Raw genomic sequence first — 72,089 nt, 5'->3', positions numbered from 1 at the left:
CTATACTTGCGAGCTGTGGGTGAATGTCTGCTTCATCGATCCTTCACTCGAGCACATTCTGCAAGCTGAAAGTTACGGCTTGTGCTGTACGAAAACTCGCGAGTCGGAGCATGTGTTATGTGGCACTATCCATTTATGATATATTCATAACTACACAAGACCTTTTTTAGGCCTTATCAATTCTTTAAAAAAAGTTTAAAACAAATTAAAAATGCGGTGTGTACAAATGGGTCATATGGCCAGGGAAAGATTATAGAAATGGCAAATCATCCCAATAAACTCTGTTATTAGTAATATATGTTAATGAACTTTCTAATTAGTTGACGAAGACATATAGTTTCGATTACAAACTTGCTGAGCGTTACCGAAGACTTCCAAGTACGTCAATTGGAGAAAGGCTAAGATCGCGTAGGGAGGGCGGTGGTGCGCTTAATTTAAGACTCGTGCAACAAAGCGAAGGCCGTGGTCGCAAAAAAGCGCCCGCGCGATTTTTTAAATCTTCTATCATTCGCATTTTGCCGGCGCCAGCTTTGCGCCTGTTGTATGAGAGGTAACCTTATAGCGCAATACCCTGCTCTCATGAGATTCACATTATTTTTATATTTTAATTTGATGGTTTTTGTTGACGCTCAGGAAATTCCTGTGGAAGGATACGTTTGTTTTCACTAATCAAAAAGTTAACTCACAAATATATTTCATTTTTACACTAATTGTGATGATTAACTTCCTGTATTACGCCCCTCTGGCCAAATAACTCATCTGCTCAGACTGCATTAATGTGCCTTTCAAGAGATTTTTAAAACAAATATCTAAACCCTTGAAAAACACATTGAGTGTTGGAAGGCGGGTCTTGGTGCGCAGATGTAATCCCAAAATTAGTTTAGATTTTTTTCAAACCAATACTACAGGGATCCGATTATTCAGTCACCTCAGAGAATGAAAAATAAGCTGATATATAAGTTAATCTCGCTGCAATCAAAATGCAAAACTTCGAGTTGAAGTCTAAAGTAGCGTGAACCGTTGTAGGCGAAAGAGAAGATATTACTTTGAACCGATATATTGCACAAAGAAATTGTTCTGGTAATATGCCCGCACAGTGCACCATATATTTGTTTGCCTATCTGAACCCCTCATGATTTATATTTAGTCTTTGAGGGCATAACTGAATAAAAGAGCGACTAATTATTCCTATAGAAAGGCACCGCTCTTCAGGATTTATCTCTGCAACTTCCAGCTGAACTACGCAAGACATCATTAATTGTGTGTGGTAGAGCTCTTAATTTAACGCACGTTGAATATACAATAACATTTTTTATTTATTTTACACGACAATGAAACATTTCTCTCGGATATTAATTAGAGGAGGCCGGTGCCAGTGTGACAGTGAAATTAAAATATTCAATGGAACGTCATTGTATTGTGTGCCTAAGTATCTCTCTGTAGTCCGAATAAGAACCAGCATTTAATTAGCATCACCTTTGTGATGCACAAAGCGCTAATTTGGGTTCACCCAGTAGATTTCCGACGACGGGCAGTGGAAAAAGACCTTCCGGGTATTTGGACACCTTGTAATAGAATCGAACCGCGACATAGGAGAACAGGAAAACTAGGGCTGTCGTCAACCATCGCCAATCCCAGAGGAAGAGAGCCTTTTCCGATAGGAAACTCATGATGTAGCTTATTTATCTGAAAGGGGAAAAAGTGAAAGTTTGAGAAATATACTCTCAAGAGAACCTTAAACATTTTGTATGCTGCAGAATCAACCCGAAAAATGGAGCGTTTTAAGTGATATTGCCGCGCCCAGGGCTGAGAAAGCAACGCTCAGTCACGGACCTCCAGAAAGTTCTCGTTTATTCATGTACCGCATGTAACTTCTATCATTTATTCCTGCTTTTGTTTTCTAGAAAGTGCGTGTTCATTCTCGCCCGATCACGCGACGCTCGAGCCGCTTTCGCCGAATCTTCGAGATAGCGACGCACTCTAGATAAGAGGCCGCCCGCGACCTTGTCGAGTCAGTTTCGCCTCAGCGTTCGACCTTGCTGCTTCGCCGCCTTCGACGCCCGCGACGCTCTGTTGTTATTTTTCTATTTCCTTTTATTTTTGGCACAAGTTCGCCACATTAAACGTCTATTTCTTTCTGTGTATTTATTGTTTCTTTTGGTCACCACCCGTGACATTTTGGTGGAGGTGCTGGGTACCGCATGCCCCTGCCGCGTACCCCTCCGAGGGCCCGCAGTCCAAGTCCGACGCCTAGCCCACGAAGAACCAACGAAAGCACTTCCGAGATCCGGTTCAGTCGTCGCACCCAAGGCCTACACCCGGAATTCGGACCTCTGCCGCCCAAGACTAAGCAGCCAACGAGACCAACGATGGACAGCCAGTCGTCGCAGAACCCGTCCACCGCCAGCGTCGTCGTCCTGCCCGTCGCACCCCGGACTCCGACGCCTTTCCATGGGGAGATCCACGAAGACATCGAAGACTGGCTGCGACACTACGAACGTGTAGCCCGCCACAACGGATGGACGACTGAGCAGTGCCTCCACAACCTTTACTTCTCGCTTGAAGGCACTGCGAGGCACTGGTTTGAAAACCACGAAGCCTCCTTCCCCACATGGGAGTCCTGCGTCGCCGAACTCAAACGAACATTCATCAACCACCATCGTCGCCAGCGAGCAGAGGACCTGCTTCAAACAAGGGTGCAGGGCTCCAATGAAAGCCTGACCAGCTTTGTAGAGGATGTTCTGCGTCTAAGTGCCCGAGCAGACCCGGAGGCCGCTGAGGAAAAGAAACTTCGAATCCTCATGCGAGGCGTCAAGGCAGAAATTTTTGGAGGCCTGGTTCGCAATCCCCCGACGACCGTCGATGCATTTGTGAGTGAAGCCACGAACATCGAGCGCGCACTGACGGCCCGAGCAAGCCACTACCACCGACTCGCCGGCGCGCCTACTTCTCCAACCGTCGCAGCTACACTTCCGGACCTGAGCACCACCGGTGTCGACAGCCTTCGGGATATCGTCCGGGATATCGTCCGGGAAGAGCTCCGGAAGATTCTACCTGCTGCAGATCGCCCAGCCTCACTCTCACTCGCCGACGTCGTCCGAGAGGAAGTTCACCGAGCTTTCCATCCCGAGGTTGCCGTCACCGCAGCAGCACAGCAGGAGCCAGCCGTAAGCTACGCCGAAATGCTCCGCCGAGCACCATCAGCACCGCGTCCGTACATGGCGCCTCCCCGACGTGTGCTTCCAGAGCCGCAGCATTCCCGACGCCAGGAAGATCGGGCACACGTTCGTCCAGAACAAGTTGCGCCAAGGAAGACCGACGTGTGGAGGACGGCTGATCGACGCCCGTTGTGCTACCACTGCGGGGAAGCCGACCATATCTACCGACGATGCCCCTACCGCCAGCTCGGCCTACGAGGGTTCGCGCCCAACGACCCTCGACCACGTCTTGGAGAGCGACCTCGGGAAATCGAGGACTACCTCCGCCGCTCTTCAACTCCTGAGTCGTCTCCCCGCCGAGTATTCCGTTCGCCATCTCCCCGACGCTCGCCATCGCCCTTCCGCCGGTCTCGCCGAGACAGCCTGTCACCCATTGCGTCCCGTCGGGAAAACTAGGCGCGGCAATGCCGGGAGGTGGTGTTGCCGAAGACGAACGATGCCAAGATCCTCCAAGATCGTCGGAGCTCTCCCACTCTAACGCCGCAACGCCCCGAAACGACGTTTCTGTAACAGTGTCGAATAACCTCAACGTTATCATCGACGGCCACGACGCGACAGCACTCGTCGACACCGGAGCGGATTACTCCGTTTTGAGTGGGAGACTCTCTCGTCGCCTTCGGAAAGTTACGACGTCGTGGGATGGACCACAGATACGAACCGCCGGCGGACACCTCATCACGCCTGTCGGCAGGTGCACTGCTCGCGTTGAGATCCACGGTGAAACCTGCCCTGTCAAGTTCGTCGTTCTGCAAGACTGTTCGAGAGACGTTATTCTCGGAATGGACTTTTTGTGTGAATACGGCGCCATCATCGACCTTGGGGAGAACAAGCTGACGCTTCGGAAACCTGTTCCCTCGGCGGAAGATCCCAAAGCGACGTTAGCTGCAGTGCGAGTCCTTACCAGCCACGTAAACCTGCCGCCGCTGTCCAGTGTCTTTGTCCCCGTCGGGACCGACGAAGCCACCTGCGGGATAGCACTGTTGGAAGGAAGCGTCCAACTTCTCCTTGGACGAGGAATTGGTATTGCAAGAGGCGTAACCGAGCTCCAGGACGGGCGTACCGTAGCCCTTGTCACCAACTTCCGGCAAGAGTCGCAGCACCTTACAAAGGGTACAGCTGTGGGCTACGTCGAGGAAATTCAGGACTCGGCCGCCATCGCCGTGATCTCAGAAGACGCCTCTCCGACGCACCACAAGGGAACCACGCCGTCAAAGCTCGACATCGACCCATCCCTCCCAGGCCCACAACGACGACAGCTTACTGACGTTCTCGCTGAGTTCAGTGAGTGCTTCGCCACATCGTCAAGGCTACGCCAAACAGCGGTTGCGAAGCATCGAATTGTTACTGACGATGACGTGCCCCCTATTCATCAGTCGCCGTACCGAGTTTCGGTGAAGGAGAGGGAAACCATCCAGAAACAAGTTCAAGAAATGCTTGACGACGATATTATTCAGCCTTCAAGCAGTCCGTGGGCCTCTCCAGTCGTGCTGGTGAAGAAGAAAGACGGAACCCTTAGGTTCTGCGTGGACTACAGGCGGCTGAACGCTGTTACAAAGAAAGATGTCTATCCGCTTCCCCGCATAGATGACACCCTCGACCGTTTACGCCACACCCGGTACTTTTCGTCGATGGACTTGAAGAGTGGCTACTGGCAGATTGAGGTCGATGTACGGGACCGCGAGAAGACAGCCTTTGTAACGCCCGATGGACTTTACGAGTTCAAGGTGATGCCCTTCGGACTCTGTACGGCGCCGGCGACTTTCCAGCGGGTCATGGATACTGTACTAACGGGACTGAAGTGGCAGAGCTGCCTCGTTTACCTGGATGACGTCGTCGTTTTTTCGCACGACTTCGACGAGCACTTGAAACGGCTTTGGGCCGTGCTCCAAGCCATCAAGACCGCAGGGCTCACACTCAAGCCAACGAAGTGCCGCTTCGCCTACGCCGAACTTAAGTTCCTTGGTCATGTCGTTAGTAGCGAAGGAGTACGCCCTGACCCCGCGAAGACATCCGCCCTAGCCGAATTCCCTCGACCATCGGACAAGAAGGCCATCCGCAGATTCCTGGGGCTGTGCGCGTACTACAGGCGCTTCGTTCAAGATTTCGCAAAAATTTCGGCGCCCCTCACACATCTTACGAAAGACGCCGTGAAGTTTCACTGGGCAGAAGAACAAGAACGGGCGTTCGACGAACTGAAACAAAGACTTCAGACACCTCCGATCCTCGGACATTTCGACCAGCACGCCGAAACCGAAATTCACACGGACGCAAGTAACTCCGGCCTTGGTGCGGTATTGGTACAGCTACAGGAAGGCACGGAGCGAGTTATTGCCTACGCAAGTCGGACACCGTCAAAAGCGGAGAAAAATTACTCCACGACGGAAAAAGAATGTCTCGCGGTTGTATGGGCGATCACAAAGTTTCGTCCGTACATATACGGGAACCCGTTCCGGGTGGTCACAGACCACCACTCGCTCTGTTGGCTTGCAAACCTCAAAGACCCTTCAGGACGCCTGGCTCGATGGAGTCTTCGACTGCAAGAATTTGACATGACCGTAGTCTACAAGTCAGGACGGAAACATAGCGACGCCGACTGCTTGCCAGAGCCCCCGTCGAAACGCCAGACTGTACCGACGTGGATGATGACGAGTGTTTCCTAGGTGCCGTGGACACCAACGACATGGCAGGACTTCAACGAGACGATCCGGAGCTCCGCGCCCTGATTGAGCATCTAGAAGGACGAGGAAGTACCGTTTCTCGTGTCTTTTCACGAGTCCTGCCGACCTTCGCTATTCGAAGAGGTGTACTTTATAAGAAAAATTTTGGAACCAGTAATTCGTCGTGGCTTCTGGTAGTCCCCACCAGCCTTCGAGAAGAGATTCTTCAAGCCTGCCACGACGACCCAACTTCAGGACACCTCGGTTACAGCCGAACACTAGCCCGAATACGTGAAAAATACTACTGGCCCAAGCTGCCGAAAACCGTCCATCTCTACACGCGATCGTGCCATGAGTGCCAGCGACGCAAGAAACCGCCGTCAAAGCCAGCAGGTCGCCTTCAGCCGATTCCCCCTCCAACCAAACCGTTCCAGCAAATTGGAATGGATTTGCTGGGCCCTTTTCCACCGTCGACCCTCGGAAACGCTGGATAATCGTCGCCACAGATTATCTTACGCGTTACGCCGAGGCGGAAGCCCTTCCTTCGGGGACTGCTGTCGAAGTCGCGAAGTTCTTCATCGAGTCCATCGTCCTCCGGCATGGCGCCCCCGAAGTCCTGATCACAGACCGAGGGTCATCGTTCATGGCGCAGTTAACCCAGGAGATCCTTCGTCTAAGCCAGACGGACCACCGTCGGACAACTGCATACCATCCGCAGACAAACGGTTTGACGGAGCGGCTCAACAAGACCATCGCCGACATGATCTCCATGTACGTCGACGTGGAGCACAAGACATGGGACGAGGTATTGCCGTACGTCACATTTGCCTACAATACGGCCGTACAAGAGACCACAAGAGTGACGCCCTTCCAGCTGGTGTATGGCCGGAAGGTGACGACTATGCTAGACTCTATGTTGCCGCACGATCCAGTCGACGACGGAAGCGATGACGCCCAGGTGGTTGCTCAACGGGCAGAAGAGGTCCGCCAACTGGCAAGACTACGAATTCAAGACCAGCAACATGTCGACACCGGCCGATACAATCTTCGCCGGCGTGACGCCCACTATCAACCCGGAGACCGGGTATGGGTGTGGACACCAATACGGCGCCGCGGTCTCAGCGAGAAGCTTCTCAAGCGCTACTTTGGACCCTACAAGGTGCTTCGCCGTCTCGGGGACTTAAACTACGAAGTCCTTCCCGACGGAACCCGCCCATCTGCAAGACGTCAGCCGCGACCCGAGGTAGTGCACGTCGTCCGGCTGAAGCCGTATTACGAACGATAGGACTCTCCACTCTCGTCGACGAGTGAAGTGTGGACTGTGAACTCCGGCTAGCAATTCTGCTGTCCTTTTGTTTTTTTGTTTTCCGTTTTTGTGCTGCATCGGGACGATGCACTTTTAAAGGGGGGGATAATGCCGCGCCCAGGGCTGAGAAAGCAACGCTCAGTCACGGACCTCCAGAAAGTTCTCGTTTATTCATGTACCGCATGTAACTTCTATCATTTATTCCTGCTTTTGTTTTCTAGAAAGTGCGTGTTCATTCTCGCCCGATCACGCGACGCTCGAGCCGCTTTCGCCGAATCTTCGAGATAGCGACGCACTCTAGATAAGAGGCCGCCCGCGACCTTGTCGAGTCAGTTTCGCCTCAGCGTTCGACCTTGCTGCTTCGCCGCCTTCGACGCCCGCGACGCTCTGTTGTTATTTTTCTATTTCCTTTTATTTTTGGCACAAGTTCGCCACATTAAACGTCTATTTCTTTCTGTGTATTTATTGTTTCTTTTGGTCACCACCCGTGACAATATTTCCCAGAAATCTCACTGACGATAAACAAGTACGTGTATTTCAGGTAGCCTTTGGCATTGAATGGTCAATACTAAATGATTTATTTTCTCTCGGGAGTATAATGTCTATTACTCCTGGGAATTATGCAGACCTGAATAAAATTAATAGAAATCTGAAGCAAGTTAAAAATCACTATGAATACAATAATATTTACCACGAACTATAGAGTACCCGATGTTCAACAAACCATCTTATTGTCTTCTGGACTGTGATGTTTGCAAACAGGTTCGTAAGGTCAGACGTCTTCATAGAGTTATAGAAGATAATTTTGTGCATTATTAAAAAATAAAATAAAAACGCTGGGGAAGTGATGGCGCGTATTAGGTCAGACACGAATTTAAAAAAATCCAACATGAAGATACTTTAGGGAAAACGTGCAAGATGTATTGTGTAATCAAGGATAGCTTTACTGTGTGGGAAGCCGAGGAGGACGACGGCGCGGGGGGGGGGGGGGGGGGTCAGGACCGGTGGCCGGCGGCCCGGTGCGCGTGACAGAGTGCACGAGGGATTCGTACAAGGCACGGTCAGGACAACGACAGCGACTGCCAGGCCCACCCCCAAGACGCCGAATTTGAATCAATCCTTGCTCGTGTGACTGCTTGGGAGGGTGGACCAGGCAGGGACCGATTGGGCAGCAGTTTAGTAGAGCGACCCACAATTGTAATGGAATATCATATTCAAAGGGAGATAAAAATAGTATTCTGGAGATACTAATGTTCCTGACAACTCAAATATTCCTTGAGTGAACTTGTCTAACGATTTCATAGGTAATTTAACATCGCCTTTTTATATAAATTGAGTGGAACGCTTTTTTTTAGACAAGGCGAATGCGATTTGTATAAATATGTGAAGCGATTCCCAACGTCACGTGTCAGCCCCTTTGCCAAATTGAGCGTCTAGGGATGTTTTTTTTGTTTTCTCTTCAAACGTCTTAGGATCTTTTTTTTTTTTTTTATTCTCTCGAAGCGTCTCGGCGTGTAAATGGAGCTGGTGAGCTTGAATAAACCCTTCTTAAAAACAAATGAAGCGAAGTTGCTGGCTCGCCATTTCTCGGGCACCAAGTTGGTGGTTGGATCCGAGCCTTGGCCGGATGATGAGGCAGCGCTCTTTCTTCATCCAAGCTGAGCAGAGTTCACGCCGAATGCTCACACAACCCTCGTGTTCAATGCTCGCTGAACCTTATTTCAGCTTAAGTCCAGACGCAGCCGACGCTACGAGCTGACTTGGCCAATCAGGAAACGTCAAAAACGGACCATCATTGTGTTCAATCATTGCTGAACCAATCACAAACAGAAGGGGCCCAGTGGGTCGCGCTTTCGACGCTGCTTGATTGGTCCATTTAGCTTTGACTGCGTCTGAACTTTAGCTGAAACAAAGTATAGAACAATGGCGAGCTCGGATGATTGGCGCAGCAGCTACTAAATGGCGCGCCACTTGGAACAGGGTATAGACAAACTCAACTCTATGACGTCACGGAGATACGGTGGTGCTGCTGTAAGTACAGCGCATGCGCAGATCCTTCGCCTCGTGCGAATCTGGTTTCTGCTGGCGTGCAGTGCCCTCACCCAGTAGGAAAACGCTGTCTTGTTTGTAAAAAGTGTGTTGGTCGATATATCGAGCGTCATCATTGGAGCGTCTGCATGATTGATTTGCGAGGGCATCTGGAGAGCGTGAAATAGGGAGGGGGTTTATAGATGTCTACCTTGCTGGTGCTAAATGTATTTATTCGGTGTCTAGGTGCTTTTATGAGTTATCAATATCAGATTGCCCATGTCTAATTTTTGAATAATACCAGAGACGCTCAGGGCGCCTTTATGGGTGAAAAAAATATTTTTTTTCAGTATTGAAACATTTATGAGAAAAGGCACATCAACAGAATGGGTAAGACACAAAAACTATAGGAACGCCAGCGTAGGCATAACACGCGAGAGCTTTTTTTTAATTTTTATTACGTAAACAGTTTTTCGCTATACAGTTAAAGTGATAAATTGTTTCATTTAATAAAAGAGAGGAATTGTATCGGTAGAGTTAAGTGCATTGATCATTCTCATTCATGGCCTTGAAATTTCATTATCCGATGAATGACATTAATTCTCGAGACCGTTTTGCAGTACTAGAGTAATTGTATAATGAACAACCACGATGCATATTTCTGACTTGCCGACATCTTTTATAGTTGTGACATGCGGAAGCGATTCTAACGTCTAAAGTGCATTTTAATGAAGCCTATATTGAACGAGTAGAACGATCAAATACAAATTCCTCTTTACTCATTTTGTATTTCATCTCCCTACTTGAGCCTAGTCCTCGCCTCAATGAACGCTCTCCGCACCAAAAAATAAAAACCAGCAAAAACTACGAACGACTTTTCATAAATTCCCAAACATAGATCTATGGCCAAATTTACAAACAAGACGCATATCTTCCGAATAAACAACAGCATCGGATGCCAGCTCCGTGTGTCCGCACATATCGCATAGGCACTTTCGCGCTCCTCTTCGAGGTCTTTAAGCGCACAAGCATGCGTACTTCCAGGCCATGGCTGGCGTGCGCCTGTGCGCAGAATACCAAAGTCATATGCAACCGGTAACCCCATTACGAACCTTACAGGAAGCGACATTAAAAGGAATGCAGTTTGATGGAATGACGGTCTTTATGAGGAGCACGGAAACGAGTCAGTTTCAATATTAATTCAGCTAGATGAAACAAAACGCGTTGTATTTTTTTCTGAGCATACATTTGTTTTACTAGTATTTAATTAAAATACTTGAAGAGATCTTGCCCTGCATTTTTCATTTGAGACTTCAAGTGGCGTTACATAGACCTTTATTTGAATTAACATTTATAATGGTTTATAAGATAATATCGTCAAACGGTAGTCTGTTGTAAACTGTTTCCACAGATAATTCTAACAGATGCTCGGTAATATTATATAATACCTATTAAATGTAACTCTACCTAGTATTCTTCCAAGGCCAAAGGAGAAAAATACTCAGGAACATAATATAATCAGAAAATAAAAGTTAACTATCCCAAAAGCAATTACAGTGAGAGAAGGCGCTTTCCTTCGTCTGCTGCCCAGAAAACAAAACATTCGTAACAGCGACATATATTAAACACTATCAAACACGTAGATTAGATTCTATACGCCTCGCAAGTGGGCTCATTTTCGTCTTCTGCGCACGAGAAAGGAAGTAGCGGTGACGTCACAACGCCGAGCCCTGATTGGCTGATCGCGATCCCCTATCTGACCGTCGTCTGCTCCTTTGCTACGTCGTCTGCTCGCAACGTCGTCTGCGTCTGTCTTACCTTTCCTGCGACTTTCGGAAGTGCAGGTCTTTACGAGCGAGCTTGACTTCGCCTTTCAGAGAGGGCAGGCGAAATAACTCGAACGGCACGTTGTTTGTGTCTAACTAGCAGACGCGCATTAAGGAGGGAAGTCAAAGGACTCACTGGCGAGGTGTCCCGAGGCGCCGAGGTTTGTTTGCTAAGAACCGAGAGGTGAGCGTTGTAGTGTCCGCAAGTTCCCTCCCAAATCCTTTTTCCCTCCTTTCGTGCGCGGCGAGACCCCTCATTCTTTAACGGCGTCGGCGGGTTGGCGCAGTTAACGTCGTCTGCTTTACGTCTGCTATTCAAAGCGATGGCTGCTTTACCTTTCCTGCGTCTGTCGGAGATTCACCGCTTTTTCACCGACGAGAGTCATCGTTGCCTCGGGAAACAAGGAGATAACAAGAGGAAGAAATTGACCTCTTAATCTAAAATTGAGGTCAGCGATCAAAGTATAATACGCGAAGGGTTCACAAGGGTCGCGCGGGCATATTCCATTCAACACGCCAGCCGGTCGTGGGCAGACGGTCGCCGAGTGCCTGCTAGGCCTAACTGCCGAAGCTCGCTTGGTCACGTTCGGTGGAATCGTGGCCGTTGGTGCTTTTCCCGGGAGTTTGTGGATCCAGCGTTCTTGTTCGTAGTGGTCCGTTTCAAGTACTTTTTGCTTTTTTTCTTGCTGCTTGAAGCCGGGACGCGTGAGAAGCGCACGTAGAAAAATAAACGTCCGTGGGTCGTCGCGACGGCGACGCTGTCGGCCATGCTGATTTGATCGTAAGAAGTGCGTAAGACGGCTTCGGAGTTGTCGTAGGATTTCGTCGTAACCTGCGCAAAACTTACGAAAATTTCGTTTCGTGAATACGAATTTGTTCTAAAGTTTTTTTGTCTTACACACATTTTTGGCGCAAGATCATTTCGTGATTCTGGCCTCTGCACTTCCGAAAGTCGCAGGAAAGGTAAGACAGACGCAGACGACGTTGTGAGCGGACGACGTTGCAAAGGAGCAGACGACGGTGAGATAGGGGGTCGCGATCAGCCAATCAGGGCTCGGCGTTCTGACGTCACCGCTACCCCCTGCGCAAGAAGCAGACGAACTTGCCCTCCGCATTTATATGGACTTGCATTAACCCTAGCTATGAAAAACGACAGAGTAATTGAGCAGCGTTGTCCTCAACGATCCCTAAGACGTACTTTCTAAACACGTACAGCGAGCGTCGGCGCTCGGAACATCCTGCCACAGGAGCGACCAACGCCCCCACAAGAGCGACCCGCCAGAAATGACGTTGCACGTCGGATGCCCTCGAGCGCCCAACGGCGGAGATAATACACCGGAAAGAGTCCGCAGCCTTGGACAACAGATGTCGTCGCCAGCTGCATTGAATGGGCTACCCAGAGCTTTCTAGGGAATTCGAAAAATACTAGGGAGTTTTCGTATATCGCTTTTTTCCCCTCCACGGAACGCGAACTGCGCTTCGACCCCTGAGCGCCGCTTTCCTTGTCTGCAACGTTGCGGTATGGTGGCTGGAGCACGTCTTCCTCCCGTGTGTTCACCGCATTCCCAACAGTGGTCCCTCGAGTTCCGTCCAGAAACGTCAGAAAAGTGTCGCTATGTTTCCTGTAACAATCTTGGTGGCGGCAGAGCAGCAGGGGTGGTTGTGGCAGACTCCCGCTCTGCCGCAGGTCGCTCTGCAGCTTGGCCGGCGATAGAAACATAAGGCCCGCTTCAGACAAAGCAATTTCACCTAGCAATTGGACGTCGCAACACCAGCAACACCGGCCGCCCGCGTTCACACGCAGCAAACGAATTGCTCCGACCTGCTATCATCATCATTAAATTTGATTCTTTAACTATTTAGACGCCCAGCTAAGGGCTAAAAATGAGTTCTTATATCTTTGAACGGCGTTGAGAATACTAACTCCTTTTTCTGAAACTGTTTATTTCCGAAAACGATTCTTTCCAAACATGAACTAAGTCTTTAGCTGTCATCATCACCACTACAGGGGTATCACGTGAAAATATCGCATCTCTGATTGGCTGCAGCCGCTTCAACCGCCTTCGAATTGCTCCGAGTTGCTCGCTTGTTCGAACCGGACCCGATCTCAGCAATACGCGTCTATCTAGGGAAAGCTAGGGAACAACCCGCCAGCAACCTCAAAATTGATGGAAAAGTTGCCCCGCCTGAAGCGGGCCTAAGTGGACGCGAGCTGGGACGCCGTGACGACAGCGATTCCTGCGTCTCCTCCTCTGTTTCGCCAGCCTTTCATCGAGCAGCCGCCGGAATCCAGACATACGACAGCACGACACTCTGGTTTCTTCGACCCAGTTTGTTGCCAAAACCTTTCATGCATGAGCGAAATAGGACTGTAAACACAGTATTCTAAGACAATTTCCAAGTACCGTGGTTTCGCATCTCAAAGGGGCTTGGCGAAAGAGTTATGAGAAGGCTGAAACTATCAACAAAAACTGCCTACTTTCTTGGTGGTTTCATCGGTGGTAAAACAGCGAACAGTGCTTGTAAAGTTTTTAAAGTTTGTATTTTATTACATTGAGAAACACAAAAAAACAGCTCGTAGAGACGTCAGGCAGGATATCTCAAAACGCTCATATGAACCCTCCGGACGTTATGTGCTGACTGCTTACATATTAACTACCTAGTAGTTTTTATTACAAGTTAAACCCATGTTGATCATTTTTATTTAATTATACCTTGAAGTTTTTAAGTTGGGATCCCTCCTAAAGCTTGTGTGTCCGAACAGAAAGATGTGCAACCCTTCTTGCAATGTGTAATGTGCCATAGAATCCTCCTGTATGTTTGGAGTGGAGTTATGAGTCTTTATTTATTTTCGTTTTATATTTTCGCATTGGTAGAAATACTTCTTAAGACCTATTCACATGGGAGGGGACTTGATCAAGACAAATACAAGCAGCAACAGAAAAGTCGACAGCAAGAATGAGCCTGTTTATGGAAGGCAATGCCGGAGAGTTATAATTTAAATAACTGTGCATAAATGCACGTTGCTGACGTTATTCAAGTAATCGAAAACTAGTCACAGTGGTGCCAAAAACTCAACATACACTTCCTGAATATGTTTTAAAACTCGTTCAGGTTTTCTAAGTGTCATTTATTTCGAACGACGGTTTGCAATATATTACACAAAATTCGCACGTTTTTATTCGACTTGAACTAAGTTAATAAAAAAAAAAAACATAAAAACACACACACAAGGCACGCAGTGCAAGCATTTTTACGGTTTACGTTTTCTGAGGTTAGTAAAGCCGGGTCAACACTATGTCTTGTTTCGCTGGCATCAGAAACAAGTTGGAATCTAGAGCCTCTATGGCGGTCTTTTCTTTTCCCGGCAGGGCACTGCAGCTGACTCGCTGCATGAAGCGTACAAGGACGTAGAACATGTCCGCGTGCGCCAACTTCTCTCCCGGGCACGTCCTGGGACCCAGACCGAAAGTGATCATCTGTGGCAGCAGTTCCTGGTTCACTCTACCCGTGACAGGGTCCAGGAATCGTTCCGGCCTGAAGAACTCGGGGTCTGCCCAGATCTGGGTGTCGTGGTTTATGGCGTAGATGTTGTAAAGAATTCCAGTGTTTTTTGGTATGAAAATACCACCTGGATATGAAATAGGGACAAAAAAGAACACCTGAGAAAGCCACCCTGAACGTCATAAAAAGTTATGGTATGGTCATGACAAGTGTGCTCTGGATGTAAAGAAAAGCCATTTGTTAAACGTTGCCCTCGAGAAAACGTTTTGACAGCGCTTTGTTCACCAGAAAACGAACTTCGCATCACCGAACGCTCAGCCTTCTTCTCAAATGTGGCGCCAGCGGTCCGGATCAGACGTCAAAGTTTGAAAACGTCTCACTAGTTTACTCAAAATTATAAATAATTTGTCAATCATTATTAACAGGAAAATGGAGTCCGATAAAGCCAAGGATACGTCGAGAAGAATGGTGTCATCTACACTCTAAGAAAAAATGGAGGAAAAAAGTAGCAACGGCGCGCCTTCCTCCCTTCTACCGACGCGCCCCCAAGCGGACACGAGAAAAGGGGAGGAACGAAATGTTTTTCTCCTTCTCCAGGCAGACGGGAGAAAGCTTTCGCCCTCCCGACTCATCGTCTTTCGGTTTCGTTTTTCGAGCAGGTCGCGCGCGTTGTTTCATAAATAGCTGTTGAGTTGATTGAGCTCCAGTAGCAGCGAAGGCCGCCTGTAATTCCATCTTCTAGTTTAAACGTGCAGAACATTTCGGTTGCATTGAGGTTTTTATCACTAATTTTATCAAACGAGCAAACGAAGCCGCTAGAAACAGCGAAGTTCCGGAGCAGTGCCAGCAGCGCCACGTACATTGGGGGATGGCCGTCTCCGGATTGCGTGACTCGCGCGGCACGGAACGACGGAACTACAGCCACTGCAGGCTGCAGCACTACAGACTACAGCAGCGAAAGCACGCGGAACTGTGTCGAGGTTTTCGACGTTATGGAAACTGCAGGAACTGCGTCCAAGACAGGCAGGCTTTGCTGCCGGCTGCCTGGGTGCCTTCCCCCCTGAGTTCGGTTCTGTTTTCCGATGCCGAGTGCAACCGGCGTTCAACGTGGTTTTGTGTTTGTGCGTGTCAGCAACATAGCTGCAACATCGTGATGACAGTGTTCGGGTTGTGAACAGAAGACTGGAATTATCGCCGATGTGACCATGTGTTCGCGTATCAGTGGTGTAACAAGAAGATGAGATCGTAAACTGTTGGGCTTTGATGCCGCTGGTCGGGTTGTGATCGGAGGGGGCGGGGTGTCGCAGGTTGACATTCCGCTTTACATTAAAAAGTTTAATACCACTTGAGGGATCACGTGCAATCGATCAACGTGCGGATAGTCATGTTGGAACGCTGGTCTGAACAGTAGAAGCTCCTACCGTACAGTGGCCAATGTGACTGTCGGAATTGTCTCGTCCCCGACAGCGATTGCGCTCAGGGGCAAGGACTGAACAGTACGAAAGCGTGACGTAAAGTGCGTATATTTACAGTATGGAATTTCGGCATTAAAAACAATAGTAGGTAAAATCGAAAAAAAAGCTACCCTTTATTTTGCTGTTTAATTATACTACGGTTGCTGGAGAAACTGCCCTCCGTGGCGCGCTGGGATGAGCGCTAGAAGTTTTCGGGCTCGCCACGGCGTAGTTCCGTACACTTAACACCTGCCGCAAGTCGCGGCTTTGACTGCATTCAAGTTGATCGAAAAGCAATTTCTCAGTCCGTGAAGCATCACTTCCAGCTGACTGAATATCCACTCTACAGAGATTAATTCAAACGGCAATTGCAGCTTCGCGCGAACAGCACAAATAGAAAAACAAATAGAAATACAAGCTACGACTTGCCGTGTGGGGAAACAAACTCATGGCTTCGAACCGCATTGGAGCGGCTTGATTTATTGGCGTTCAAATAATTACGGCATGATTGAGCGTTTACTTTTTAATAAGAGATTCAACCCCTGAGCCATTCAAAATACTCTCAGAGGTATGACAATGCAGGGAAAAAATCAACATGCTGGGAATATTTTTTATTGCTTAGGGAGTCACCGAAAAGTTCCGCACGTTCAAAACGACCAGTATAAAAGACGGAAACGCAGAGCACGGGTGTAGTGTTCGGGTTAGTGTGGTGTTCCGTTGTATTGATGTTTGTGTGTGCAGTGCATGTGCTTAATGTATGTTCACCTGATGCTTGTAATAAGTGTATGGGTGTCATGTGTGTATAGAAGAGGGTCCTCAAGCACAGTAGTGGCCTGAGAGAAGCAAATTATTTTTTGTAGAACATGAATTGGGCGGTACCTAGCGCCACCTATCCTAGCTACTTGCAATTACTCTGCTTGACCTCGCCATCTGGTGGCTAGCGATTTAACCTTCTATCACGCTACGCGATAAACAGCGGCTGCAGCGGCTTCGAGTTCGTACTTTCGAGAGCGGCTTTTGGTTTCGCGGAGTGAGTTTGCCCTTCTCCGTGATGTGCGGTTGACGAAGGAATTGTGACTCGAGGAACACCAAAGGTAAGACGCAAAGTGCGCGAAGTAACTAGGTATCGGTTGTCTCCGTTTAACATCGCAGTGCTGTCGACGAGAAGACTGAGTAACTGCTTTCGAAACGCAGGTGTCTGTACCTGTGGGGGGAGTCTGGCTTCGGAAATAAACACAGTTTGCGGAAAGCTCGTGTTACGCTTTTATTTGCTGCTGTTCTCGTCCCGTACAAGAGACGTAGCGTCCTCGTTAGGCCTTATTGGGCTCGATTTTCTCGATTCGGGGCCGCCATATTGAGATGCAAGCGACGGTGGAACTTTGCTCCCCTGCTTCAGGGACGAAGGTTTCTCCCTTTCTAAAGGAACATAGGTTACAAGACCGTTCCTCCCGTAAGGGAGGACTATCCGTACCCTTTTTTCTAAGAGTGTAGAAGAAAAAGGACCCATTTTCCGGCTTAAACTCTCGGGAAATCCCTCGTAATTTTCAAGTAACTTTACCGTTATTTCTGATGTGCAATTTTTTATGAACATATAGGGCTATAATTGAGTGGAGGTTGAGCATTCGATGATAAGTAGGTAATTTTAGCGGTAAAAAATAACATCGTTTTTTTCTTGTAGACAGGCTGTAGTAGTACAGCTTTTTCGCAGAGCGATAGAGATAGCATCGTTCTACAAATTGTTTATTTATATTAACGCCTTATAGCCTTTTATTCACTCTTGGGGTCTTATAAACGCGATACGTATAAGTGGTGCGGATTCGAACGAGCAGCAGTGTTTTATTTTACCGTGTGTTTATCAAAACAACGTGGTCAAATGTGAGCAGAGTATTAATAAGCATTATATCGTTCAATATCTTAAAATCCAAATTTAAGTCTTTCATCCTTTAAGCGCATGGTCTGATCTTAAATTAATCCTGATGTGTTGTGTACAAACATACCGCAAAGTTGATTGTTTAAACGTACCGACCATGAGGACGCTACCGTCCTAAACACAAACTATCGTGTACTAAAGTTGTTTAACCGCGCCGTGTTAGTGGCCACTATTCAAATGACAAGTCTTTTTTTGGAAGTATCACTCATGAAGGGTGAAATTTAAACGTTTCTTTCGGAGAATGGCCACCAATGACCTATGGCGTCAAGTGCGGTACGAATTCTTGTTAGCTCTGCGCTAAGAACCATAAACTGCTCGAGGGATGCTTGTTTTCATGCTCGGCTATTTTCCCGATGGAGTGCTTTCTTGCATAATTACGGGCTAGAGCTTTGTGAATGAACGCCGATTCTTTCTTGAATAGTAAACTCAACACAACGCCTTAGAATCATGGTGTCTTTTATATTCAACCCGTGAATGTGTAACCCAATCGTAATTTTTAGTAGCAAAGCACACTTACCAGCTGATGTGTCACATGTCGTGTTATGTGGAAGTCCGAGAGGAGCTATAGGGTACCTGCGCAGAGCCTCCAAAATGCAGGCGTGCGTGTAAGGTAGCTTCTCTTTGTCTCGTAGGCTGGGCCGATCTTGACCTGTCACAAAACGTTAATGGATCACGGCTGGCGCTACAACCTAGACAGTACAAATTAGACAACTAACAATAAATACCATGCTAATAAACATTTGCAGAGCACTCCACATTTTTTATGAATTCCATGGTCGTTTTAGAGCGCGGTGGGATCAGCAGACCAGATCCGATATGGAGCACGCGATCCGAACGGAGTCGCTCCACCTCCGGATCCCTCGTAGAACATGGCCACTCCTCCGCGATGGGCGGATGCCATCCCGTCATTCACCTTTTCGGGAATCCCATTGCCGCGGTCATGCCCGGCGCGAAAGAGTAAGTCAGGTGAGGGCGGCGAGGGTTCGCCAGGCCATCGAATCAGCCAAAATCGGCGAAGCGGCGTTTCTCGGATTCGGAACGAGATCTGGACTGAGAACTGATTCAAAACTACGAGCGTGACACGTAACATCTCGATCCCGATCGGCCAGTGAAATGGGCGCGCTCCAGAAAAGTCGACCAAAACGACCTGTTGAATTCGCCATTGGGCATAGTCGGAGTTCGGTCATTTGGAGAGATCCTCGGACAGATCACCTCTGTGTTCTACACCAACGTTATTGCTCGTACTATTTCAGATTTCAAGGCACGAGATATGAAACGTCTCTTAAGGGTTCGGTCTTTGCCAACTTAATTTTCAGCAGCACGTGTAAGCCAAGTCCGAATATTGTGCGGGACGGCACGCAGAATTTTTGTTTTTCACTAGTGTTTTACTTCCAAAAATTGTTGAGGTACTTAACGCAGTTACCGACATTACAATTTTATATTTGAAAAAGTTGGTGCGCTGGCTCATGCAACACCACTAATCTCAGCCAGACAGAGTTTGTGATGTAGGCCTTAGCTAGCAGCGTCTGTTCTTTTTTATCTCTTGAGGTTTGCTTACATAAAAATAAATATTTCCTGAGGTCCTCAGACAGCGTAACTGCAAGCAGATTAAAGAAAGCGAAGTGTGTGATTCACCAAGGTTGGCTTCAATTTCCTTCTTAATCTTCTCTTGTATCTCCGGCTTCCTTGTCATCGTCAGGCAAAGCCACTGTAGCACCCCCAATGAAGTGTCCGTAGCGGCTGAGGAAAGATACATGATAACACGTTTAACTCCAATGACACCGCAACTTATTATACAATACAAAACACATTCGATTAAGTCCGTCAATTATCTCATCGAGAAAGCAACTGCTGAGCCTTGATCTTTGAATGACTCTTCAGTCATGTGCCGCTTTCTGACAGTATAGTTTTCACAAGTGCAAAACAGCTGATAATAAAATCTCTTAAATTGCCATCACAAAATACTACGATTAAATGAAATTGAGTCGGTGCAATCTTAAATGTCAGGTGTGAAACTGAAAATATAGTAAACGGACTCGTAAATTTTGATTCCTAATCGTGAAGTAAACCGAAATCAACATTCGAACCGGTATATTAAACGGATGCTTCCCTTCACCTCGCACCAAATAGTTTTATTTTTGCAGAATATTAAACACTAAGCTTAGTAACTGCTCAAAACAGCAGTGTGCTTGGTGGTAATTACCTCCGAAAATGTCCATGATGATCTGAACCATGTTGGCTTGGGTCAAGTGCTGAGCGTCGTTTTTTTCTTGTTCAATGGCTTCGTCTCTTGCAGCTATCATGGAGTGAGTGAAGTTGTCGAGTTTGCCTGAAACATACAACGTTCACATCTTCAGCATTTTCAGGAATGTACGCACTCTAACATTTTTTTTTTAACCATAAAGGCGTAAATCATCTTGTTTTAGGGACCGGCTTCATATCCGTATTGTGTTACAGCAACGCAACTTAGACACGGGTGAACAACTTAAAATAAGATGGTGGAAATCTTAGTAGCCTTCTACAAATACGCTTTAGGGGCAGCAGATTTACAAGTTTACAAGCGACGACCACGAAAGCAGTTGTCACACGCACAACAAAGGAAAATGAAGTGGTCAAGAGCATCCCTCACAAAGGAAAAATGACGACCTGCTGACAGCTTCACGCCTACGTAGCCGACATTTCAAAGAGCCTTCTTTGCCGGGCAGCCGTTTTCGCACCTAATAACGTTACAAATATTTTGCTATTCTCTATATTGAATATTGCACGTAACGTAAGGACCCTATTTTCAAGTAAAAATATTTGGTACAAGCAATAAATATTTTTCATGGCCACCTAAAAAAAATTACGCGAGAGCCGCTTTAAGCGAATATTTGTGCTACGAACACTCTTAAAACAGAAGTCTGCGGCTCAATTAATCGGAACACTGTTTTCAATACCCTTTCCGCACCTTTCAAAAATTAAAACTGATCGTTCCACCCAATGACATCTTTTTTGGTGTGTATCACCAATATAAGGCTGGTGAAAATGTGCAACCGTGAGTGCAAGTCTCTGAAATTGCGTTTTTTTTTGTGAGTGCATTATTTTTAGTGTTTATATTGCGTTTGTCTAGCCTAGTTAATCAAAATGAAAAATATAAAAAAATGTCGCCCATCAAGAAAGAAAAAAAAATGAATGAAGAGGTTTTGTACGTACCGGGGACGTATGTTTTCGCAGCTCGCTTGTACAGGACATCGAGCAACTCGCAAAATTCTCTGAAGAGAATCTCCATCTTTTTCTCACGCCCACGGTAAAGCACACCCAACCAGGGAACGATGTCACTCGGGAGTCCATTAGGAGCGTTCTCCAAGAATTCCTGATTAAATGCTTTCAGCTTAGCCAATTCCGGACTTTCTTTGTCAAACCTTGATTGAAAGCACAAACGGGGTGTAAGCAGGCGTCATAGAAGTCAAATCCAACAAAAGCCTATTCCTCGCTTTACTTAAGCCAGGACGCAGTCAATGTTGGGAAGATGTGACAAGTCAAACAGGATCATAAGCGCACCGACTTGGTGTTCGTCATTTTATGTGCGCGCTCTATCATCGCGGCACCAATCACCTACATGGGAGACCCAGTGACTTGCGCATTTGAAACTTCGATCGGTCCTATTAGCTCGTAGCGTCGGCTGCGCCGGAACGAAGTATACACCAGAAAACAGAAGGCACGTGGAAATATGGTAGGCATAGTTTTGGGCTCACAAGGAAAGGGTAATTTAGAGTTATCTCTTTTTTCTTTTAGCAAAAAAGGCAGCCTGAGACTTTGATGGCATATTGAATGCTACTTTTCATTGTTTTCTTGCTCATAAGAGAACAAATTTCATGGATGTTCGACAAATGTCGAATTTTGTGCGCCAAAGCGTTCATAACTTAAAATATGTAGCTTCCTTGCAATTGTGATATGTATTCAGGTATGATGAAGTGTCAAGTATATGCCACACGATATGTTATTGTTATCAGTGCAAAGGAGCGAGTGCTAGGGGAGCCGTTGACGCAATGCGTTCGCTGCGAAACATCTTTAAAGAGAACACGGCAGGAATATCAGAATCACGCGTATAGGTTTTGTCCTTGCTTCAATTCACCGCTATTTGATTCAAGTCAATTTAATGCAGCTTAGTTTAACTCAATTAAATTTAATTCAGCTTCAATTATTAGTAAGAAACGCTTTAAACAGAATCGTCTGGTTTTCCGAAGCACAAATGTTGTCTACAAGAAAGCTCCTTTCTTAATATACGAACCGTCGCTTCAACCGCGCGTTTTAGTGCACCCCGTTTTAAATGTGTGTCCAATGACGCAAAACGCTTTACGTGGAAATTTTAAAATAAAACTACCACAAAACCTTCTGGTGATAACTTCAGTATAAGTATTCATCGCGTTGCAACTTTACCCAAGATCGGGGTAAGAAATACAAAATTAAAACTAGAAAGCGCAGAAAACAGGGTACAACAGAACTTCACAAACGAAGCTAAAATATTCATTGAGTCCAGCGTTCATATATACTCAAAGCGACAAGCTTTCACGCCACATCACTCACACTTTGCTACGACAAAACAACAGGAGGCACAAAAGAACATCACCAGAAGAGGGCAATGAAATGCGCCCTCAACGAACAAAAACATAACATCTAGGGCAGGTTTTCTTAAGTCGGCTTACTCTTAAGCAAAACATTATCCTTTGTGAAGCATCTGACACTTTGCCTGCGAACCAATAGTGACCCTGAACTTGAGTACAAAGCCCAATTTCTTCTCAACAAAAAACGACAAAATAACCAAACTTGGAAAAAACCTCTTCAAAATCTAACCATTTGGAACACCAAGGTAAAGAGGCAGGCACTCTGAACTCACTTTTACAAAGTGCTGTCGCGCTTCACCTTTTAAGATGCTTAAACACACACACACACATACACACAAAATTGTTGTCTCAAAAAATATTTCGCATAGTTCCCTAGCGGCACCATGGCTGACCGATACAGCTCCCGATCGGCCTTTTTCGAATGGATTCGCTTATCAGTCTTGCTTTCATTCACTTCCTTATGTATTACAGTTTATCTCCATCCCTGACAACAAAGCAGTGCAATTCTTCGCGCTATTCCTTTTATTTCTCTTCTTTCCTTTTATTATATCATTAACACACCTCGACGTTTGCCCAACATATAAAAAGCTATATGTCACCTGAATCTCCTATATCACACTCTGCTTGCAATGAATTGATTTATCATCGTGAGCGTTTATATACTCATGTACTCCCGTTTCAAACGAAGTTAATTAATTCAACCTGAAATCGGAACTAATGCAGTCTTCTCCCCGAAATGCTTAGCACAGGCTTTCAAGTAATCTGAAATTCCATGAAAATACGGGATCACAGCATTCCGTCTTTCCCACATGATTTTCTTTTGTTTTTCTTTTCTCTTCTTGGTGCGTAAATTTAGATGCCTTTTAATGAACTCACCGTTAAACCCTGCCTCGCTTAGGGAAGTCTCTCTCATTGACCTTCCAACGACGTTGAGACTTATTTCTTCATTTATTTGCTTATGTTGGTTACGCAGAACCTACATTGCCACGTGGGCATTTCGGAGGGGGTACACATAACAGAAAATAAAAGAAGTTGAGAATTAAAACTAGTGTGTGAGTAAGAGACTAACGGTGCATAAAGGAAGTGCAATACGACTGTTTCAAACATCACAAAACACAGTAAAGAAGGTATAGACTGCAACACACCAATATTAAAGCATGTACAATAACAAAGAAGAAAAAATTTCATCCCAAGTCTTAGTGATTACGTGTTTTGGAAGACAAGTTCAATCGATAATTGATTTCGGAAAAAAAGGCGTTTTAAATATTTCAGTTCCGCACCTGAAATATTTTATTTTTATTTTTAACGGATGGTCCACTTTTGAGAAATAGTAATCAGGATGATGGAAATAATTATACTTTATTATACCTGCTTGTTATAAGTAAATATTTCTGAGAAGTTTTATTCGAAAAAATGTTTTTTCGCGAATATAATGGCTTTTATTTTATTTTTGTTTTATTTGGTACGCTCGAGCGAAAATCGTAATTATGTGCTACAAAACGAGCTGCACTATTTTGCATGGCTTCTTGTTTTTAGGTTAAATATAGGTAATATGGGTCCCACACTGGACATTAAACTCTAATATGGACAAACATTGGCAAACGGAATTTCATTTGAAATTCTCTTTGTCAAAAGTTAAAACTCGGTTCGCCTAAATTGTTATTGTATTCATGTGTTTAGACCAGGATAGATCGCTGCTAAAATAAACTCTTAAATATGTGGACATCTGTAACTTCCCGGAGGACGGCACCGTTCAGCTAACACCTGGATTTAAATGGCCTCTTTTTTCTGTTGAATCTAACGTAATTGCATCTATTAATATTTAATAATAATTTCCATTCGTCGAACAAATTCATTATATTTTTGAGGCCTGACTGAACGAAAATAAAACCATTCTCGCTTTTAACCTGTCTATAAACTATAAATAACGCAGTCAGCACCATATAAACGTACGCTGTTTTTTTTTTAATTTTGCGCTATGTCGTTGATATATATTAAAAAGAGAAGTGGTCAAAGAACGAACCCTAGGGGGACACCCGAGGTTGCATCATTATACAAGGAAGTTTGACCGCCAATGGCGACACACTCTGTACGATTGGAGAAGTAATGATATATCCACCCAACAATATAGGCGGGGAGGCCCAGGAACGAAAGTCTGTGCCTGCGAGGTAGAGTGAGGTACCTCATCGAATGCTTTTAGAAGTCTGGTAGCAAGCAGCCAACCTGAACGTTTTTATCTAGTGAAAGTGAACGATCATGTACAAAGTCTGTCAGCTGCGGGTGCACGATCAACCAGACCGGAAGTCGTGCTGGAACATAGAAAAGAAATGATTGGACTCAAGGTGGCTTACCATATTTGTATATATTATATTATCGAGTAATTTAGACCAAATACAAGTTAGGGAGATTGGCCTGTAATGAGAAACCCGGCCTTTTTTTTTGCTTGATTTAAGAATAGGCACAAGATTTGCACTCTTCTGCTACGATGGCAGCCTGCCAGAAAAGAGCGATTTGTTGAAAATATTAACTAGAAAAGGTGAAATTGCTCCAGCGCACATCTATAGGACATGATTGGGTATGCCGTCATTTAAGTTTAACGTGCTATCGCCCTTAGTTCTTCAAAAATCGTCCCATTTTTGCTTATCATTGAAGAGCAAAAGGCGATATCACGTTGTTAGAGCAAGTCCAGAGTGTCTGCCCTTTGAGATTGGTGTTCGGGATTGGTATATTTGAGGATGACTCTTCATAGTTCTGTTCTTTTTTTTGTTCCTTGAGGTAGTTGGTCTTTGTACTCAGGTTCAGGGTCAATGTTGTTTTACGGGGGGGGGGGGGGGGGGGGTGTGGTTCCAGAGGTTACAGAAGGATAAACATTTGTTGAAGGTATGGCGTGATGTTATATTTTTTATCGTTGAGGGGGCATCAGATTGTTCTGTTCTGGTGGTGGTATTTTCTGTGTTCTGGAACTTTGTATCGTAGCAAAGGGGCAAGTTGTGTGAATGGCGCCCTTGTGGCTGTGAATACGCAAGGGATGTGGGACTTAATAATTGTTTCAGCTGCGTTTGAGATATTTTCTCCTTCCTTGGTTTTTTGTATCTTCTTCCTTTAACTTTTTATTTCGCATCCGAGTCTCGGGTTAAGCTGCAACACGCTAAAGATCGGTCGCTTGCCTGTACTCCTACTGTTTTTCATTAAGTTTTATAATTTTTTCACCTAATCATGTATACCCTGTTTTAGATTAATTAGCACATGTATATTTGTAAATGCATAGTGCAACGTACCAACTTACGGAAATATCGCTCTTGTTCAGTCAAATAGTTTTTTTTTAATGAAGCGCTGACCCAATAAACCCTGAGTGTTCCATTCAAAACAAACGTAAAGCAGATTACTGACCAATTAGTATTTTTTGTATAATAATCTAACATTTAGGGGAAAGGAACAATTAAGTTTAAACATGTTTCGAGCTTACATGACTTCAGGGCACAACCTTACTTTGTTCCGTAGACAGACATGCCAATGATGTTGAAGAGCATGTACAGGAACGGAGCCTTTGAGTCCAGGATATTAGAGCCTTCCTTGAGCGAATCCACGTAAGCGTCCACGACCTCGCAGGACAAATTCTCCAAAGAGTCGCTCACGGCGTACTTCCTGCGAGTAACAGCAGAACATATCAAGCTGGCTATACAATACCCTCTGCGTAAACTCATTGTTATAAACAAGCGAGCTTACTCGGGATCGCTCAAGGCTCTGCTAGAAAATATCCGCCTTTCCGAGAGTTACAACAAAAATAAGTACACTCAATATGTTGTTTTTTTTCTGCTATAACTAATGTGTTGCGCTACTAAATTATTAATATAATATAAACAATGTATAAGCAATCGCAAACATAGCTTTATAATAGAATTAAGATCGCTACCGTAAACACGAAGATTCTAGCTTTTTATGTTTTTCCTTGCAGACTTTGCATGCTGAAATGTACGCAAAGATGCTTCGACCCAAAAGCTACTGCTTTACTTGCCGTTTTTGATGACATGCTTACGCCTAAAATGATCTTTTTTTTTCGCTCGATACTGTTTAACACATTTTTGAGTATCGCACAATTCAAGTGGTATTGGTAAACCTTTGTATTTTTTTTCATGCATTTTCTTCAAGAGTAAACGAGGTGAGATTTTGCTTCCAACTACTGTAACCCGCAGATTAAGAATGATAGCACGTGGCTTTTTGAACGCCTAGCCTGGGTCACGCGCTCATTGCTTGCAGCGTACTTTGGCTGTGGGCCCGCGTGCTCGAGGTTCCCGAAACACCTAAGCGTCGTCGAAGGTGGGACATCCACGCAGGGGGCGGGACAACTGAAGCACCTCCCTGCCGTCTTAATATTATCTGGGACTATATATACCGTATTTAAAGCACACATCTGCTATCACTCTCCAGGTTGTGGGGGTTCATTAATATTCCAGCTTCTGTTTACTATAAATATATCCGTTACATATACCATAGACTCATCTTAAGTTTTCGGTAAACATTGAAATGCTGAAACGCGCCAATTAACATTTAGTTCACGTTTCTTTATTCTTTAGTTACCTTTGCTTACGAAGTCGTTCAACGCGTCTAATGCATTACCGTGCTATGAAGTACAATCACCTATTTCGCCTACCTCACTGCAGTCAGCGCCACCTTTCTGAGGGCCTTCCATGTTGGGTTGTAGTCCTCCATTAGGATGCTGTTGTTTTTTTGCCTCTGGAGTTCAGCTAAAAAAAATAAAATTCGAACACTGCTTGTAACATTAATCTTTCTAGTCTCATATTATTAGGAATCATTGCGAATCAAATAATTTAAAGGTTCGTCTGCTAGGAAAAAAATTATAAAATTGAGAAGTAAACAAAAATATTAATCTTGAACCGTTACTGTTATCTTCGAAACTTTAGATAAGTAAGACCCTGTAGTATGAAGGTTCCAGTAATTCCCCAGCTCCTCTGCAAGACCTTTCAAGACAGTCTCCTTGGTGGAACCGTGAACTGGTTGCCGGCATTCCATTATCAGATATATACATGCTTCTACAGAGCCTCGAAGAAGCTACAAACTTATAGAAAGCCTAAAAGGAGCTACTTTAGGTGAACCTAAAGTAACTCATCCTTGGCCCTGAGTGTGGAAAATATCCTATATAACGGCTTCCAGCCAGAAACTATTCAAAAATATGGTGACATTAGGAAGCAATAACTAAGTTATTTTAAGTGTTCACTTAGAGTGCACGTGGTACTTGAAATTACCTTTAGCTATCATTTTTTGCCCATGTTCCCATCCAGTGCCGAGCTCTTATGTGAGTAAGGACAAAGTACTTGGTAATTTTGTAAATATACCATTATGTGGTCGAGTGAAGCATCAATACAGATTGTGAAGGAAATGTAGCGCGCTAGACGTTTTGTTGTGTAGTGTAGAAACATGTGAAATGTAAAAATGCCCAGGGCCATGATTAATCATATACTAAAAGTCTTGAGTGCGCGACAAAAATATTTTGTCAAAAGCAATAAAGGAGAACCTCTGAAAATTAGGGAGTTTTAGAATAACGTACGCAGTTTTAGCGCCCGCTAGCGATAAATTGAGCGCTTGCGTTAGCGCACGCTACACAGAACAGTTTTAGAATAACGTTCCTCCGCCGGGACGGAAAAACCCCAGTAACTATATTTATTTCACACAGGAAATGCTATAACTTGAGAAACGAAAATACGTTTTTGGTCTAGAGTAACGTTTGAGCTTCGTTTAAATATGAGAATGCGACGGCGACGGGAGAAGTCGACTGTTTCTATCTAGTTGAGTCTCCTCGGCAAGAAAGGTCTCGTGTACTGATCTTAGTACACCGTACCCGCCGCACCTGTGCCGAGGAATGTTCACGCGTCGCAAGCGGCAAGGTTCCGGCGATAGTTGCTCACCTTGCTGGGTCCTCCAAACCGCTTGTAAGGTGCGCCTCCCGTAGGAGTGCAATGTACTCCTGTATTTAAAAACGCAGTCACGAGAATATAGCCGACGTCGCTATTACGACGTCCGCCTAAGAGGTTGTAGCCGCGGTCCAAGGAGCCGCCATTTTCTAATTGTGCTTGTCTAGACATTAGCCGTTTAGCCAGTTTCTTGGGCATTGCAAATCCTCCTTGAAGGAGCTCAAAAACTCTTTGTTTGCGAACGCAATTTCCTCAAATTTGCTTACGCTATAATAGCACACGCAAAGCGAAATCGCGCAAAGCGTTCGGCTCGTGCGCGGTGGCGGGGACGCCATTCTTTGCGTAGGAAAATTTCTTGCGTACAACATTCTAAAAGTCCCTATTATGATCAGAAGTCTATATGTAATTGATAGTTGCAAATCATGATTCAAAGAAACGTTCATATCCTCACTAGTTGGCGTTGACGCTATCCTGAAATATCCAGTTGTGTAAAAAATTGTCTTTATAACACCACCAAGAATAATGAAAATAAAATAAAGGAACGCTTAATAATGTAAAATATTATTGGAAATCAAACTGAATAAATCGCGTAAACGTTGGAGTTCCCTTACGTTTCATAAGACCACGTGGAACACTGTGAATAGGTCAAGTGATGTGAGCAATCGACGCTGTATTAGATATGCAATGGCAACCAAAGTTCGCGTATCTCTCACCCATTTTTGTGGAAAAACGTCCAGCGAATTCGTGCCTCTTTTCAACGAACGCTTCCTTGACCACTTTCTGCGTGTTGAGCACCACCATTGGCTTCTCTCCCATCCAAAACGTGATCGGGTCCCCATATTGCCGAGCCCAATTTTCGGCCATCTTGTAGAGCTGGTTGGTATTCCGCAGGGCTGCGACATACGACACATCAAATGCATGTTACAGCAAGAAACGCATTTGCTGGCCATCTGCACTATGCGAAAGTTTCTGCAGCACCTCCAAGACCATGATCTATGGATGGGTGGGGAGCAATAAATAAAGCTGGGCGCTTTAGCTGTTGCACCCGTCTCTGATAGGTCGGGACTTTACACACCAACATCTTAAGAAAGAGGGAACGGGGGCTTATTGCGTTTTCTTGTTATATTCTGTAATTTACTCTGTGCAGCGCAAGAAATTGTAACAATTAGACTTTGATGAAAGCATTCCTAGTACGACAGAGCAGAAATTGAATGGTGAATGCACAGCGAGGAAGAATTTGTGATGTTTTGTCAACCCTCCCATCGACTGTTTGTTCTATTTTATGACTCCTTGATTATGTAATATGGTTTCAATTTTAAAATTTCATTATAATTTCAGCAGAGGCAAAAGGTTGTATAAGAATAAGTGCGTGTTCCCATGATTAAACCAAATACTAGGTTAGTCAAGACCGCCAGTGCAGAACTACGCCCTGAATTTTACCGCTATTATCTAGAGCAGGCACGATTGGATTGAGTTGATAACTCAGGAACGGAGAGACGTCTGCCAAATTGGTCATAAAACTGCAATCAAAAACCAAAACAAATGTTTGTGCGCTCGGAATCTTATTAAACATTCAGAGAAAAAATAGCAGTGATCGAAAGAAGAATCTCGGCAAATAACAAAGCCGAATGCGGCTTCACGGAAAACACACAAAAAAAAAACTATTTCAGACTGCACATTGTGTGACGTCAGCATCTAAAACCACTTGCTCAGCTTCACATATTATTTTATTTAAGTGAAAACGTACAGGAGCTTTATGCTTCGTCGAATTCTTAGGAAATCACAGCGAATGTCTTTGTTGTGTTCCCATCGAAAGTTGATCCTTAAACTTTTTTTTTTGTTTGGAGTACAATAAGGCCCGTCATTTTATGTAAAGCACGTGTAAAAATCGTGTAGTTTAATGTTAGTCTTCACATCAAGGTGCAGCGCTCTATATATCGCTTCGCGTATGTATCTACGTCCACCGAAATTGGTTAAAAATTATACATTAAATAATACCTACCGGCACTTCAGCGCTTCATATTGCAAGATTTGTCTAGGTGGCACAAGGTACAGCCCGCTCTAGGGGATCCCACAAGAAGCGCCTCTCTGTCTCATTCGCAATATGAATATATACCTGGACGCGCATACCTCCATATGCATTTTCCACAGAATTTTAGTCAAGCGAAAATTGTGAAGTCACTGGGATTTTAACGTATGAGCGGCGGTTAATAATTCGGATATAAAAGCTTTTGCGCATGCTCAGGATGTTCTTCACGGTTCAGCGAACAAACATGGCAGCGCGAAGAAGGCGAACGGCAGCTAGAGCCGTTCGCGACTCTACGGCCTCCGGAATACGCCATCAGCTGCTGCCTTGTGTAGATCACTGGTAGTCATGCCTGGATGGTTGCTCACGACTTCACCTTTCATTTTAGAACATACTTGCTAATATATAACTCGCTATTTTAATCACACACTACGGCCATTTAATTTGGGGAACAACCACTCATACAAATCTACAAAAGGTATTTTTATTACAAAAAAAAATATACTACGAATCATTCGCAATGTTTCACCGGAATTTCCAACAGAAAATATTATTTAACCAGCTAGATGTAGTAAACATTTTTAACTTGTATTGATATCTCCTAGGTGTTAAATATATAGCTGAAATGAGTATGAATGTACATCTTGTGAGCTTATCTGACTTAAAAGGAAAAATATAGGCATATCCAACGAGAGTCACAGAACTTTGTAAAGTCCCATTTTTTAAAGCTAATTGCGGCCTTCAAACCGCGGCGTTCGCTCTCCCAACCACCTTCAGCTATTGTTTTTGCGCAACACATCGAGCTTGAAAATATATCTGCGCATTATCTTAGAAACATAATACATCTTAGCGAAACTAATCAAATGTGAGTAACATGTTTATATGTTCATTTTTTGTGATATATATACTTTTGCTTTTCTGACTTTTTTGTGTTTTGAACATCTCCCTTGATGTATCATATGATTTTTCTCTTAGCATTTTTTTTCCCGCTGCTGACTTTTGGGGCCACGGGACCAGTCAAGCAGTTCTAACAGCTTTTTTCCCAAGCTTCCACCAACACTGTACCTCATTGCGAAAAATAAAGCTATTATGATGATAGGTCGTAGGTTGTGCCAGCTATCCTAGTGGCTAGAGTCACTTAATGTTCCCAGAGTACCGAAACTACCAAACCTTCGTTTCAGAATCGAGTAGCAGCGACGCAGGAGCTGCACCTCAACCCGTCCCCAATATGGCGCTGCCCTGCGCGGTCAAAGCGAAGCGCGTAGAATCTAGTGTTCGTTCTCGTGCGCAGGTCTTCAATGCCCGTTTCTGGCTTGTGGCGGCACTGGTTTATTTTTTTTTTTTATTTTATTCGTTCCGAGCGGTGCGTAACTTGCTCCTCGCTCTGTCGTCTCCCTCTCTCGCCTGGGAACACCTCAAAGTCGAGTGTTAGGCTTAGCGTCTGAAGCGTAGAGTTTGAAACGCAGCACCGGCGCAACCGGAGCGAGAAAACAAGCAGGCAATCTTTGGCGAACCAGATTAGAAGCTACCTGATATAAGAAAAAAAAAATCAACGCTTTTTTTGTACGGTTCTAACTCATCGATGTTCAGGGCTCCCACCTCTGCGTACCCCTGTACCTGTGGTAACGCGGAAACGTTTTCTATTCGTGTTTTGATATTATGGGCCCATTCTCAATATAGCCGACCGATAAATGGACCTTTTCCATATACCGACGGCACCAGGCGGTGGCTGCGCGAACTAAAAAATCGAGGAAGTGACCTGCGCTACCAATCAATAATGGGAGCTACGTTACCAGTTGCTTCGCTCTCTGAGCAGCGTCGCGTGCCCAATGCAACGAGGTAGGCCTAGCGCGACTTTAAAGAAGGAAATCCGTAGCGTCCACCCAAACGTCGTGTTTTTCTTTCCGTCCACTTTCTTTTTTTGTGTAACACAATTATATATATGCTGCAATTACGTGTTCTACTCGTCGATTTACAGCCTCATTCCGAATTTCCTCGATTTTTTCGTGCCGACTTCCACCGCTTGGCATCGGGCGCTCGCGCGTGCGCAGAACGCTTCTCGGAAAAGGTCCATTCCGCCACGGGGTAAACCAGCCAATCAGGAGAGGATTCTGCGGCATTCACTTCCGGTAAGTGGACTAAATGGAATTAGGTACTTTGGGAACATTCAGTGATTTTACTAGTAACCATGCACTTGCCTGGGAGCCTGGCAAGGCGATAGTCTGGGAACCATGTACCCGTCTTAGCAAGGTGGGTACCTGCTTGCCGAACTCTCGCCAAACAAGTTATTTGATATACTCAATGGCCAGACTACCGTTTGAATTATGGCAGCTTGATAACGTCTTTACTGTAGCTGAATCGATAAGTGAGCTGTAAATCGTTACCGTGCCACTTGACCACGGAAACGTTTTAGCGCGACATGATAAGATTTCTGCTTGTTACCAAGAAAGCAACACATATCAACAAACTCTGCTTACCCAGGAGATTTCCAACAACGGGAAACGGTAAAGGGCCTTTCGGGTATTTGGACACCTTGCGATAGAATCGCAGCACGACGTAGGACAGCAGGAACACTAAGGCTGTGGTCAACCATCTCCAATCCCAGAAGAAGAGAGCCTTTTCCGACAGTAAACCCATAATTAGCCCGGTTACCTGAAAGAAACATGAAATAAAGGTCGTTTTAAACTCTGAGAATTCTGGAGCGTTCGCTCCGCCGCAAAGTCCCTGGAAGAGCCAAATGCTGCGATCTACGGTGCGAGTTTGGGGAATGTGGACTTTGATAATCTTCTTAAACCTAACAGGAAATATTTTGGGCTTTGGCACTAAGCCTAAGGTTTCTCCGTGCTCACTGCCATATGGAAAACTGTTTTGTGTTTATGTCTACGCGTATTTTCAGCATCAGAGTTTGCGTCGTTCCATTCTTACGTTACAGCAATTTACTCCTCCAAGTTCTTTACGGGATATTAGTCCCTTCTACTTTTCTAGACCTTTAGACAGGTAAAATACGCAGGCCAGGGGCGAGCTCTGGCAATCCCTTTATCGCTCTGCATTCAAAAATATTGCAGCATTATCGGATAAGAACAGAGAAGACCAAGTTATGGATCGTGCAGCGTGAAGTTCATAAGTCACTCCTTACGTTTACCAAGTTCTCAGCGTTTTGTCTGAAGAGAACTAAAATATTTGAACTTCAGATTGTTGTATGCATCAGCACAAATCCCAAAGGGGAGAGTAATGTCTTACGTACGCTATAGATATATTACCGAAGCTCACGAGTAGGTATGCAAAATTTCCGGAAATTTTCAAAGCCTTAAAAATACATAACGACATAACAAACATTTTTTTTTTATTTTGTTCGGAAATTTTGGAAACACTTCAAACTTTGCCTCAGCAAGAGTAATCCCGCAATCGTTTGAAGGATACCAACTTAGATAAACAACGCTAAAATTGCCTCACCAATTTTTGCTGCAGTATTACAGTCATATCGTAAATATGTTTTTTTAGGTTTCTTCCTAGTTTCTTTCGTGCTCAACTGAATTTTGTTTTGGAGTTGGGCAGTGTTTTGCTTGTTCACGTTTCAGAATCGCCAGAGTCTCTGACCACTTCCGCTTCTTGTCCGACATAGACTAGTCTGCTTTCCAAGCAGTGCTGCCGACCTCCGCGGTCGTTTCTTCACCGATTTTTATCCTAAAATTCCCTAGATTTCCCTAGATATGCAGACAACGTGTTCATTTGCTTCCATAACGATATTATATTTATACAGTAGCTCACAAATATACTTCTGTAGTTGGGTAGCCATTCAAAGGTTAAAGTTGTTTCGTTAAAACATTTTCTTATAATTAAACTGACAGTGAAATCAATAAAAGAAACTTGGCGAGCTCCTAAAACAAAGCGTATTTAACTTGTAAAACCCATCGTTAATATGACGGACCCGGATTTTGGACGAAATTTTCAGGAGCAATCTTTGCCATGCGATTCTGCCCCGTTCATATGGGAATCCGGAATCACAACTATGGGCAGTTCTTTTGGGGACGAATTGGGTAAATGCAGTCATTTTGTCTTATTATTATGAAAGGCGTTACCAGTTCAAGAAAGGTCCAAAATGCTTCCAAGATATTAGTAGATTGAGGAGAGCACCGTGCGCACTCCTCGGTTCACTGCCGGCCTCGCGATAAGACCCGCGCACCTACAGATGGATTGTTTTTTCTATAATTTAAAACGGGTCATTACAGCTTGCATTCTATTCTTCCTAGATATCGTGTTATCGTGTTCCTAGATATTGCAGCCGGGAACAAAGAATGAACCCTAAACCGGCTAGACCCCCTGGTCACTATAAAGCCCATTATTGTTTGTGAAATGGGAGAGAATCTCTCGACCCACAAATTGTATTCTCGATAAAGCAATGATGGGGGATGAGTTTGTGCTTCAAGTAGTCCTCAGCGAAAACCCCTTGAGGTCGTAAGCCTGACATTGGCATAAAAGGCGAGGCCGTACACTTCTCTGGTCACTTGGAGAAAGTTCTGGCAACCTTAGAGATTGCCCGCTAGATTTAGGGGCCTCGGTTATCGTTTATAGGCAAAGGAAAATTCGATAAAATCTAGAAATTTCGCTTAATGGGTTGCAGATGGTTTTAAAACATGCCATTTCTTCTTTCTCTCTTTTTGCCAGCCGAGCGCAGCGGGAAGAAGGCTTCTTTGTATATTTTCGTGTCCTGAGATGATCTCCAGTGGTAACAAGAGTGATCCCGAAGGAGCTTATAATGGGACATCGAAGGGTAGCCACATGCTCGTGGCAAGAAGCAGGCTCTCGGCTGTCGCTCGTTAATTGTGATTGACACCCGAGATTGGGAAATGTTAAAAGCAGGAGTGTTTCAAATAACCGTTTTGTCTGTCCTTACCCACCGAGTGTTTAAAACACGCTTAAAACTAAGATGGGTTTTACAAGCTAAATACACTTTGTTTTAGGAGCTCACCAAGTTTCTCATAATGATTTCACTGTCAGTTTGATTATAAGAAAAGGTTTTAACGAAACAAATTTAACCTTTGAATGGCTACCCAACTACAGAAGTATATTTGTGAGCTACTCTATAAATATAATATCGTTATGGAAGCAAATGAACACGTTGTCTGCATATCTAGAGAAATCTAGGGAATTGTAGGATAAAAATCGGGGAAGAAACGACCGCGGAGGTCGGGTGCACTGCTTGGAAGGCAGAGTAGTCTATGTCGGACAAGAAGCGGAAGTGGTCAGAGACTCTGGCGATTTTGAAACGTGAACAAGCAAAACACTGCCCAACTGAAAAACAAAATTCAGTTGAGCACGAAAGAAACTAGGAAGAAACCTAAAAAAAAGTCTTTGCGCTGACAACCCTATCTGAAGAACACGAGGGACCACTCGTAATTTGATGTGCAGCTCGCCGCGGCTTGGAAACAGCTGTCGCTTACATCGAGCACATAGACGGGGAGAACACACAATTCAAGCAGCGTACGTATCGCGCTTTATGGACCCAAACGTAAGTTCGAAGGCACACACTCACATTTTGTCCTTTTTTATCTAAATGCACCATGTATCTCTTGTTGTTGCTACGATTGATACTATGTATGTTTTGTCCCTGATTCGTTATGGACGACTCACTACGGACGATTTTTCCGGGGACGGAGGCGTTTCTACGAAAGGGACACTAATGTATTACCGTATATTTTTTTTAAATTTATGATAGCTTTGCCAATTTACCATATGTTTGACTTCTTACAGGGCTATAACAATACTCTTAATCATAATAACTGCTGTATTTGGTTTACTGGTAACGATTAACTTGCAGACACCGTTCATCGATTGTGATGTGGTTTATTCAATAGTACGTACATTGTGATGCATCATCCGAAAGCACAGTTGCCTTTTACACAAGCCCCATGGTTTTCGTTGCAAAGAGCGTGACATAGTATGAACCGTTTTGTTTTTTGTTTAGTTTATAGAAATGCTTCTGGAAGATGTTCAACACAAATGTATGGATATCGCCCGAATATGACACCATGTGATGTCACCTGAGTGTGGGAGATATGGCACGTTTTTCCTGAACCGATTACCCTAATTCCGGGAGCTTCTTTTTCAGGCTATTAGAAATAACCTAGATATATTTGTGCCCCGGTGCTTATACAACATATTCACAACACTGGCTGGAGCCATACAAAAGGGAGCACTCATACGCTTTGCTCAGTCGCCACTTTACGCGATCACCCTCGGACTCAGAAAGAGCAACGTTACTGAATACCACTCACCGACTCCCGAGAGGGATGAGAAAACGCACCCGACCAGAGCACTCGAAATCCGAACGCCTTGCTGCGGGAAGCGCTACCGCCCCGTAATATGTGACCCACGACAGAGTATTGCGCAAACGGAATGGCCTCGACTGCGCATCAGCGGAGGCGGCAGACAAACAACTATAAGTAGCTTTTTTTTTTTTTTTGCACCGACTTACAACACCTTCTTCGTGGCCTAGAGGAGTGGACGTCGCGACGCACTATTGTGCTGGCTCAGAGTTTGGTCCGGGAGTCCAAGCTCGACCTAAGGACACTTGTCAGCGATTGCGCCTCACTATCGAGGAGAGCCGTCGATAAATATCGACAAACAAAGCTTTGTTCTGCCTGTTCCTTTTAATATATTCACATATTCCTTTTAATCGTAGAAGGGCAGAGGTCAAATTATCGTTTTATATTCCTTCTTACAATTTGACCCAGTCTCCGAGTCATCGGCGACTGGGAGACAAGTTTGAACATTACGGTGAGTCTACAATCACTGACAACATGAGAAACGCAGGAAATGTCCTTTACGCTGCTTGCTTCGTATTTTCTTTCTTCGGTGTTTATTACGACTGATCTGGCAGTCGCATCGGCCACGGAGCGATAAAAGACGCTCACCACTTGAGAGGTTCTGCATTAGCGAGAACGTATCCGAAAGCCCTGCGCACTCAAAGGAATTGCGTCGTCACCACCGCGTTTGTGCCGTGCCTCAACCGCCTCTTGAATTGACGCGTCTCGACGACGCCATTTGTTCGGTTACGCAAAACGTTTGGGACCACCCTATTCTAAAACTCGCCGGTGACCATAGATTGCGGCAGAGGAACAAACCAGTAACTCTGCTGAAAAAATATTTTTTTTTTTTAAATTTTTTCTTTTATTCCATCAAACATGTCTTTCAAGGGGTAGTGTACCAATTTTAGTTTTGGGAACATTTGCGGGCTTGTATGTTTTTATTGTTTAACTTCGTAAAAGTTAAACAAAACGCACAATCTTCCTTCCGAACAATGCAAATACACTAAATAAACAAAAAAAAACGCACTTTTTTTTTTTTTTTGCAAACACGTCTGGCCGGAATCACAGTGTCACGCCATTCAGACTGCTGCTAGACCCGCCATCAGCCCCGCAGCGAACCGTTTTAATCTCGATCGCCCTTTGAGAACTTCGCTGATACTAATCGGCAAAAATTAGACTATCATAGAGAAAGCCCCGGGGAGACCCAAAGAAAGAAGGGTCGAGGTAATCCCAGTGGCCATCACTCGAAAGACGGTCCGGTGCCTAGAACCGCCCTTGCTGGAACGTAGAGCGTCCTACCCCGTCCACACATCAAAGCTGGCCCCGAAGTGCCAGCAAATGACGTCACAAAAGCCGGAATGTCACGCTGTGGCATGTCGCGATCCTTGCGATTGGCACTGGAAGTCCCGGCTTATGTGTAGACTGCCACACTGGAGAGCGAACTGCGACAGAACAGGCGTCTGTCAAGTCCACCACCGTTGCTGGGACTCCGCCAGGACCGCAACCGGCGGCAGCGTGGCACTTCAATCATATTTTAAGGCGGAAATCGAATGACCACTTTTTTGTACAAGGTTATCACACCGGTCGGAAACGTGTTCTAGGCACGATAGTTGAATGGCCCCTCGATCGTCAATTTGTTTCGTTTTATTAAATTAAAACAAAAAAAAAAATACTGCTGCGAGGAAAAGGAAATAACTCACAAAAGAAATAATAAAACAAACACACTAACTGAATTAATGTGAAAATATTTTTTTTTGTTTTTTGTTAAATACGTGACCCGTACGAACTCCCGAAGTTTATTGGCCCAAAAAGAAAAATCGATGCACCGCATTTTTAATGAATTCTGGACCAAATATGCAGGAGTAAAACTAAGACTACGTGGAAAGTCCTTCACCTCACGAAGAGTCAGATGGTATTTTATGGAGGCAAAAACATTAGTACTCGAATATAATACTTACAGCCTTTTTTCTTTTTTTTTTGGTAAAATATGGAATATTTAGTAGAAGTCAAAGGATATATGAAAACGTTTTGTTTTGTTTACAGCGTCCTTTTTCACCTACTAGGTTTCCCATCATTTGCCACAGTCTCGGGCAATAATTTTTAACATGATTAACGTTCACCGGCTCTTCTGTACTATCACTGTACTTTTTTGCAGGCCGCTTGACTCGCTCTAGACTTGAATCTATTGGTGCATAGTGATGGTGGACAGTATTTGTGGATATTTTAAGAGGCGTCTTTACATAGAAAGATTCTAAGGCTGTATGATGAGATTTTTACTCCATACTTTTACTTTAGGAACGAAGCCGAGAGGTAACAATACAATTAATACACATTTAATTTTTCTATTTATACTACTTCTAACAGTACTAGAAACATAATTATGCTTACATGAAATTTTTTTTAAGAAATCGTGTTAGCTGAGGCTTTCCATGAAGAGGAGATATTTTTAGGACCTCGTGTTTCTTTACTTTAAAAACGTATTACCTCCACTGGTCAAGAAAGTTCAATAAAACAAAACAATTAGAAAAATAGATTGTCCATTGCACATGACATGTTTAGTAGAATTAGGTCGGATAATTTTCTGTCCAAATGTAAAACACGACAAATAATATAAACATTTGTATTGAAAAAAAAAAAAAACTAAAATTAACTGCACGGGAGAATCCTTTTCGGAAAGTGGATTATGCTTGCCACTGAAAGGAAGCTTAAATATATTGACGCCTGCATGACTGAGAAAAAGTGCCTCTATTATTTATTTATTTATTTATTTATTTATTTATTCATTTATTTCACTATACTACTACTTTGGTACAGAGGTGTCGTAGGAAAAGGTTACAAAATGTGTAAATGAAAATATTTCGATATGATGATGCAAGTCACTTCCTAGGAGGTAGCCAGCCGGTGCATGGAGTTTTCAAGTGAATTTCAATTAGGCCTGCGGGAGTGAAGGTTACTCCAGTCGGATACAGATCGAGGAAAAAATGAGTTTTTAAAAATAATGTTGTCCGAGTCTAGAGATTTAGTTCTGGTGGAAAAGCTAAATATGTTGTCTTTGTTGATATGAAGGCTGTCCGTAATGATCTGAGAATTTCTGACTTGTAAATTCTCGCGCGGTGCGAAAGTGAAGCCATGTCTGTTCATTTTTTAACGATTTCATCAAAATGTACCGTCCATAATTATTCAAAATAAATATCAGCGCCTTTCTGTGCACCATCTCCAATTTATATATATTGATGGCTGTGTATGGGGGTCCCAGACGACTCGTGAATATTCCAGTGTGGGCCTAATTACGCTTTTAAATGCTAGTAATTTAAGTTCAAGTGTTCTCTATTTCAGATATCGTTTTAGTGACCAAACTTTGTTTGTAGCTTTTTTGAAATAACAGAAGTAATGTGGGAGTTCCAGGCCAAGTTATTGGCAATGGTGACTGCCAAAAACTCGCACTATGAGGCACTTCGAAGTATATGTCAGTCTACGCTGTAACTGAAAAGGAAATGTAATTTTTTTAGTGCTATGGACAAAGTTACACACTTGAAGTGGTTCAAATTCATCTGCCAGGTCCTGCACCAGCTGGCGATTTCTATTTTTTTTTCATTTTACTTTCTTTTCATTTGCTGTGACCCACCAAAAGCTTAACGCCTCCATTGCGGTGCACTTATCAATGAGTCAATTAGTATTAAAACTTTAAACATGGTAAAAGCGATATGTCAAACAAAAAATAATAGTCTCATCACACTTTCGAAATTTACGCTCTTCATCAAAAATATCAAGGATAACATTCCCACAAATCTTCTCTAAATGCTTATAAGTCAGTGTTATGTTTATATGTCTTATAAGTTTTTTAAGTTATAAGTCAATGTTTTAAAGGGACACTGAACCCCCCAAACTTCTTGTTTTATTTTTGGCCCGGCGGTTCATTGTGGTGTCAGAAGTCTACCCAATCTATATTTTGCTACAGCGTCACGTATACTTTAGTAGAGTAAAAAAACGCATCTTCTCGAAGCTGAAACCGAAACGAGACTGGGGGAGACGAAGACATATAGAGGAGAAAGTTTGCGGAAGTCACATCGCTGTGCCTTTTTTTTTCCTCTTCAGTTGCCACCAGCCTAACACTAACAAGGGTGAACAGCCTGCATTTTTTAAGGTTCTGATTAAGATGCAATGAATACAAAGGTGCAAGCGAGCTGAACAAGAATAGCAGTTGGTAGAGCGCTCCACCTGTAATGGAGAGGTCCCGGGTTCAATAACAGGACCACGCGGATTTTTTCGGTCGCGCACCAGTCCCCTATAGCTGTGATTGGAAATTTGTGTTTTTCCTTTGTCCCCCTTGTTCCCCTTCTCCACGGATTATTATTGTTATTCTTGTCTATCTCGCTTGCACCTTTGAATTAATTGAATCTTAATCAAAAATTATCTATGGTACCAATTACTAACGTGCTAAGCGTTACAAAAAGAACACTAAATAAGTCTATTGAAAAATGCTTAGATCGCGCCGGAAGCGCTGCGATGTGCTTAATTTGAAACGCGTACAACCGGTGGCGCGAAAAAGTGCCTGTGCGATTTTTTCATGTCTCATCATTCGCATTTTTGCTTTGCGAGGTTTGCGTCTGTTGCAGGAGTGGTTACTTTAGCACAATACCATGCACTCATGCGGTTCAAATAATTCAACATTTTATTTTTGTGGTTTTCGGTGTTGCTCAGTAAGCTCTTATTGGAAGGATACGTTTATGTTCACTACATAGAAAGTTTAAATAACAAATTCACCACACTTCACGCTCCAGGTTTGTGCTGAACTTTCCAAGACGTCATTCATTTTATCTGGTTCAGCTGTTCATTCTACACACGTTGGACAGATAAAATAACTTCTTCTTATTGAACTTCACACGACGAGGACATATTTCTTTTGATCATTAAGTAAAGGAGCTCGCTGTCTGTGTGACGCTGAAAATAAAAATAATCTATGAAACGGCATCATATTGTGTGTCTACATATATGTCTATCTCATAAAAACTAATATATAATAATAATAATCGTGATGATCAATCAATCAATCAATCAATTTTTATTATACAGTGCCCAGAAAAACCCTGAGGTCTTGGTGCTGGTACACTGGTAGATAAAAAAACAAAAAACAAAAAAAACACTATACACATCTCCGCAGAAAATAAGATACATTTTTAGCATAATACTAGGCAGTGCACGAGTAATTAGTGCAATGAAATAAAAACGAGGCAGTAACAGTAGATATGGAACACAAGACGGAAGCACAACAAGTGCACCACCAGAAAACACGACATGGAGATGACGACATTCAGACATAACAGAGCAATTCAGCAATGCTCATCCTGCACGGGCAAGTTTTTAATAGAAAGGACAAACGTCCTGTAGCAAGGGTTGAAAATATCAAGTTTTTCAGAGTAATGATTCAAACGCTGAGCCATTCTCACAATTGGGTTTACCGGACTAAACGTTCTAGAAACATAAAAAGATGACAGAAGACGAGTAGGCACACGTGGGACCCTAAGGCACAGTTCAGATAACAGGCTCGGAGAATTGATGAGTCCATGCAGCGTTTTAAACAAAAATAGTAAGTCCGCGTTCTCACGACGCCGGTGCAAGCTAAGCAAACCAACACGCTCTAACGCAGACTCATATGTTAAACAGTGAACATCCTCCTTTATGTAGCGATGTTTGAAGATAGAAACAAACTTTTTTTGCACACGCTCGATCTCCAAGGAGTGACTTTTAGAAATTCCATTCCAAACAACTGAGGCATATTCTAACTGTGACCTGGATAGCGAGCAGTATAGCGTGATAAAAGCCGTCGGGTTTTTGAACTCCCAGGTTAAGCGAGAGGCAACACCCAACATTCGCAAAGACGAGTTAACCAGCCTACCAACGTGATCAGAGAAACGCAACCCAGAATCAACAATGACTCCGAGATCTTTCATTACACTTACTCGAGACAAAGTCTCTCCTTGAATATTTTATGCAAAAGAGATATTGTGAGTTTTCCGAGAGAGCGTCATGACTTTGGTTTTGGACGGGTTCAAGAGTAGGTCATTTTCAGAGCACCATCGGTAGAAAGAACATGCATCTTCCTGGAGCTTAGCGCAATCACGTTCAGTAACTATTTCTCGATAAATTTTTATATCGTCAGCATATTGCAGGAATGAAGAATTTAAAACAGCAAAAGAGACGTCATTTACGTAAATTGTGAACAGGAGGGGTCCTAAAACAGATCCCTGAGGAACGCCAGAGCGAGTCCTGTACAACGAAGAGTTGATGTTGTTAACCCGGACATATGCCTCTCTCTCTGACAAGTAGTTTTTTAACCAGTCATGTACTGAGCCACATACTCCATAGGAGGAAAGTTTGGATAAAAGAATAATGTGATTGAGTACGTCAAAAGCCTTACTTAAGTCAAAGTAGACAACGTCTAACTGACCTCTGTTACATATTACACGAGATGCAGCAGACATAAAGCTAACAAGATTGGTAGTTGTTGATCTGCCGCTCATAAAACCATGCTGATTGGGAATTGCTAAGTTTCGAAATTTTAAAGACAGGAATTGATGAACTACCATTTCAAAGAGCTTAGAAAATGGAGAGAGAAGAGAAATAGGTCTATAGTTACAAATATCACCTTTTTTCCCCGACTTTAAGACTGGAACAACAGCAGCGACTTTCCCCGTTTCAGGAAAGGTTCCCAACCTTAACGAGTTGTTAAATATAGAGCACAGTACCGGCGTGAATATTTCGTGATACGTTTTGAGAATTGCAGGGGGAATGCCGTCGGGCCCTACTGATAATGTTGCTCTCATTTTCTTAATACAGGATCGTACGGACTCTTCATCAACATTAATGCAACTTAACAAGTCACCAAACCCATCTAAGTGAGGCAGCACAGGTGCAGAACACTGCGTACTATCCCTGTAGACGGACCTAAAATGCTCAGCAAATAACTCAGGCACGGACTTCAAATCGCTCTCGTGATTATCCAGGACAATCTTCGATTCGATATGCCTCCCAGAACGTGAATTGATGTACCTCCAGAATTACTTCGGATTATTGACAAAATCTGATTCCACTGACCAACGATGAGCCCGGCGGTCGCGATCCAGGACCGTCTTACATTGCTTTCTGCAGTTCTTGAATTCTACCTCCCACTTTAAAAGGCCACTTTTCTTAAACTTCCTGTGAAAGAAGTCCTTTCTTTTCAGTAGTGTTTTTAGCTCACTGGAAAACCAGTTAGGAAAGCGAGATTTAGTAACTGTCTTTAACGGAATAAAAGTATCCATGGCCTTCCGAACAGTTTGCGTAAAGAGCATGACCTGGTCATTCACATCAGGTGACTCCAAGATCAATGCCCAATCAAAACTCGTGAGGAAATGATGCATCCCGACATAGTCCCCTGCCGACAGATTATATGAGGTGTGCGGTGGCGAATCAGCAGAATGAGCACGAACAGAGGAATTCTCGAAAGAAAGTACTATATCAAGTGCAGGATGATATGTATCCTGAGGAACTAATGGCAGTTCACCCAGTGCTACACGCACACTGTCCATATTTGAGAAGCATAAATCTAGAGCATTAAATTAATGATTCAGAACATTGTTGTGTTGTTTGAGATTTAAGAAAGAAGAAAAGCTTAAGAGCTGGGTGCCTTTCTGCCTGCAGTAAAAGTTGTCCGTAAAAACATCAAGCTGCGGCCATTTGACTCCAGGAGCATTAAAATCCCCCAAGATTAAGACTTCGCATCCCTGTAAGTCATTCACTGTATTCTCTATGCCAACAAGACAACTATGAAATTCATCTGGCGGTGTCTGGGGAGGGAGGTAAAATAAACCGATTAAAACGCGTACTCCCTTTGCGGCCTCAATCTCGACCCATACGCTCTCGGGAAATTTCTCTAAGTCTTCGCGTCTCCTAGAGCGGTAGCGCCTGTCGACTGCGACTAACACTCCACCTCCCATTCTGCTCCGCGGGGTAGAATCACGATCGCAACGGTGCACCTCAAAACAAGGAAGGAAGTAATCGGAGGAGCCAATGCTAGAACACAACCATGTTTCAGTTAAACAGAATATAGAGCAATTGGATAAGGTAACATTAGAGAAAAAGCAATCGGCTTTTGTACGCAGGCCGCGAACGTTTTGGTAAAATAAATCAATGTGGCTCATCCTTGGTCTATCCAACCTTCAAAGGGGAGGCGGCTGCCTCGGATGCATGGAGCAGGTCTTCGCGAAGGGCGCCTCGAAAAGCCTTAAAGAGGCATGATTTGGGCAGACATGTAAAAATTACTCAAAAAAGGTAGTTAAATTAAGTTACTGAGTATCGACGCCAAAAGTAATTGGAGTAGAGTAGAAATTACGCATTTGTAATAGTAATTGAGTAAACTACTAACTACTGTAAAAAAGTAGCGAGTTACTTTGAAGTTACTTTCGAAGTTACTTTTTTATATTTTTTGTGGTAGCAAAATAAACAGCAGTTTTTATCAATGAAAAACCCTGTGAGCCTAAAATAAATGTAGTCTATTTATGGCTTGCCTTTTTACGAAAATAGTTTATTCGCTCGCAGAAGCAATTGACTTTCAAAGTTCTTGATAGGAGAGTTTTCCCCTTTTCCTCTTAAAGACGTCCTCAGCCAAGCTAAACAGACGTTCCACCGACGCGCTGAATGGAACGGCACCGTTGAATTTGAGAAACAGGCTGTGCAGGGTCGGGTAAGCGAGTGTCGGCATCTCTGGTGTCTATGACGAAACATGTGAGGTTTCCCTCGGGTAGGGAGGATCTTTAATAACAAACTTTGCTATTTTTTTCTTTTTTCTTCTATTTAAGTTGAGATTGTTATGACTCGCTTCTCTTTATTCCGACGACGTTCGGAGAGTACGCTGAGCGAGTGTACCATACTTTCAAGGGTTCAAGTCTCGCGCCACGACGATGAGATCATCCGGACGACTGCGCATATCATGTAGTGCTAGTGCTACGCTGCAGAAAAAAGAATTGTTTTGGTTTAACAGAAGATGACCGCTGACGCCGGGTCCAACAAAAGGATCTCCCAAGGGCTCGCAATCCCCGATGGCGACTACAATATTCTGACGCGCCTGACACGCCTGACAAGTAAATCGTTTTAACAAAGAGGAGGTCTCCCAGGCATGGAAGGTCGGGACTCGGAAGGACGCAACGGATTACGTCAACAAGCATTGTCGCTCGTACGGTTGCAGCTGGAAGCGGGAACGTGCTCCCGTGAGCGGATTATCCGTGCCAGGGTTTGTGTGTGGGGGAGTCCGGCTTTGGCAGAGACGTATGCGCTGACGACGAGGCGACGGTTCGAACAGGCGCCCCGCTGCAAGGTCATTCCAGTGGCACCTTTCGTGGACCTTACCGCTGAGTCAAAACTCACTAAAGACAGAAAACACGAAAACAGCAACAGCGCTCGGAGTGAAACAGTCTTTCACGGTTGCAGCTGGAAACGCGGCGCCTGTGTGCATTACCGGATTAGGCCAATACCCGACCAACTTCCAAGGCTTGTTATATCTCTTCCTGCATTCATGCGCGCCGGTGTTATGTTTTGGCTGCTCGTCGCCACCTTGGGCCAAGGACGCCTTCCCGAACAAGAGGGCCCCTTGTTCGGGAATGCCACTTCATCTGCCGGCGTCTTATTCATTTCTGCGCTCAAACTTTCGTTATGAGCAAAATTAGCACTAGATTTCGAAAGTAGTTAGTAGTTTGAGTAGAAGTTACCTGAAAAAAGTAGTTAAATAAAACTACTAATTACCCAAATCAAGTTGTAATTGAAAGTTACCAAGTTACTCGAAAAAGTAGTTAAACTACAGTAGTTTGAGTAGAGTAGTTGAACTACGTCCAAGTCTGGATTTGGGCCACACAATAGGATCAGAAAGCTTTTCGAAGTCTTTTGCAGCCACAGACACATGGAAGGAGGCGTAGGAGTCGTAGCGCGTCTTCAGTTGCCGGCACTCCACTTCCTCAACTCCGACGGTAGAGAGATGAGAACTGATGTCTTCGCAGCTGGTGTCCGGGTTCAGCTTGGTGACGAACAGGGCTCTTCGTCGAGTTGATGGAGGCGCAACGATCAACTTGCAGGTTTCCGACGCCCCGATAAGCGCCGGGGTCCTAGCTTTTAGTCGTGCAGAGTTGATGCCACTGGGAGGGATGTCGTCTTTCGGCGGCGCATTATTCTGGCCATCCGAAGGGAGGGCTGCCGCCACAATTTTCGTAGGAGAAGCTTGGGGGAGAGAGCTGTGTAGAGCGGCAGCATAAGAGTCTTTTCCCAAAGACCCCCCCGCAGCCCCATCCACGGGCTGCCGCCGGCGATCGGGCGCGTCCGGCTTTCGTCGCTGGCCGAGTGCGTCACGCAGACCCCGAACCTCAGTCCTTAGTAAGGCCATGGCACCCGCCTGTAGCTCGGCGTCGCACTTTTGCTCGTGTCGAAGGCGTGCGTTTCCGTCCCTGAGGGCGGCAACCTCGTCAGTCAGGAACGAAATTCCCTCCATAGCATCGAGGAGCAGGCTCCGCAAGGACTCGACGCCGGCTCCAAGGTCAACGGGAGGAGAGGAGGAGGGTGGCCCCGCGGGAAGTTGTCGAGCCGGAGAGAGGGCCGCAGGGGTACGGGAAAAGTCCGCAGCGCTGCTGTCGTGATTGCCGACGACGCCATCGCTGTTAGGCCTCGCAGCACCGCCGACAATCGCACAGCTCTCACAGAGAAAGGAGCTTACCCAGACTGAAGGAATGTCTCCACGTTGTCCGGCCAGCACACAAACTTTGTGTGCGCACTGTTATGACCCGTCTACATCTCCCTGTACTTGTGAGGATTGACCTTGCATTCTGGTGCGGACGACGACCAAGCGAACGTCGAGACGGTTGGCGTGCGATCCGAACCCTTTTTGCACGTTCGACCGAAACCGGAGAAGCGTTTCTCTCGGGCCTCGGCTCAAGGGCATCAGAACCGAAGTGGCCGTCGGTGCGTTCTGTTTACGGCGTCTGCATTCCACGGAGGCGTCTGCATTCCACGGGAGCGCCAGACAGAATCCCACCCTGAACAGATGGGCAGTCTGTTGTGTCTGCGTCTACCGCATGCAAGACAATCGCCTACTAGTCGCCCTCAATTTGGAGAAGAACAACGACCGAACATCGGAGCCGAGAGGAGGAGGCTGACGTCGAGGCCAACATTGGAATGCGGCGTTAACCAACCAATGGCACGGCGGCTCCAGAACCCCGATTTTATTATATAAAGACCTGTTCGGCTGCCCATTCGGCGCGCTCCTTTTGCCAACATGCTCAACGATATACCCATGTAAATAAACTAGTTTTCTGTTCTGTTAAGTTTTCCCAATCTGTTTCCCCGACTGTCTGGCTGGGACGTTGTTCGCGAGAAAGGTTGGACGCCAGCGAGATGGCCATGCTACCCGAGAGACCAGGCTGGGCGTCGGCTCATAACAGCACGAAGATTGCATTCAGAACATCGGAGAAACTTCTGTCTTCCGTAGAAGACACGGGAGCAGATTGTACATGCGTCCGTACTAGGCGGCATCTCCGCAGCGAATATAATAATAATAATAATAATAATATTAATAATAATATTTAACGACTCCGGTGAGCCACACCACAGCGGAAAGACGGCAGGCAGCCCGTACCATAGAGGCCCGCGGCGCCTGGTCGAGTAAGGGCCTGAGGCCACGTGAACTCAGGAAGAGGGTCACGTGACCCCCGTGACGTCACGGGGGTCACGTGACCTCACGGTTACGCAACGCCGAGTCGACGAGGAGCCTCGTGACAACATAGACATGTACCCGTTCCATTCAGCTCCAGCCAGCCATACCGGAAATTCTAGAGTGTAAGTTTCGTACAGGCTCACGAATGATACGTCCCCGTCCAGGGCGTCGAACATCTCGAGCAGAATCTTCTACACAATTGAAGTCCGCGCAAAGCTCTTAGGCACCCGTTTCCGGCTTGAGAGGCGTCGGCGTCGGCGTAACCATGAGGTCACATGACACCCGTGACGTCATGGGGGTCATGTGACCTCACAGTTACGCCGACGCCGACGGCGACGGTGACGCCGCTCAAGCCGGAAAAAGGCGCCTAAAAGCTGCGCTTTAAAAAAACGAAAATTCCGAGAAAGTCATGCGCACATTAGGGCAAACACCAATTTGGAAATAAACAAAAAAAAATCATACATGACGATAGTTTAGGAGAAACGTGCCAGACATCTCATTTAATCAATGATAGCTTTATTGTAATAAAGGCTCATAATCGACCGGACATAAAAATAGTATTTTGGAAATACTAACGTGCCTGACAACGCGAATGCTAGTTGTATAAATATCTGAAACAATTTCATGCATAATTTATTATCCCCTTTAAAGAAAAAACTGCATTTTGATTTATTTTTTAAGCATCTCGGTGTGAGAAATTCAGCAGGTCAACTTCACCCATCCTTTCTCAAAACAGCATCACGCAAAATTAGAGTTCCCTATTACTCGTGCACGAGCTTTGTAGTCGTATCCGAGTCTTCGTCAGATGACGACGTGGCGCTCGTTGTCCATACAAGCTGAACTGAGTTCAGCCGAACGCTGATACCACCCTCGTGTTCAATACTCGTTAGTACGCGCCCGAAACAATGGCGGGTTCGGATAATCGAAGCAGCTGCTACTTGGTCGCGGCCCACTTTGATTAGGGTATATATCGAGCGCCATCATTGAAATATGTTGTTTATGTGCCAAGGCAAATGATGAGCGGGGAATGGGGAGGTGGTTCAAAGGTGTTTAATTAGCTAGTGTTGAATGTATTCATTTGATGTCTAGGGTACTGTAATGTGTTCTTCCAAATTCCGAGGACGCCTAAGCACTTCTTATGAGCTGTGAATGGGAAAGCATTAGCGTCGTTCTTCTGCTCCCTTAGTTCGTCTGCGGGGTACTAGCATGGGCGCTTCGATGCTGCCAAAGTTGCGGCCGCCAACGATACAGATGCTTCAGGCGCCGCCATGTTCCTAGGCGCCGAGAGGAGCAGAAGCGGCGGCAGCGCAGGCATGCAGGCAGTGTGGCGGCGCGTCGCTCAGACCGCCCTGGCTCGCTGGTGACGGCTGCGCCGCTGGGTGAGACAGCGGCGGGAGTACGAAGCTCGGCGCGGCACATGCTGAAATCACGTGTCCTGTCATCGTCATCATCGCCTTAGCTGCAGCAACGTTACTAAAACACTCAGTTGGGAAACTCGCCGTCGAAACCTGGGCCGCTGGCGTCCACCGAGACCGAGCTAAATGCGACAACAGCGCCACTCTTTATCATTTGTCTGTACTGTGGTCACCTCGGGCTTTTTGAAAGCCATTTTTTTGCGTAAAAACAAACGGAAAAGACTCTTTTTGTATGAAATTTATTGGAGTTTAGTACCAAATGATGGGCGCGTGATGTTTTTATCATCTTTAGTTCGCAAGGTTTTGCGGAAAAATTAATATTGTTTTTATAAAACCATGCCTCAGCGGGCCTTTCAGGTAGCGCGTCCCGACCTAGGTGCATTTTAACTTCAGTTCTTCAACGCGGCGCGTCCGCCGGGGAGACGGGGGTTCACCCCTGTCAAAGGCAAAAATAGAAGTCACGTGCAGTTTCTCGAGTGGCCGCTGCGGGAGAAATGGTGGCGTTGTGTTCGTCATTAGCTCGGTGCTCGGAGACAGAATGGGGCCATATTTTTAGGGCTGTCTCTATGGGAGTTTCCCAACTGAGTGTTTTAGTAACGTTGGCTGCAGGTACCGGTTGACGACGTTACACCTCAAAGCGTAACGTTAGGCCTAACGTTGGGTCTAATGTCAGGCCAGAGCATACCCGCGTTCCCCCCTCACGTCGGATAGCTGCGCGCACCGGTTGACAACGTAAGACCTCAAGGCGTACCAAAAGGCCTAACGTCAAGCCAGCACATACCCGTGTCCCCCTCCCGCTGCGTCGAGAGCAGTTTGGCTGGCTCCTTATCAACGATCATGCCGTTGCTATGGAGACACATGGCGCCTCGCAGCCAAGGGAATTGGAATTTAGGTGCAATTTTCGCTGCTAAAGGAAAGCACTACAAACAGTGCCGGCTTCACTCTATAGGACAAGTAATGATTTCGCATTAATAATAATGTATTGCCCATCTCTAATGCTAGAATAATAATAGAGGCGCTCAGCGCACATTTATGGCTGAAAGTCTGTTTTCTCAATATTATTTTTTTACGATAAAAAGGCGCATTAACAGATTGGATAAGCACAACACATAATAGGCACGCCAATATAGGCATAGTATGCGAGAATTGTTCGTTAAAAACTGTTTAAGACGTAAACAGGGTTTAGTTATACAATTAAATTAAGAAACTTTGTTTTATAAAAAAAATTCAATTGGGATATTTAATTGTATACATTTGTGTCAACCTGCCTTGGTATTGCCTTTTTCGTATGAATCTCAACCAGTCTTGAGAGCGTATTGCAGTCCTAGAGTAATTGTAAAATAATAAATAACGACGATGCACGTCCAGGACTTGACGACTTCAAAGTAGCCTTCATAATTGTGACATGTGGAAGCAATTCTAACGTCTAAAATGTATATGAATAAAATCTACGCACCGAGTAAAACGATGACATACAACTTACGCTTTACCTATTTTACTGCGAAAGCATTAACTGTCCCATGGAGCAAAACCGGCGTTATCATTGTGTGTAGAAGCGATAAATGGCACCTGAATGCCCACTGGCTGAGCGAAACGGTCCCTCAATTCCCATTGGCTGAGCGAAACGGCACCTAAATGGACCTTTTCTGAGCAGCGTTCTACGCACGCGCGAGTGCCCGAGGCCCAGCGGCGAAAGTCTGCACGAGCAAGGCCCGAATAAGGAAAGTAGCGACATGATCACCTTCCTCCTCTCACATGCACACTTTCTATCTTTATTTTTCGCACTTTCGCGCTCGCACATGGGTGGTAGCGCCGCCTGGATCGCTCCAAGATAGCGCCATATACCCGGACTAAAGAGCAATGTCACGGTTCAGCCTCTGGGTTCAAGTGGATGAACCACGAAGAATATGCTCGAAGAAAGACGATGGAAGCCGCGATGTTACAATTCGGCGTTACTGGATTGGAGGGCAACTCCTCCTACCCCGTGCACGCTGCTTTATCTTAATTTTTTGCTCTTTCGCACTCTTGCGTGTCGACGTTAGCGCCGCCCGGATTGCTCAAAGTCTTCAGAGGGTGTCGCTATATTACCCTAGAAAGGGGCTTTAGGCACGAAAAATCGCGAATATTCCGATGGAGGCTGTGGATCGGCGAATAGAGCACGTAATTGCAGCATGTATATAATTTTGTTACACAAAAAAAGAAAATGAACGAAAAGAAAAACACGACGTTTGGGTGGACGCCACGGATGTCCTCTTTAAAGTCGCGTTGGGCACGCGCCGCAGCTCAGAGAGCGAAGAAACTGGTGGCGTAGCTCCCATTATCAACTGGTAGCGCAGGTAGGTCAACATAAAAAACGACCATGTTGGTAAATACTTTAACAACCGGAAAGAATAAACACAAATTTGTGTTTATTTCTTCGGTTGTTCAGGTAGGTCACTTCCTCGATTTTTAGTTCGTGCAGCCACCGCCTGGTGCCGTCGGAATGTGAAAGAGGTCTATTCGCGCTGAGCGAAACGACACTTAAATTGTGACTGAGAGAAACGGCACCTAAATTCCTATTGGCTGCGACGCATCAAGTGGCTCCATATCAACGGAGTCATCGTTGCTAAGGAGACAGCCTAACTGCTGACAGCGCAGAGGGAGAGGGGGACGGGGTATTCGCTGGCCTGACGTTAGGCATAACGTTAGGCATAACGTTAGGCCTAACGTTAGACCTAACGTTACGCTTTGAGGTCTAACGACGTCAACCGGCCGCCGCATCTGGGGCGAGGATGATGATCAGGGGACACTTGATTTCAGCAAGCGCCGCGCCAAGCTTCGCACTCCCAGCGGCGCAGCAGTCACAAGCGAGGACCACTCAGCGGCGTTAAATTGGACATTAATGCTTTCGCATTCCCAACTCATAAGAAATGCTCAGGTGTCCTAGGAATTTCGCATTTCATTTCCTCCAACCATATCCTCGCCTCAAAAAAAAAAAAAAAAAAAAACGCACCCCACCCCATTGTATGCTCGCCCGCACAAAACAGACATATTTTCGTAAATTTCGTCATTTAATTTCATTTCTTTTCATTGATTAGCCATTATTTTGGTTGGGGTGGGCGGGGACAAGAGGTGAATAAATTCACCTTATTAGAATCCCATGACCCATACAGGTTTCAGCGGGACTCAGCAAACTAAGAAGAAAAAAATATGATGTAATTAAAATGAAACAATGCAAAACGCAGTGAGCAAAACAGCTCAAAGTGCAAAACAGAAAAACACGACGCAGTGCGAAAAATAGGAAAAATCAATGCAAACAAAAACAATTCTATGAAAGAGAAATTTACTTGAAAAAAATATATACATTTCTACTCAAGGCTTTACACGTTTTAAAAAATATACGTCTTATTTTTTTCTGAAAAATATTGAAAGATGTTGCTGTTTCTGCCATATGCAAGATTTGTGGATGTCTATCGAGAAGTTGTGTAATTTGCTGTGTTAAAGTTTGATCTCCATATTTCCTGCGTATTCTCTTTCTAATATGTATTACATGTCCTAAGTTGTAGCGAATGTCTTTAAAGAGAAAGTGAAATAAAAAAGCTCCTTGTTGTTTTTCAAATAAAGAAAAAAAGGTTGAGGTAATTGACAGCCGAACTCTGAGAAAATAAATAAGGCCGAGCACTCGATGGATCGAAGAGCCTTCTTTTGAAGCACTAGTATTTTATTGATGTTGTTTTTTATGTTTTTTTCCGAAACCAGTAAGCAGTAATGTATATGAGAGCGAATACGTGCATAGTATAGTAGACGCTTTAGGAATAAAGTCTTACCTCGTGCACAATGCCGATTGAACTGGAGAGTACTAAACATAACTTGGATGTATGAGTTTTCAAGAATACGTTTTTATGAAACCACACACCCAACAATTTCAGAGATTCAACCTTTTCTAATTTGTAGGAATTAAACCTAATGTCGATGCCAGTGATAAGCAACTTATTTTTTGCCCTAAAAACAATATATTTAGTTCTTGAAGTGTTGAACTCAAGATAGTTTGTAACGTGCCACGTAGATAATTTATCTAACCAATCGATGGATGTATATTCAATGTGGCGAAGATCACGGTGCGAAAAAAAAGACGTGCGAACCGTGTGCATGTAAAACCACTTCTGCGTTGTGAGAAATATGAAGTGTATCGTTAATATAAGCAAGAAACAACAATGATCCTAAAATGAAATCCTGCGGAATATGATATGCCATTTGTTTAAGATGTCATTTAACGCTGTTAAAAATCATGGATTGTGACCGACAGCTCAACTAACTAGACACTAATTCTGGCGCTTTCCCTCGTTTGCCGTAATTTTTGAGTTTATTTAGAAGTATTTGGTGCTTCATGGAATCAAACACTTTTTTAAAGGTAAAACATATTCCGGTTGTGTATTGTTTATTTTCAATAATGGTGATGATGTTATCTTTAATGTTAACGAGTGCCATATCTGTACTTATTCTTTTTGGAACCAAACTTTTTTTTGTAATTATTTCATGTTTTTGCAAAGACGCTAGTCAATCAGCTGTTTATTATGCGTTCCGAATTTTTTAAGAAACAAAAACAGGTAACGCTGATATTGATTTATAATTGTTGAGTTCGCTTGGTACACGACCCTTATGCATAACACAGACTCGCGCTACCGTCATTCGGTTGGGAAAACAGTCTATTGACATAGAGCAGCTACATATGTGTGTTAATGAAGCAGCTATAATTCCAGATATGGTTTTGATTGGTTCGGCTTTAAGGCCGTCTTAACCTGCAGTAGTGCTATTTTTAAAACTAGCACAAGTGTGAGTATTTAATATATGAGAATAATATAATACTCTTTATTTGGACTTCTTGAGTCGCGGGTGGAGGTGCAAAAGGTAAACAAATTTTGCCTGACGAGGCCTCACCACCCTGTACATAGCTCAGCAGCATACTGCAGTAAACGCTAAGAAAACTATGGAGTCAATATTCTGTCCAAAAAATAATATTTTTATACCAGAGAAAATACAAAAAACACTAATAATAAAATTACACACATAAATAATATCATACAGGTTAAGGCACTTCATAGAAATTAACAGTAATAAATTGCGTGGAATTTGTCGCTTACCAAGCGAAGTATCGGTCAAGTCATCGGTGGGCGTCCCCGCGTGCCTGATTACGGTCAGCGCGCTCGGAAAGGGCTATCGCCAGCGTCTGTCGACTACTTAAGCCCTTGTCGACGAACGGCACTCCGCAGACCAGCGAGATGCATGGCCACGGTCACTAAGGTGTTTTGGTTTCGTAGGTAAGCGCGACTACTCTCTGTTTCGTTGTGGGTAGGCGGTTCACATCTCGCTGGTCTGCATCCTCCCTTTTTTGTTTGCTGTGTGTTCTTTATAATGGAAGAAAGGGGTGACTGTTTGACATGTATGAAGCCTGTTGCTCCTGATGGTGCATGCTTGAAGTGTGCAGAGTGCACGGACCATTACCATACGGGGAAATGTTCCGGAATAACGACCAAAGCATTGAAGACGATGACGTCAGAGAGCATTTCCCGATGGCGGTGCGGAACGTGCAAGCTGCATGCAGAGCGCCAGTCTGTGTCTCCTGAGGAATTGGGGAGTGTGTCAGGAGAGGGATCGCAGGAGGGGAGCCTGGGAAAACTAGTGCAACAGAACGATGCTATCAATCGTAAACTGACTGCCCTCTTGATTAGAATCAACGCTATTGAAAAGTCGCTGGAGACTCAAACTGGAAAAGGTGATGAGTTGATGTCTAAGATTGAAAACCAAGGAAGGACGATTGAGGGCATTGAAGAATCTATGAACAACCAGTCGGCAAGGCACCAAGAGCTGATGACTAGACTGGACAGCCAAGACAAAACAATAAAGGGTTTAGAACAGAAGGTGAATCAATTAGAAGAGAAAATAACTCAAAGGGACGAAGAAATCTGGGCACTAAGAAAGGCCGTCGACAATGCGGAACAATATTCCCGAAGGCAGAACATCGAAATTCACGGAGTCACTCAACAACCTAACGAAAGCCTGTTAGAGGTAATTAACGACATTGCTACTAAGCTAGGCGTGCCACAACTCGCAACCACTGACGTCGAGGCTGCCCACAGACTAAGAGCAAAGGAAGGTAGACCAGCACCCATACTGGTGAGGTTCACTGAGAGGCGCACGAGAGACGTTTGGGCAAAAAATTGAGTTAGTCTTAGGAGCGAAAACTTTTACATTAATGAAAACTTAACCCGAGCAATCAAGAATTTGTTGTGGAGAACAAAGGCATGTGCCAGAGAAAAAACTACAAGTATACATGGGTAAAAAATGGAAAGATTTTTGTGAGACAGAACGAGGGTGCCGCAGTAATTCAGATTGAGAGCGAAAGAGATTTCGCCAAAATTAGATAATCATGCAGTCTTCCTTTGAGTCTTTTGAGGAATGGGATGCTTACACAAAGCAGTCAATAGCAAAGGACGGTTGCGGGAATACGAAGTTAAGTTTATTACATGTAAATGTGCGAAGCATCTACAAGCATTTTGATCAGTTAATGGTGCTTTTGGAGGGCCGGCTTCCTCTCCTTGATGTGCTTATACTAACCGAGGTAAATTTACACGAGAGATCTTGTGCGTCCTTTAGCCTAACAGGTTTTCATTCCTACAATATATGCAGAGAAGGAAGAAGGGGTGGGGGAATCTTATTATACATAAATAACAACTGTTTATCTGATAGAATTGATGTAAAATTGGATAATGCAGAAATTTGCGCGGCAGTCGTAAATAAGGATAAGTTCTCCTATGTAGTTTGTGCCGTTTACAGACCACCCAGTTCCAATTTAAACATGTTTTGTGATGAATTATCGAAGCTGCTGCCGAAATTCGATAACAATAAATATTTAGTTATTGCAGGAGATTTTATTATTGATGTTTCGAATGAGTTGAAACCTGGAGTGTTGTGCTATCTTGACACCCTTTCTGCTTTTGGGCTTGAAAATGTTATTCAGGATTATACACGGGAAGAACATTACGATAATAAAATAACAAAGACATGTATTGACCACATAGTTTCTTAAACAAATAAGCAACTTAAACACATTATCTGGAGTAATTAAGCAGAAGCTTGCTGATCACTATATAACGGTTCTTTTAATATTAGGCGAAGATATACTTGGAAACCCTACAGTGGAGGACCAGTATAAAACTATACTAGATAGCAGGGATGGGCAAAATACATGCAAATATGTATCGAAATACAAATACAAAATACTTCATCAAAAGTGTATTTAATTACAAATCTAATTACATTTCCAAAAAAGTATTTAAATAAAAGATACAAATACAACCAAATGTATTTGGTCTCCTCCAAATACTTTTACAAATACATTCCTCAAAATTTCTGTCAGCGACTTCAGGGCACCTGCAACGGATTTCTGGGTATCTCATTTTAATGTTGCATTGCACACTCGAGAGTTAGTGTGCGAGGCTCTAGTAACGTAATAGAAATATAATCACAAAAAAATTAATTAGCTTGGACGTAATAGGTGAAAAAAGTACAGAGCTTCAAGCAGCTTTTCTTGTCGATTACATTTTGGTATAGGGAGTATCCACTGGCGGCCATATCTGTGTGCGCGAATTCTGAGCGCGTGCTGATGGCAAGCTTCCACAGTTCTTTTGCAACGTACATTCCGCACCATCGAGAGTGTCGCTCTTAGCAGCCTATTGATGTGAGCTCGTTCTGAGCATGCGCTTTAAACAGCACCCACAAATATGGCGTCCAGTGAATACTTCCTATAGACCAACAAAGAACTGAGACGACCAAGACGCGCAGCACTAGCTAGAGAATTTTTCATTGTTGCAACTCGCACCAGTTACAAAAATCTGGACGACCCGTGCATTTAGAATGTTCCAGGCAAAAATATGGAGGGAAATCAGGCTGGAAAGCATCACAAGTTGTCACAGGCGCTTATTTTTAGCCAGTCTGCCTGTGAGCGTCGATTTCGTCACTATTCTTGCCCTGGACTAGCACCGTAATCACAAAGTCACTAAACGCTTGTGCTTGATTGAGAGACACTGCATTCGGTGCAGAACATAGTTTTCTTCCGGCTCTGGACAGTGACAGTATATTTGAGGGATGTATTTTCGCCCACAAAATTGTATTTAATTACAATTGTATTTGAAATACCCACGTTTTAGTATTTAAATACACACTTCAAATACATGACTCAATTTGTAATTAAATACAAATGCAAAATACACAAAGTATTTGAAATACGTATTTCAAATACTTGTATTTGAAATACTGCCCATCCCTGCTAGATAGCAATAAAATTGATAATTTTATTCAGAAGTACGATTGGAATTCTTTGCTAGTCTATGATCACCTAACAGTCTACGAAAAGCTGGTTCACCAATTTCAGGATATTTATGCAAGCGCTACTAGAAAGGTGAAATTAAGAAAAAGAAGGCCCGATAATATTTGGATAAATTCGGAAATATTAGAATTGTGTCATCAGAAGGAGAGTCTTTGGAAGCGATGCAAGCAAAATCCTGGTGATATCATGCTTAAAAAAGAGTTCCGTGAAATACGGAACAAGGTTACAGCTATAATTCGTTTGGCGAAACGGAATTATTATGTAAACCAGTTTAAAGCTTCGACTAGAAATCCGAAAGAAACGTGGAACTTGGTTAACCAAATAATTGGCAGGAAAACTAAAAATAGTATTGATGATACGATACACAAACATTTTAAAGAATCTAGTTCCTACAGCGAGTTAGCAGAAATGTTCAACAAAATCTTTATCCAAGACGTAAAAGAAATTAAAAAGAATATATCGGCGACCAGCTTAAATGACGTTTCCCCAACATGCTGCGTTAACTTAGCTTATCTTCCAGATATGATAGAAAGTGATTTGTTGCGTATCATCCACGCTATGTCAATAACAAAAACGCCAGGAATCGACAATATTCGAGTTAGAGACATACGCTACAATTTCGATAAAGTAAAACACATTTTGCTTAAAATAGTGAATGACACATTGCATACCGGAAATATTCCTAAGGGTTTAAAAGTATCTGTGATAAGGCCGTTATACAAAAAAGGAAAGCAGCAAGAGGTCGGGAGCTACAGACCCATATCAATCCTACCATTCATGACACACGTAATCGAAAAATGGGTTCAAATAGCAATGAATAATTTTTGCGACAAATTTTCCCTGATAAGCGCTATGCAGTACGGCTTTCGGCAACAAAAAAGTACCATTACTCTACTGGAGGATTTTGCTGACTGCATTACCGAAACACTCGATAATAACAAAATAGCCCTAGCTCTTTTCATAGACCTGTCAAAGGCATTGGATACCATCGATCATTCCTTATTGTCGGAAAAATTATATAGTATGGGGTTTCGAGGTCCTTTTTATAAATTTCTCGAGAATTACTTCAAGGATAGATTCCAAACGGTTAAGATAATGAATAATCTTAACAGCCCGGCTCAAGTACAATTCGGGGTGCCACAAGGAAGTACTTTATGGCCAATGTTATTTGACATTTATATGAATGGGTTAGGGTTTCTGCCCCTTCAGTCAAAAATGTTTCAATACGCGGATGACACCGTATTAGTTTTACCACATGAAAGTATGATGAAACAATTTCTGTTTTTCAGAAAAACATTGATATGATAATTAGATGGTTTGCTGAGAATTTTATTTCTGTGAATGTTGCAAAAACAAAACTGATGTGTTTTCGAAATCCGCACAAACAGATAGTAACATCTCCAAATATCTGCTTGCACTCGGTGCAGTGCCTGGATTGCAGCTGTACACCTTTAACATACGACAGTTCAGTTAAATATTTAGGCGTCTTTGTTGACGAACACATGCTGTGGAATGCGCAGGTGGAATGTGTTGTAAAAAAACTACGAGTCATATCAGCGTATTTGAATAAACTCAAAAGTATGTGCAGCTTGAAGATAAGATTACTTGTGTTTAAATATTTGGCGGAAGTTGCATTACGGTACGGTATTACACTGTACGGTCATTGTTCAGAATACAAAACACGAGCGATAGATAGGATACTAAAGCACATGATAAACAACATATCATATGGAACTTCATATCAAGTATTGGAAACTCAAGAGAAAGCTAAAGAGCTGGACATCCTGTTTTCTAAAAGCTTTTTTACATACGTAGCAATAACAAATAATTATTTCAGTAATTCCTACAAAACTGTCGTAAACGAAAATAGAAATTTGAGACGTACTGAAAGATACGTCATTTCGAAAATATACACACTGTATGGAAAGAAAAACAGAAATCATTACATTCCTTCTTTATTTAACGAACTCCCAGAGTCCCTTATGAATATAGATTCCACTAGGGCACTAAAAAGGAAAGTAAGGAATTGGTGTCAAGCATCTGAGCTGTAGATATCGTAGCCTGACCGTTGCAGATATTTCGTACTTTTATTTCATGGTTGCCTGAGCAGACTTGGCTATAAGCACCTATATTTCATGCTTCTAACGTGTTCCATTTTTGTATTTATTTGTGCTGCTATTTGGGTGTTCCTTTCAATTTTGTTTTGTGCTGCGGAGTGCTTTCTTTGTTTTTGTTACAACATGTATTCTAGTTGGTCGCCTGGCCCCACATACAAGCAGAATGCTGCTTTTGTGGGCCAGCTCTTTATTTTATATTACTTGATCTGAAAATAAAAATTGAATTGAATTGAAGGATAAGTACAGGAAACAAAAAAACTGATAATCAACCCCATAAATAGACAGAAAATGATTAAATGAACAGTTTCACGACACCATTTATAAAATGGCAGGAGATGACGTTTCATATTTTTCTTGAAGGCGAAAAGCAAACTAGAACGTTTTTAACAATTCAATGATATCCGGGTGGTTGTTTAGGAGATCGGGTATTTTGTAAATTATTGCTTGCGAACCGTAATTGGTTCGTACTTTTCGTTTTATGTAAATTTCGTTTCCCAGATTATATGGCGTTGTCTTCGGGGAGTAGCTCTCACTAAATGCATTTTCATCACTGTTGTAGTCCTTGCATATATATATATATATAGAGAGAAATTTCTTCCTCATCAGTCGGGGAAAAGAAAACAAAATGAGATACGTTGTGATTTATATATTACGTGACATTGCCTACAGTGGTTGGGGAGAAGAGGGTGCACTCTGATGTTGAAAAATGAGTAAATAATGTGTCAGATAGCAGTGTACCTGTGTAGCTCATGCCGTCGTTCGCGAGTTCACTGGGAGTGGATTTCTATCTTTAAGATCAAATGACCCACAGTGCTTTATATTTTCTCAAGATCCCCTAGAATGCTGATAAATTTGTTCGAATAAAATTGATGTGCTTTTTTCAGGTCCAAGCTCATTATATAGCGGAGTGTATTGTATTTGTTTAGGATATATCGTACAAACGATATGGGCCCTTTATTCTCCTAGAAAGTCTTAGAGTTTTCCATTTCTTTCTTGACTTTCTATGTTTTTTCAGCGTTCTTAACGGAAATGCGTGGTCATACAATAATATAATCTTATTCCCAAAGATATCATGTGATACGTGTTGATCACACATATTACATACAAACTCCCAATTAGTATTTGACACCAAATTGTAGAATGTGTCGAGGTTTTCTTTAGTAGTATGTCGGTACGTTAAACGAGGAGTAGACACAAAACTTTTCTTAAATCTTTCAAAACAACGAAATATTGGAAGATGATCACTCATGTTCCATGTTAACAGCCCCTGTAAGATCGCTGGAATCACAGAATGTTATGAACAAATCAATCAGCGGAGCCGTGACCGAAGTAACCCTAGTAGGTTTAACAATAACATTAATAAAACCATAACACTGTACAAGTTCCATAAATTTCATACGCGCTCTTCTAGAGGGCAGGATATCGGTATTAAGAACTGAAGACCTGAAGAAGTGGCATAGACCAAAGAGCTCTCAAGGAAATAAAGAAAGGTAGCCGGACTTCCAGGTAGCGGGCAATGAATCACGGTAATAATCAACTCTCCCCATCTAATAAAAAGAGACACATAATCATTAAAGATTAAGGATAAATCAGGCTCAACACTGTAACTAAGACTGTGCCGAATGTACAAACAAACTCCTCCTCCTCCCATCTATCTTTACGATAGACATTTTCAGCCGTGCAGCCATCAAGTGAAAATGCGTCATCTCTATCGGTTATCCATGTTTCGGCAAACGCTAGAATATCAAAATATATGCGCAATTCGTGCAAATGAATTTCTAGTTCATCTTGTTTAATCCTTAGGCTTCTCGCATTTAAGGGAAAAAGCGACAGTCCTCGATTATTCGTCGGGATATTCGCGGCAAATCGATACAATGATGCAGAATCATAGTACGAGCATTTCATTTGGCTATTAATCATTCCAGACTCAGATTGACTGCCAAACTTCTAAACAAGGTGCATCTTCCCAGAATAAAGAAAACTATCATATACTAGCTCCAAGTGTATCCGCAAATATAGCACATACACTTTCTGGGACCTCTTCAAGGGCTTTGAGCGCACAAGCATGCGCACTTCAGGCCATGGATAACATGCTCCTCTGCACAGACTACCAAAGTCATTACGTAACCGGGAAAAAATACACATTACGAGGTTTTTCATGAGGAGCACGGAAACAAGACCGTTTCGATATTAATTAAGTAGGACAAACCGAACGCGTTGTATTCTTTCTGGGCGTACCTTTTTTATTAGTATTTAGTTCAAATACTTGGAGAGCTTTCCCCGCAAATCTTATTTCAGATTACAAGGGGGATTACATAGGCCTTTATTGTAATTATGATAACGTTTTCTTTTTGTTTTTGTTTTTTGAATTGTTATGATAATATCTGCTGATTGGTGGACTGTTTCCAACAGTTTTCACAGATACTTTTACCAGACGCTCAGTTAATTTATGTAGATCGCTATTAAATTTAACAAGACCTTGTATTCTTGCAAGGCTATAGGAGAAGAATACTCCCGAGCGTATGAAATAAGAAATTAAGTGTTAACTATCAAAAAAAAAAAAACAATTACAAGAAGATAAAGTGCTTTCCATGAACTGTTCTCCAGAAAACAAAACATTGGTAAGAGCGACATACACCATACACAGCGAAGCGCGTAAATTACATAATTTTTATCTGCGTGCATTAATCCTAGCTATCAAAAACAACTGAGAAATTAAACGCTGTACTCTCCGATGCCGTCGACGTACTTTCAAAACGAGTAAACCGAGCGTCAGCGATCGGAACGCTTTGGTACAGGAGCGACCAACGTCCCCACAAAAGCGACGCACCAGATATGACGTAGAACGTCGGGTGGCCTCGAACGCCCATCGGCGCATGTGAATCAACGTAAACAAGTCCGCGGCCTTGGACAATAAACACCGTGGCGAGCTGTTTTGGAAGGGCTCCCCAGAGCTGCCTAGGGAATTAAAAAAAAGACTAGGGAAGTTTCGTAAACCGTTTTTTTTCTCCTTCTCTGCACTCTACCGACGAAGACTGCGCTTCCACCCATGAGCGCCGCTTTCCTTGTCTGCCATGTTGCGGTGTGGTGGCTGGAGTGTGTCCTCAGTTGGTGCGTTCACCGCATCCTCAACACCTTCGATTTCCGTCCGATAACGTCAAAAAAGTGTCGCGATGTTTCCTGTCGCGATCTTGGAGGAGGCAGCGCAGCAGGGGTGGCTACGGCAGACGCCTGCTCTGCAGCAGGTCGATCTGCAGCTGGACAGGCGGTAGAAACGTAAGCGGACACGAGTTGGAACTTGGAACGCCGCGACGACAGCGGTTCCTACATTTGCTCGCTTGCTTCGCCAGCATTTCGTCGACCAACCGCCGGAATCCAAATATTTGACGGCACGGCCATCTGGTTTCTTTGACTTAGTTTGTTGCCACCACCTTCGATGCATGAGCGGAATAGGGTTGTAAACACACAATTCTGAGACGCCTTCGAAGCACCGTGGTCTTGTGTGTCTAAGGGGTGTGGGGAAACAGTTGCGAGACGACAAAAACGATCTACAAAAAGGGTCTCAAACACGCGGCAAGCAGGCCGTATACGGCCCACGACTTGCTGGTACGCAGCCCGCAGGCAATCGACTACGAGTTTCTGCTCCCATGCCTCGAGCGCCAGAAACGGCATGCGCCATAAAACATCTCCTCTCGCCGATTCCTATTTGCTCAAAAAGTAGCTTTCTTCTTTAAACGTATTCACATAATTTTTACTTATCTGTGTTCATTTGTCCTTTGTTTCCTATTATTTTTTTCTTATTACCTTTTACGTAATGTACAACGATTACGCTACAAAGCGGCAAGCGTAAGTTCTTTGTTGAAAAATGAATCTCGGATACTCCAACTCTTGGTCCGCAGGACCAACTGCGAAAAATACAGCTACGAGCTCGGGATTCTCGACTTAAAAAAAGAACAAAAAACATATATATATATATATATATATATATATATATATATATATATATATATATCACCATTAAGTACAAGTATATGCTCAGGGTGTCATAATAAAAATTGTCAGGAAAGCAATTACTGTAAAATTATCTGATTGTTTTAGAGACATTTTGAGCTCGGTTGGTTCCTGAGTGACTTGAGCAACGGGAACGACAATGTATTTGATCTCTTGATCTATTGAAAATTCCAGCACTTTGGCGGGGCGGTATCATTTTACCCGGTGAACACAGAACGTCTTGTAGACGTCTTCAAAGTTCTAAAATGAGCTCAAGACGTCTTGGGCTGCGCAAGATGTCTACAATATAACTTTTCTAGACGTCTATAAGACGTCTTTACATAGACGTCTACAAGACACCTTGTCAAGCTGTCTGGAAGACATATTTTTATAGACGTCCAGAATTCATCTACAAGACATCTTTTGTAATCTCGAAAACATTTTGATCTCAAAGATTGGGATATCCGAAAAAAGTTTCTTTGTATAAATCTGTTTTTCATGGGTATATCTTTTTTCCTTATCAACGATTGCTTTTATTACTTCGCGTTAATTATTACAAATTTCTCCACCCCTCGTGAGCCTCTGTGCGACGTCACTCACGTTTACAGCATAATCGCGCACAGAAAAGAGTACAGGTAAGTACAAACGTAACGTCCGACGACGTGAAACGGACGGTCTTCGTCGTCCACTTCGCCAGGCCGCGCTACGTTGCGAAAGAAATGGTCTGTCCGCGTCTATTCGCGGCAGTTTGTATCTCAGCGCTGTGGTACGTTCAAAATCGAGCAAATAGCGAAGATTACTTGCGTACAAAAACATTTATTTCATGACGAAAGTAACATCAACGAAAAAGAAGCAGATGGTGCCGCAGGCCGCAGCGACCCGCTGCTAATATGTCCTGTGCACAAACCTAATCACTAGACTTTTGCGTCGGAACTCACGGATATGACACTAAAACGGGAAGCCGACGTCCGTCCCGTCGAACTAGACCAAGCGCGGCCGTATCGTTAGGCCTACGCACTTTCTCGGCTCCGAGACAGGTCCACGTCGACGCGCCGACTCACTCAATCAAGCGAACAGAATAAACAGAACGACATTGGCAAAATGTGCACCAACACAACCACATTCAACCAACTGACCAGCGGATACACTACATGACACACGGCCCAACGGCAGGCAGACGAACACACAACGCATCCCGAGCGATCCGACTGGGGCAACGACGGGACGAGGGGACCACGGCAAATACGGGAGCTGGCGTGAAGGCTTCTGCAAGCTTCTGTGCAACTTCCGTCGCCAGCCAGCCGACGCCGAGATTCGAGCAGGGTCTATCTCGGCGAAAGCTTCGCCAACGTTTCGCAACGCGGTCGGGCGCGCGCGCCCGTCGACAATCCACGATTTTCGCACGCTCACCAAGGACGCTCACTCATCAGCAAAGCACATGGTGCTAAAACAAGCACAATGACAATACACAATCTACCGAAACACTCAACAAAAGTAGCACACACCACGGTGCTCGAACGGGACCGACCGAGCTCGAAGCACCATATATAGTGAGGTGAGTGGTGGGTTGGTGAGGTGAGTGTGTACCGGACTACCGCCACTGTCGCGACGAGCACATCAATGACTCGGTGGTGCGTAATGAGCCGGAAACCGAGGGACCCAAAAGAAGACGCGGGCAACACACCAGTCAGAATAAGACAAAATAGACGCTAGGACCGCATCAGTGGACCGGGCCGCATTACATTGTGACGTCACGACACTAATAAATAGGGCCCATATCAACGAGCAAATCCGTATGTGTTCAAAAGTGTTCCATTTATTTTTTAATTTAATGTGAACATTTTAGTTGTTAATAAAAAGACATCCGATTTCGTATTTCTTGGATTCGTTTCCTTTTTTTTGGTCGGCTTGCGAAAGGGTCACTTCGCTTTTGCTTTGGCGCGCTCCTCGAGACGAACTCCCTGGCGTCATCTCCTCCAGCCTCTAGCTGCTTCGCTACCCGCGCATTCAGGCAAGCAACCCGTGTGCCCACATTGAGTCGAACGCACCATCAGCCGCCGCTACAGATCAGATAATCAAAATATGCCGCATCCAGAGAAAAGGAAACCGTTTGAACATCTGTCGCGGTGGCAGAAGAGGCACCGCCTTAACAAAGAGCTGTCCCGTGCTACCGCCTTGAGCAGTTTCGAGACTACTACAGCTGGCACTGCTAATGTTAATTCAGAGCATGCTTCCGGGAGTGAAAACGACTCCCAAGTTACCGCCCGCGATACCCTCGATGACAACAGTCTAGAGTTCGGAAATGGATCCTCCAGTTCTGATTCCGAAAGTGAACTAGAGTCGTCCACTGCTGAGTCTACAGACATAACCGAAAGTGAGACAGATTCAAGTTGTGAGGAGGTCGAGGCTCTATCGGAACAACTCTCTCTTCTCGAGAGCGTCTCCGATAAGCAGCCGGCAGATACCGATGATCCAGAGTGTCGCCTGAGACGTTTCTTGGCGCAATGGGCCGGAGAGCATAAGATTACTCAGAGGGCCCTTTCCTCGCTGGCGAAAGAGCTGAAGGAGCACCCGTGCTACTCGGGCACACCAGGCGACGCTAGAACTTTGTTGGCCACGCCTCGCAGAGCTAATATCACGAGCGTGCCTCCAGGATCCTAGTGCCATTTTGGCATTGGAGATAGCTTGAGGGCTCTACTTTCACACGTGGTTGATATGTCGTCTGTACCCGCTCGGCCCCGCATCATGTTCTATGTTGACGGCCTTCCACTAACAAAGAGCACGCACAGTCAGTTTTGACCAATACTTGGGAAAACACTGGACGTAACTGTTAGGGGAGTGTTCCCGGTTGGTTGCTACCATGGCCACTCGAAGCCAACCTCAGTCGATGAGTACCTTTCGGTATTTTTTGATGACCTTGATAAATCTACTTACAAATGGGCTCCCTTTTTCTGGGCAGCTCTTCACGGTGTACATTAGGGGATTTGTGTGTGATGCTCCAGCAAAAGCGTTCTTGTTGGGTATCAAGTCGCACTCGGGCTACTTTGGCTGTGGAAAATGCACCCAGGAGGGCGTGTTTGTAGATGGCACAGTAGTTTTTTAGAAACTGATGAAACTTTAAGATTTGGTTTCCTGTTTCAATTTGCGACTGTATGATCTTGTTGTTCCATCATTTCAGACAATATGTTTGCAGTTGTTCGTTTTTTGTGTGTTGACGTTTTTTGAGTGTTGACGTGGTCCCGTCGAATTGGCTCAATGGAAATGAGTGCCTCTGGCCGTCGAAGTTTAGGGCATCAGAGCTATCAAAGCCGTGAAACTCAGATAGTCCCCAGATTTGACATACACAAGGCACAGCATTGTCATCCTGAGCAAGGAAGGTAGGCAAGCCAACATGTTTTCTGTCTTTTTTATGCTTTTTTAGCCGAGTGTCTACCGAAGTCAGAAACTGTAGGGGAATTTGGCTAACTACCATGGTCATAAATCTGATGTTACATTTCTAGTGACTACTACTCTCAATCCACAACCACAAAGATATCAGTGGGTACTCCTAACATAAACTGAAGCCCATTACATAAAATAAGACCCCTTGGGAGCTAATGTAATTTCGATAGTTCTAGGCGTCTGTGGTGCTCTCACTTTTTTGAGTGGTCTTGCCGTCTCGAAGTAGAGTCGAGCCCACATGTACTTATTGTTCCTAATATGAGGTAATCAATGTGCTATGGAACACCTATAACTGCCTACACCTTTCTTGTAGGAGGGAATTAAACAAGCTAATATTTTTCTTAGGCGAATGCTTCATTCTAGTAAGCAAATCTTTTTCTTAGATGAATGCTTAATTTGATCTTTGAGCAACCCTCTATAATTATGCCACCTCTACTTTGGATTTTGACAGTCTTCGGTTGTGAAATATGCTATTTCATTGTCTGCTTAACTTTTTAGATACTCTCCAGAAAGCAAGATCGAAACTAAGGAAAGCGGAGGACACTGATGATGTGGCAACATCAAGTGACCAAGGTGCTAAATTTTTATGTGAACTGTTTGAACTTTGGCAACATTATACATTGATATGTTTTGCCTAGGACTCCGTGTTTTCTGAGCTTATTTTTATTGCAAATTTGGAACTTATCACACTTTTCTGCCAGTAAAGTTTCAGTGATATAACGTTTCAAATTTATTGGAGTTTAATTTATGCAATATTGCCAGTTATCTGAGCTTAAAATTCAATTAAATAATACCCACAGACACACCAAAGACACAGAAAGTGTTTTCGGTTATGATAAATATTAATGTGAAATCTGAAGGTTATGGCTTTCACTGCCATATAAAACACTGACTCCTTTTTGTAAGATGCAGATGCATTGGATGAGTCTCACCATGAAGAAGGAATCGGAGGAGCCTCATCACCACCTTTCTGGCATCAAAGGTAAGAGAATGTTGTATATTTTGTAATGGAGAAGCGAAGTAAAGAGCAATGTCTGTTAATTTTGTACATAAAAAGCATTCTATGAATGTAATCAAATGCAGACTTAACTGACACAATTTAAGGACAGGTATGACATGTCCATATTTTATGAAATTGAGCATTGGTTCAGCGAGGCAATTTTCCAGACCCCTGGTTTTAAAAAGAACCTCTTACTGATAGTGCAGGACTTGCGGATATGATTAACTTGTTCACTTTAGTGTTCACCTCGACCAGACCAAATGCCCGTGAGGAAGGTACTATACTTGGGGACAACTTTTCTTTGCATACCGGAAGTGAAGAGAGCACGTATGTAGCGTCGATCAGTACCCTGGTTGTGTAAGGTCAGAGTCGCTCGTAGCTTTGACTACATTGCGAAGAAAAGCCGTGCCCGAGGATAACAAGGTTCTGAGACATAGGGAATTTCTATTAAGACTTAGTTAGTAAACATCTTTTGTAGCGATTTTGTTCTTATGGCCGACTCCACCCGAGCCAGGAGGCAACTGCGAATGCCCACAGCGCCTAGCCAGCAACGGGCAATCGGAGCGCAGGCTCCGTTCTGCTGCCATGTTTACTAAGCAGAGGGAGGGTGGCACCGCTTACGTTTGTCATTCAATCCAAGATGTCTGCCGCCAGTCACTTCCAACCACATCTTTTGCAAAGGCGTCGCAGTGTAGGCCTCGGAAACGATTTTATGTTGACAAGAACCTCCGCTTGCTTCGCGAAGTTGTTGCTGGTAACCAGTTTGAGCTGCAGCGATGTGGGAGACCGTTTTCAAATGTGTTTCTCTTGCAATCAAGCACGAATTGACGCTTTGCATTCTTTGCTTGCTAAGAAAGCAAAACAGATGTCTTCAACATCTCAGTTCGTCATTAAAATCAAAATCAGCATTTCTATTTGCAAAATGATACTATTTATTTTTCTTTGTTATTTTAGCTATCTTTAAAGTAACTAGGTGGCGTTGAACATGAAAAAAATTTCAACAGGGCCTATGTATTTTTTTTTTCATTTATTTCAAATACATTCATTGCCACGGGCATTACAAAGGGGCGTGGGGCTAAAGGAGAACAAAAGTTGGATAAGGCAATTGTACGCTCTGTGCTTAATCTGAACAGTACAGAGTATCGATGACAGCTTGAAACGTATGATCAGTGACATTTTTGGCTGTTGATGCTGGAAGGTGCTTCCAATTGTCAGGGCGTTTTCAACTGCTCAATTGGTGTCATATACCATCGCATCGCTAACTTTCGCAGAAAGCAGGGGTCTGTGGGTGTTTTTTCTGTGCATGTGCAACTCAGATTATCAACGCCCATGCAGTTGCTTGAATATTTTATGCTTGGTATAAACTAACACTTCTAACTTTTTATTATTTTTGTTTCGATAGAATAAGTATTTCATTTTAACACAGAAAAGAGCAAAAAGTTTTCATCTTGGACATTGATCCTGCACTATGTTTGGAATTGATGCACATGGGGGGGGGGGGGGGGCAGATGCCTCTCTTTTAGGCCATATCGATTGCACAAGTCGCCACATTGCAAGGAGGTGTCGAAACACTAAATCCTTTTCCTTTCCTTTCTTATTACATGTACTGTTCCTTTGGTGCTACCATTAGATTGCAAGTGCTCTCTGTGGCTTTATTTGGAAACACTCTGACAATATAGGTACAAATTTTGCTCCCATGGTACCTTTCGGTGGTGTACTGAACCCTTTGTGGTGCTCGGGCTCTGTGCGCCACCGCGAGCGAAGCCAGCAGTCAAAATACCCTGATAACACTCTTTAGTGTTTTCTTTTCGCTTCACATTCCAGTGAGGGAGGTAATTACGAAGCTGCAGCCAACTTCATGGTCCCACCCTCATCAAGCCCTCCAGGTAAGCTTTTTCATTTTAAAGTATACACCTTTTCAGCGCTTATCACTCAAACACAGAAATTGAGTCTCTGGAGAATGAAAGTATGCACAGCGTACAGTATTTCGCAGAGGAGAGCTTTTCTGCATGCTGAGCAGTTCACAGCCCAGTAAGGAACGAGGACAGCATGCCGAAGCCTTTCTCAAAAACCCCATAGTAAAACCCGCACTTAATGGTCCCCTCTCACTCTGCCAGCATCGGACTGCAGCCTGTGTGTTACACCATCACACAATCCGCAAACAATAAACGTTGCCAATGCCTGTTGTAAGGCATTGTTCACATTTGAATTTTTCGGAATTGGGAGAGCCCTCCAGCACAGCACATAACACGGAAGTACTGCTAAGTTTAGGAGCTGCACAATGTTAACACATGCATGTACAGAGCCGTCTCAGAGTAGGAATGCTCGTCTTCAGACAATTAACACATACATGCACAGAGTGTCTGTCTCAGAGAAGGAATGCTCGTCTTCAGACAATCAGGCTCACAAAGCTGTGACTCAATGGTACTAACAGTGCTCACAACTGCATTTGTTGTGTATACTGCGCATGTAGCAGCAGGTCGCATTGCAAATGTTCCGATCTTGTCTACTTCGGTAGCCGCTTAGGTGGCAGTTGCAAAGAGAAATATACTGTAAACAACTTAATTTTCACAGGTGCCCATTTCTGTCGAACCTCGTAACTCGAAAAAAAAAATTACAAAAAATGACTTGCACGAAGATGTCACCTCATGGATACGAATATATATCATACTGATCCCAATTGGGAATATCGGTGCCTGCATGCAACGTAGCGCCAAAGCTGGCACTTTGTGAAATTTGCAAGTTGTCGCACCCGCCAAAGAAGTAATTTACAGTAGTGGTTCGTCCAGAATACAGATGTGTTGTTTCTTATCAGTGGCAGTTATTAATGATCATATTTAACCTAATGTTGAATGTACTGTTTATATGCGTGGAGTGTACGTGGCGTCATGTCCTTCCTCGCTGGTGGCAGAAGCGTGTCGTTAATGCGGTGCAAGCTGCACTGACTCCTTTCAGCTCACTCACGACCTACTTGTAGAGTAGGTACATTATAGGCTATGCTCGAGGAAGTTCGGCCACCCCAAAAAAAAAAAGGACCAAATTACGTCAGTGCAACTGATGTATTGCTATTTAAGTAGCAGCGCTAGTGGATGCTATAGCGCAGGGGTCTCAAACACGCAGGCCGCATGCGGCCCGCGACTCGCTGCGACGCGGCCCGCAGGCAACCGGCTACGAGTCCCGATTCCCATGTCTCCTGCGCTACGAATGTACCATAGAGAATATCGTATTTGACCATAGTG

The 72,089-nt window shown here is 44.1% G+C and overlaps 1 protein-coding gene and 2 pseudogenes across 1 annotated transcript; 1 reads left to right on the top strand and 2 right to left on the bottom strand.

Moving 5' to 3' along the window:
* LOC120840018 overlaps nucleotides 1-1,681 on the bottom strand; it is an 8,299-nt pseudogene extending 6,618 nt beyond the window's left edge.
* Nucleotides 1,682-14,305: 12,624 nt separating this feature from the next.
* Nucleotides 14,306-33,130, bottom strand: LOC115329420 (cytochrome P450 1A1-like). Its single transcript, XM_029991022.4, has 9 exons — nucleotides 32,961-33,130; nucleotides 29,171-29,350; nucleotides 27,179-27,272; nucleotides 26,017-26,172; nucleotides 21,116-21,324; nucleotides 20,127-20,252; nucleotides 19,559-19,663; nucleotides 18,441-18,572; nucleotides 14,306-14,666 (listed from the first exon to the last, which is right to left on the bottom strand). The coding sequence occupies exons 1-9, from the start codon at nucleotides 33,118-33,120 to the stop codon at nucleotides 14,311-14,313; spliced, it is 1,518 nt and encodes a 505-aa protein (XP_029846882.2). The 5' UTR covers nucleotides 33,121-33,130; the 3' UTR covers nucleotides 14,306-14,310.
* A 22,333-nt stretch (nucleotides 33,131-55,463) lies between these two features.
* LOC115329423 lies at nucleotides 55,464-57,140 on the top strand (annotated as a pseudogene).
* Nucleotides 57,141-72,089: the final 14,949 nt, after the last annotated feature.

This window comes from Ixodes scapularis, unplaced genomic scaffold, assembly GCF_016920785.2.
Source record: "Ixodes scapularis isolate PalLabHiFi unplaced genomic scaffold, ASM1692078v2 PGA_scaffold4__175_contigs__length_147842914, whole genome shotgun sequence".
Classification (NCBI taxonomy): domain Eukaryota; kingdom Metazoa; phylum Arthropoda; class Arachnida; order Ixodida; family Ixodidae; genus Ixodes; species Ixodes scapularis.
The sequence above is the reverse complement of the archived record's forward strand: the minus strand, read 5'-3'. Positions and strand labels throughout refer to the sequence as shown.

Bases quoted from the DNA above. Each gene is read 5' to 3' on its own strand.
- LOC115329420 (XM_029991022.4), bottom strand. From the start codon at position 33,120: ATGGGTTTACTGTCGGAAAAGGCTCTCTTCTTCTGGGATTGGAGATGG. The intron at 20,253-21,115 runs GTACGTACAAAA...TGTATGTTTCAG, and splicing joins TGCGAAAACATACGTCCCCG to GCAAACTCGACAACTTCACT. The intron at 19,664-20,126 runs GTAATTACCACC...ATCTTTCCTCAG, and splicing joins CATCATGGACATTTTCGGAG to CCGCTACGGACACTTCATTG.